Raw genomic sequence first — 72089 nt, 5'->3', positions numbered from 1 at the left:
TATACATGTTCTTTCCCGTGTAGGTGAAGTAGATTCTCCTTTCAGGGAACTTCATGTTGGCAGCCATGCGATCAAACCATGGTGCCCCTAGGATAACATCCTCATGTTGGAGAGGAGAGAAGCCTCAACTTCCCAATCAAGGGAGTAACGGAGGCTTGTTGTCCCTTGAAAGCTGCATCAGCCACTACTATATCTCCCATCTCAAAAGCTTGAATACCCAACTTGGTGGCCAACTCCGTTGATATGAAGTTGAGAGTAGATCCAGGGTCAAACAAGATGAAGGCATCATGCTCTCGTACCTTTCCCCAAGCATAGGAAAGTGATGATCCTTTGCAATGAGCATCCTCTTTTGGAGCTTCGATGGTGGAAGCCCTAGGAGTCTCATTGCGAGTATTCTTCTTGGGGCAAGAACGATAGCCATGTCCTTGCTCCCCACACTTGAAACACTTATGGTCCTTGCAAAAAGCTTCAAGCTCTTCAGGAGAGAGTTTGTTTTTACCTTTGTAAACTCCCTTCTCCTTGGACCGATTGTTGTTTTTGTTGGAATTGGCTTGGGAAGTATTTTGAACATTGGTTTTCCCCTTTGCATCATTTTTGTCTTTGTTTTCCATGGGCTTGACATTACGTCTAGCCCCTTGATGAAAATTGATGCGTGAAGCAACCATGGTGTGATGGATTACTTCGCTAATAGTACTAGGCCGTTGAGAGTTGATGTATTCAGCCATCTCTTCAAGTAATCCTGCACAGAATTGCTGCCTTTGCTTGGCAAAGTCTATCTTTTGAAAGACAGTAGCCTTGAGATGTAAATCCCAAAACTTTTCTACATAGTTTTGTATAGACTCATGCGAGAGGAGCTTCAAGCTACGCCATTCGGTAAGCACTTTGTCCTTTGCATCGCTTGCAAGGAATTGCTTCATGATGAAAACTCGTAGAGTTTTCCATGTCTTTGGGGCTTCACCATTGCCACGAAGGCTAGCCCACCATTGACGAGATGATTTTTGGAAGTGCATAGCTACATGGCGTAGCTTGGAGGACTTTGTGAAGCCCTCATCTCCAAAGGCCGCATCAAATTGCTGGATGAAGGCCAACACTTTGTCGGTAGCACCGAAGGTGCCATCATAGGTGAGAAAAGAGATACTCTTTCCTCCCTCCTTGAACTTCTTTAGCTTTTGTGACCTTCTCCATGCAGGAAATGATTTGCGATGTCCTCCCCTCTTGTATTCTCTAGGAGAATAGCCATAACTTTCGTCGAAAGAGGAGGAAGGTGAAGAAGAAGGAGAAGAGGGTGACCTCTTCCTAGCGCTTTTCTTCCTTTGTTTCCTCTCTTGCCTTTCAGAGTGATGAGGAGAAGGACTATGTGTTGATCTTTTCCTCTTGGGAGGAGTGGGCGATCGTCTAGACCGCCATCTTCGTGGAGCCACATCTTCAGAGGAACTTAAACTTTCATTGCTTTCTTGCTCTTTGGATTCCGCCTCTCGAATGGGAGAGAGTCTTCTTTTGGGGGTCTCTTCAAGAGGCCTCCTAAGCTCTCTCTCCTCTTGGAGAGGAAGGGAAATTCCATAAGCATGAAGTTGTTGAGTAACTTCAGCTTGCAAAGCAGGGTTGCCCATAGCTTGCTGCAACCTAGTGACGAGATAATTCACAAACATGGCAGCATCATCATTAGCACCTTCATGTGCAAAATCAAAGCTATCAATGTTTATTCTACTCTCTTGATTATTGTCAGCCATGTTAACAAAATTTATGTATGTACTTAGTGTATGCTTTGGCAATTCAAAACCTTAGTTGCCACTCCTCTTAGCCTTTGAAAATCGGCTCTTAAGTATCTACACCCACGGCTCGAAGTGGTTAATTATAGAGAGTAGAAGAGTAGGTCTAACATAGCAGAGTTGCCGAGGGCTAGCTCCTTTCGGAATTCTTATGGCTCAATAATTGTAAAGCCGTAGGAAAGTCTAAAAAGACTCCATTATTAAGTCCAAAGCTCCCGAGGTGTGCACCATCCCCCACATAGTGGGCTCAACAAAACCGATAATAGATCCTAATTCCACTTACCCTAATATAATTAACAACATCAACCATTTATAGGCTACTTAAGGAGCTCTCTTCTTAAGCAAGAAAAAAGAAACCAAATGCTCTGATACCAATGTAATGGAATTGGCCTATTTAATTTGAGAGTAGCGGAAATTAATGAGAGTACTTTTGAGAAATGACTTTGTGAGCATAGCGGGTGAACGTAATTGAAGATAGCAACATAATCATAGCAATTAGCTAATCTCGCATGAACAATACTTTTCCAAGAGAGAGAATTTAGAGAACATGACAACAATTGAGGACCGGATTTATGTGGAGCCGGTAGGCATTTGTATTATGATTTCTCCCATTAAGAGAGAGACTTGTTACAATACAATCTTTGTGTTCCTTGTGACCTAGGTGATGCAATGAAGATGGAAAGCTTCATACATCACAAACATAACATAAACTTGAAGAAAGCTTTAACTATCCCAAGCCTCAGCCCCAAGACCTCAAACACCTTCGAAGGTGGAGAGAGCTAGCAGGGAATGAGGGTAGGGAAGAGGAAGAAGAAACATTTTGTAGGAGAAAGAATTAGTTCCTCACTTATCATAACTCTTGTTGCTAGCATACATAATAGCATAGTAATGAAGAAGAAGAGATGGCAAGCTTAGGCATTGAAGCATGGCTCTTGGTTGGATTTGCACTCCATATCCAAGAGTGTTGGTGTAGGCTCTCAACCTCTACTTGCTTGGAGAAGGAGAGGGAGCTCTTGCACTTTCCATAGCACACAATGAGAGTGTTTGTGAGTGTGTGTGGGTGAGTATACCCCCTAAGCAACCCCCTATCTTGGTTGGGTCGACCCCCCCTTGTAGCTCATGCTTGAAGCTCATTGGACCCCTCCAGGCCTAGCCAATCACAAGCAGGAGGCATTACAAGCAGCAAGGGTAGCCTTGAGACAATTGTCCCCCTTTCCCCTTTGAGAGAGAGGGCTAGACAAATGCTAAATCATTTAATTAAATCTCCTAAATTATTATTGGACCCCTTGGGTGGCCAACCAATAGGCTTCAGGCACACCATGAGGGCAACATGAGGAGGAACTTGACAAGTGTCCCTTTTGCTTTCTTTGTACCATGCATGCCTTGTGTGAGTGTGTAGGTGTTCTCTCTCATCCCCCCTCATGTAGGGCTCGCCCCCTCCTTGTAGGGATTGAATCTTTAACTTTTTGACACCTCAAGCCCCTCATGCATAGGCCCAATTCCCACCACAAGCTTGGCTCATAAGCACTTTAACCTTGGGCTGGGTTCTCACCTCAAGTGCAACCCTAGCATCTCAAGCATGTCAAGCACCTCAAGCATCTCAATAATTAAGCACCTTAAGCATCTCAAGCACATCAATCATCAAGAACCTCAAGCACCTTAGTCATCAAGCATGACAAGCACCTCGAGTTAGGTCGGGTTCCCGCGCCTCAAGCTCAGGCCTTTTACACACATTATTGGAGGTCTTCAATGAAGCTAACCCTAAGGTCTTATGCTCCATTTGTTAGCCTTGCTCTTTGATAGACCATCTCTCATTTGGTCCCCTTTACCATTGGCCCCGTGTTGAGATAGATCTATAAGCACATGTCTATATCTTAACACTTGTTCCCGTTTATTCTCCCACATTAAGTGATCAATTTAATATGAGAAAATCATTTGGGTTGGTTAGATATTAGATATTAGATTTGATGACAGGATCTCTGTGTGTAATTTGGCTCTGAAATCGGTCACTCGCTCAAAGTCGTAGCCAAATGTAGTTCTAGTAACCAAATCGAGCTCTAATCGCACGTTGGTGTGCTAATAGCCAAAAGCGGCCAAATCGAGATCTCGCGTGTGAACAAACTCTAACTAGCTAAATTTGGTCAATATCAAGATCAAAACAAATCTCTATCGCAAGTTGAGATTAAATATGGTCAATCGTGGGACTTTGCGATCAAATTGAGCCAAAATGCAATATTGCGCGTGAAACAACTCTAAAACGTGTAATCTGGAAAATCGTAGATCCAAAAATTAAAATCCGTGTCAAACAAGGTCAATGTGTGTAATCTGGCTCAAATAGGCTAAAAACAGCTCAAATCGACAAAATCGAACAATTTCGGATGAAATTTGATTCTCGAGGCTCTAAATGTGTCTATTCGTGCTTAAATTCATGGGGATGTTTGATGCATGTGCAATGCAATAAAGAGAAAAAAAAAAGAGAGAGAGAAAAAGAGGGTGTGTTTGTGTAGGTATAGGTGTGTGTATGTTTGTTTGTGACTTTGTGTGTTTGTTTCTTTGTGTGTTTTTTTGTTTTTTTTTCTTTTGTTTGTTTTGCTTTTGTTTTTTGTGTTTGTTTGTTTGTGTGTGTGTACAGGGGTTGGGTCACACGCGGTTAAGGAGTGGAGATTGGTGAGAGAGTGTGTGTATGTGGGCAATGAGTGCGGGACAAGGTAAGTGCAAACGTGGATGCAAGTGAGGTTGAGCCGGGCCCGGTGGTCACGAAAGCAAGGCGGGTGAAAATATACACATATACAACAAACTTAAAAAAAATTGCCCAAGAAGGTAAAAATACCCGAAAAACACTAAAAACAACCAGAAACTTAGCGAGAGTTCATCGTTTCAGAAATTTCATTTCGGATCAATTGTTCACATCAGATTTTTACAATTTCATCAATTTTTGATAAAAATTGAACAATTTTAAGCACTAATTTAGCATAAAAAATGCTAAAAATACCAAAAATTAACGAAATAATAATAAAAAATTAACCGAATTCTTTTTGAAAAATATGCAGCTCATTCTACTTGATTTCTAGCACTTGGAACATCAAGATTACAATCCCAACCAATTTTTGATGCATTTGACAGTCAAATCGATGCAAAATTGACTGTTTTTTGTCTTTTTTTTGTCCAATTTTGACCCAAAAACTAGCAAACTTAATGATGCGTTTTTTTTTTTTTTGCACATACGTTTGATTATTGTGCTTTGGACTTTGCAATGCATTCAATTACACATCAATTTGCAACCAAGTACTAGTTCAATTATGTGTACAAAAACTAGCAAAAAAAACATAAATCCGGTAATTAGTGCATACACACAATTTCTATCGCAAATTTCTACAGCATAATGGTGTAACTTTAGCAATCAAAAATCTGAACCATTATTGTCATCACATCGTCAAACAAGTCATTGACTTTCACAATTCTAATTGGCACCAATTAAGCCATAATTAGCACTTGAAAGTGCACACTTTGTCTACATATGGACATACTAATTGCATTTAAATTTGCACTAATCTTTTGTTAATCAAACTTTAATCACACTTGCAAATCAAATCAGCAATTGAGTGGGTTAGTGCACTCACAATTTCATAAGCAAAGCGTTGATTTTCAACTCCAATTGATGCCTACATACGTGTGTGTGTGTGTGTAGTACTAGCAACTGCTTAACAACATTTCACCTACAATCAATTGAGCACAAAATCTCATGTGTAGAATCATTTTCAATTAAATTAAACACATAAAAATAATAGTCACAACTTTAATTAACGATTTAGCTATGTGTAGCACAAAAAGCACATGTGACTAGAGAGTAATTAGAAAACTTAATTAGGGGAAAATCTCTAATTACACACTAAAAAATCACTCAATTTTAGTCAAAATTTTTACAATTTCATATCAAAGAGTGATGACTCAATCTCTAATTAAGCATACACACATGTAAAACACTTGAATTAGTAGCGGATTAGTAAAAAATTAGTAAGAAATTACGGGTTTTCTACCTAAATCTACTCATAAACACTCGATTATACTAAAAACTTCTCCTCTAGCTTAGGCTACCGTCCCCGACAGCGTCGCCAAATGTTAACTCCCTCGTAGCATAGCCCCAAAGAAACAACAAAATTATCAAATTATCAATCCAAGGATGGTAACGACCCGGCGAGGGCATGGAAACATCACACATGGGTGATTGTGTGAGAGAAATGAGATATAGAATTGAGTGGGGAAATCACATGAGATTATCTACAATAGGAAGAAGAGATAACTAATGAAGGGGATTAGTGTATGCACACATGCTAATTTTTATGCTAATCAAGGTTACTAATCGTTGCATTCTCTACTAACCCTCGTGGTCAAATCCTAATCACAGACTCACCCAGGCTCATGGAGTTAAAATTAGAGCAATGCATGCACAAATCCTTAATCTACACACTAATCTAATCATGCACACACTACTAAAATCAAACATACAATGGGAAATAAAGAATTAGAGAGCGATTAGTTCTTAATCTACACCATCAAGAACTAATACACAACTTAATGAAAAGCAAGAGAAAGGCAAAAGGACTCATCTTCATTGCATGCACACAATCGGTCCGTGAAGAGAGTACATGCGGCTCCATGCTTCCACCTCCATAGCCTCCTCCTTCTTCTTCTCTACTCTAGGTTTCTCTCAAAATGATATCTCCCCTTTTCACATGAGCTACATTCACTTATATACTTAGGGTTTTAAAAGTTATGGCCGACCGCCCAAAGTACATGAAGTGAATAAAAAGATACAACCTGAAACTCAATGTGAGCCCATGAATATATACATAGCAAATGGAAAAATAATTTCCATGAGAAGGTGAAAATAGTTGCTGACGTTGGATGCATCCAACAGGTGCTTTATAAGCCAATCTAGAAGGCTCTTCAAACGGAGCTCTAAGTTATGGAATTTCAAAGTTGGGGTGTTTTGCAGATCCCCGACGGATAGGGAAAGTGGAGACAAACAGTCAGAGTTGATGTTGGTAGATAGGATTAAAGTGTTGAAGTTGGTGTGCAATCCGGTCTTTTTGGATTATCAATGGGAGCTTGAATAGGCAAGTTGTGGTGAATTGAAATTTTCAAGGGGGCTAGTTGTGTGCCACTTTGACTACCTTGGTACACGTGCCATATGGAGTTTTTTGGCCTTTTTGGGGCTCCATAAGGAGTGTGCATTATGTGGAGCCTATCGGATTTGACGACTCATTGATCGGAGTCATGATTGTTGAGATACAGGTGGTTGAAATCGGGTACAATTGCCAAAAAGATGGTGCCATATGATTTTGGCCCATTTTTCAAGTGTCGATTGGAGGCCATGAGAAAGTCAAACTGCAGCAAGGTCCAAGAGGATTGAAGTCGGCAACACAAGATTTGATGGTGGCTTTACAAGGTGTGGATCTGACTTGTGAGTCAATAATGACAAAGCAAGAAAGTTGAGGTGAAAAAGTGTTTTTTATATGTCACCTCTCCAAGGTTTTTCAACCTTGGAGAGGTGAGGCTCTCATGGGCCTCACATGGAGTCCCAATAAATCCACATGCGGACGTGTGATGATGGAGGCCATGATATTTATATTAGGGTATGGCCCCATTGTATGCAAAGGTAGAGAGAGAGGGGGGATATCCCTCCCTCGTGGCCATGGAAGGTGCTTATTTTACTAATGTTGCGTGTAGCACAGGCGACAACACGATGGGATGTGTCGACGGTTTTGTGCACTTGGGTAGAACTCTTGGCTATTGGACGATGCTGTGTTAGTGGCAGATGGCTTTGATAGCAGGTGATGACATGCAAGATCGTAGGACACTTTCACATGTGGGGTCCCTTGGGGGGGGGGGGGGGGGGGGGGGGCTTTTAAATTGAAGGCTAGAGGGCACTAGAGCTAGCGCTAGTGCACCCCCTCCCCAAAATCATGAAGGTGAATGAGAAAGAGAAGTAGAACGCCAAATGGGAAGTATCAAGATTGTCAAAGTTGCCAAATCAGGCACTTGAGAGGGCCAATAAGTGAGTGGTTGCTAAAAATGGTCGGGGTTTCCTTCTGAAACAAACGTTTCTGACCGTTTTGGGAATTATTGGAAGTTTGGGGGCCAGGTTGCTCTGTGCAACCTCAAGGAGGTATTTTGTTTTGCTGATTCGGCCATAGAGTGACGCTTGAGATGACGTAAAGAGCTATTTTCAATCAAGATCAAGCCATGCTTTGCCCCGTTTCGGTGCCAATTCTCCCCTTCCCACTTTCTCTTTCTCTTCCTCACGTCTTGTGTCCACCGTGTCGGTAGTGTGGAGGTGTGTGCCCCCCCTGAATCGATCGTTTCTCTGTGTGGAGAGAGTGAGAGAGAGTGTTGGTGTGTGTGTTGAGAGGGTCGATGTGGACATCGATGGTGTGTGAGTGTAGCTTGGTGATCTTGACAAGCATGTGTGCATTGGTTTGTGTGCAAACGATGGTTTGCTAGTGTCAATTGATTGTTTTGAAGGTGGTTCTAAGAGGATAGGGGTATTGTAAATTCCCTGAGCTATAGAGAGGCCTTGTGTAGTGTGTTGGTTGTGTTCCCGTATTCCCCCTTGCCATCTTGTGGTGCCCCATAGAGGAGCGGATTGATTTCTCCTAGGTAGATGAGAAGGCACAGTTTTTGCATTGATAGGTATGTCGACGCAAAGCTTTGGACATAGGTGAAGAGAATCAAGACAAGTGGATTATGTTATCATTGCGTATGCCAAACGAGGACAGCAAGATGAAGACATTTTTGTTGGTGATGCGTGGTAAAGCAAAGGTGTGTTACGAAGCATTGGGGAGGGTGAGCCAAGGCATGCTTGGACAACTCTTTGGACATGGTTTTTGCATATCTTTTTCAAGGAGGCCAATCTAGTCAAGATGCAAGATTTCAATCAGTTTTTGGATTGTTTTGAAGCATGTTGGGCATAATTAGCGGCAACCATGCAATTGGCTAATGGGGGTTATTTTAACCTCGATAAATTCATGGCGTGCCTGTATCCTAAAGTGGGGGAAAAGGTAAAATTGGAAATCCCAGAGAATTACAATGGTGCAATGGCATTTTCACGGGCAAAAAAGAAAGAATATTAAAAAGAAAATTGTGTAGGGGTGTTGGGCTATTGGATGGTGGTCCCTACCTAGTTGAAAAGCCCTTGAGATGTTTTCCATGAGGAGAATCATGCGAAACAAGGTGCAACAGTTGTTCCACATAACTAGGTACAAACAATTCAAGATTTGTCTAAGCAAATGCAATAGTCGCGGCTAAGCATGGTCTGTTAAGTATGGAGCCTGATTTACCCCTTGTAATTTTTTGTGTTAAAAATGCACATTTGTAAGGCCCCCATTATGAGGAGAAGCCATCGTGCGTGAAGAAAATAACTTGCCGGAAAATAAAATCACTCGCCGGAAATCAAAATTTTCACGGCCGTCGGAATATTTCTTTTCGTCGAAATATTATGGCCGGACGGCGGCCGAAAAGTGGTCGAAAAATGACCGGTCGGTTGGTCGGTGACCGGTAGTCAATGGCCTATGGCTGGTGGACGGAAGTCAATGGATGGTGGCCAGATTCAAAAGCGGACTTGTCTTCTCAAGGGCGGCCACACATGGGCAGATTGGAGGGTCTGATTTGGACTTATCTACACAAGGGCGGCTACACAAGGCTGCCTCTCATGAGAGAGGGCAGCCCTTTTGGCCTATAAAAGGAGGCCATTTCTACACACATTTGACAGTGTGAAGTTGATGCAACAAGGTGGATGTGAGGTGGTGAGAGTGAAGCAAGGCGGGAGTTCAAAAAGGGTATAATCCCTTTGTAACCTACTTCTTGTTTTGAAGTACTAAAGCCATTGAGTGGCTGCTTTCCCGTGGACGTAGCCCACATTGGGTGAACCACGTATATCGTGTGTACTCTCTCTCTCTCTCTATTCTATAATCTCTTGTGTGTGAAAATTATCTCTCTCTGTTATAAGTAATATACTCAATCATCTAGTTAGCTACATCATATTTTCTAACAACTGGTATTTGAGCAAGGTTTTCTCATAGCTAAATTATCTCAAGGAAAGAATTGCTTGAATTGATTGGAAGTAATGGCAGAGGAAGGGAAGGTCAAGATCGAGAAGTTCAACAACAAAAACTACCAACATTGGAAGATGCAGATTGAAGACTATCTCTACCAGAAGGACCTCTATTTGCCACTAGGCGGTCTTGCAAAGAAGCCTCCAACAATGGCAGATGAAGCATGGAATGTCCTTGATCGAAAGGCACTGGGAACAATCCGGTTAAGCTTGGCGTCAACAGTGGCCTTCAACGTTTCGGAGATGCAGACCACGGAGAACTTGATGAAGTCACTTAACGACTTCTACGAGAAACCATTGGCATCTAATAAGGTATTTCTCATGAAGCGCTTGTTCAATCTAAAGATGGCAGAGAATGGTTCAATTGTAGAACACCTAAATGACTTAAACACCAACATAAGTCAACTTCGATCGGTGAAAATAAATTTCGATGATGAAGTGTGAGCTCTCCTTATACTATCATCTCTATCGGATAGTTGGGACAGCCTTTGATGGTTGTAAGTAATTCTATTTCTGGGACAAATACTCTCAAGTTTGATGATGTTGTGAGTGTTCTCCTAAGCGAGGAAATACGAAGGAGAAGAAAAGGAGAATCATCAAGTGTTGCACTATCAGTGGAAACAAGAGGAAGGCCTAAGGAGAGGCTCAAAAACCAAAAGGGTCGTGATTGCTCAAGACGGAGCAAGTCACACACAAAGTCAGTTCTTGAATGTTGGAACTGCGGCAAGAAGGGCACGTCAAGAAGGATTGCTGGTCCAAGAAGAAGAAAGAGTCGGGATCTCAAGACAACAGGCCAACATCGGAGGCCAATGTGGTAGGTAAAGTAGAGCAAGATGCTCCAATTCTCTCATTAGACAATGTGTCTAATTCCTGGATAGTAGATTCCGGGGCTTCATTCCATGCGACACCACACAAGCAACATTCCAAGATTACACCTAAGGTAATTTTGGGTATGTATACTTGGGAGATGATGAAGCTTGTGAAATTGTCGGCAAAGGTACAGTTTGTGTCAAAACTGCTAACAAAAATGAATGGAAGCTTAAAGATGTTAGGCATGTTCCTTCTCTTCGCAAAAGTTTGATCTCTACATGACAATTGGACGATGAAGGTCACAACATTGCATCCGAAAGCAAACGGTGGGAGATCTCAAAGGGATCTTTGGTGGTTGCCAAGGGAGAAAAGGTTGGTACACTTTACTTGTGTACTATTAGCATGCAACCTTCAGCGTGTGCAACAACTACAGAAGTCGACAGTGCGGTGTGGCACTACCGGCTTGGGCATATGAGTGCCAAAGGAATGCAAATCCTTCAAACAAAGAAGCTTCTACCAGGTTTGAAAGAACTGGACTTAGAGTCCTGTGAAGATTGTGTTTATGGTAAACAAAAGAGGGTAAATTTTCAAAAATTTCGAAATGAAAGAAAAAATAAAAAAATTGAGTTGGTGCATTCTGACATTTGGGGTCTTGCAAGTACACCATCACTTGGTGGTTCATTGTACTATGTAACATTCATAGACGATGCGACTAGGAAAACATGGATTTATGTAATGAAGAATAAATCCGATGTGTTTTTCATATTTCAAAGGTGGAAAGCCTTGTGCAGAATGAAACAGGTACTAAAGTTAAATGCCTCATATCCGACAATGGAGGCGAATATTGCAGCGCCCAGGAATTTGTGCTAGCAATGGCACTCGAAGGCAAAGAATAACCCCAAGAACACATTAACAAAATGGTATTCTCGAAAGGAGGAATAGAACAATCATGGAGCGAGCACAAAGCATGCGGCTACATGCAGGCCTACCGCTTGAGCTTTGAGCGAAAGCTGTAAGTATGTCTGTGTACTTAATCAACCGGTCACCCTCAATGGCATTAGATGGGGGAGTTCCAGAAGAGGCATGGACAGGTAAACCGGTGAATTATGCATTTCTCAAAGTGTTTGGGTATGAGGCTTTCATGCACATAGATAGAAGCCTAAGATCAAATCTAAATGCAAAGTCCAAAAAGTGTTTCTTCATTGGCTATGGAGAAGGTGACTTTGGGTATCACCTATGGAATCTTGAAGATGGTAAAATATTTAGGAGTAGGAATGTAATTTTTAACGAACAAAATATGTACAAAGATTACTTGGAAAGAAAACAAAGAAAAGAAACAGGTGATGAGTACATGGAGCTTGAGGACGGTGAAGACTCAAGGACAGCAAACGGTGACAATGTGCAACAACGTCAACCAAATGAGGAGCCTCAACCTATTTCCCAAAGATCTACAAGAGCAAGTAGACCTCCAGAAAGGTTCATTCCAGCCTTCAACCATATCTTGATCTCATATTCTAGAGAGTCAGAATTATACGAAGAAGCTATGCATCACGAATCCAAAGAATAATGGATGAAGAGCATGCAAGTGGAGATGGACTCACTACATCGCAACCAAACATGGGAGTTGGTTGAGTTGCCTAAAGGTAAGCGGGCACTTGAAAACAAATGGGTGTACAAGCTGAAGGAAGAAGAAGAAGGCGGGACAAAAGGTACAAGTCTAGGCTTGTGGTAAAAGGGTTTTCTCAAAAGAAAAGTATTGACTTCAATGAAGTATTTTCTCCTGTTGTAAAAATGAACTCAATTAAGTTTGTCTTAATCCTTGTGACTGCTCATGGTCTAAATCTTGAGCAAATGGATGTAAATACGGCATTCCCTCACGGTGACTTAGAGAAGGAAATTTTCATGCTTCAACCAAAGGGGTATGAAATAAAAGGTAAGGAGAAAATGGTTTGCAGATTAAAGAAGAGCTTGTATGGTTTCAAGAAAGCATCAAGATAATGGTACTTGAAGTTCGATCGATGGATGTTGGATCATGGATTCACAAGATGCAACTCGGATCACTACGTCTACGCAAAGAATTTGGGAGATGGAAAGTTCATCATCCTAATGTTGTATGTTGATGACATGTTGATTGCAAGTGCTAACATGCAAGACATCAAAGACCTAAAAGAGGAGCTGTCTAAATCATTTTCAATGAAATATTTAGGTGCTGCAAAGAGGATAGTTGATATGAAGATATCAAGGGACAAGATAAAGAAGACAATAAAGCTATTTCAAGAGGATTACATCAAGAAGGTACTAGAAAGGTTTGCAATGCAAAATGTAAAAACGGTTTCTACACCTTTGGCTGGTCACTTTAAACTAACCAAGGATATGTGTCCAAAGACACAAGAGGAGATAGCCTATATGTCTAAAGTCCCATATGCTGCAGCGGTAGGTTCTCTTATACATGTTATGGTCTTGACAAGGCCAGACATTGCACATGCAGTGAGAGTTGTTAGTAGGTTCATGGACAACCCAGGTAAAGAGCATTGACAAGCTGTGAAGTGGATACTTAGGTATCTAAAAGGGACAACAACAAATGCTTTGTATTTTGGAGGAACTGATTTTTTTCTAGAAGGGTATGCTGATGCAGATATGGCAGGTGACAAAGATACTCGAAGGAGCACTGTTGGCTATGTCTTCACAGTTGGAGGCACAACAGTAAGCTGGGCTTCAAAGCTACAGAAAGTGGTCTTCTTTATCTTTATCTTGGGAAGCAAAGAAATTATGTGGCTTCACAGATTCTTAGAAGAGCTTGGATTCAAACAAGAAAATTGTGTCTTATACAGTGATAGCCAAAGTGCTATCCATCTTGCAAAGAACTCGGCCTTTCATTCAAGGACAAAGCACATTGAGGTGAGATATCATTCATACGCTCTCTTTTGGAAGAGGGACAACTAAAGCTGGGAAAGGTGCATACAAGTGAAAATCCTGCTGATATGTTTACAAAGGTGGTCAACAAGGAGAAGTTGAGCTTTTGCTCATCTTCAATCGACATTCAAGGATAAGAAGCCATGATGGAAAGCAGTCACAGGTTTGGTGTGGCGATCAGTCTCCAAGTTGGAGATTGTTAAGTATGGAGCCTGATTTACCCCTTGTAATTTTATGTGTTAAAAACGCACATTTGTAAGGCCCCCATTATGAGGAGAAGCCATCGTGCGTGAAGAAAATAAATTGCCAAAAAATAAAATCACTCGTCAAAAATCAAAATTTTCACGGCCAGTCTCATCGGAATATTCCTTTTCATCGGAATATTATGGCCGGACGGCGGTCAAAAAGTGGTCGGAAAATGACATTCGATTGGCCGATTGTCAATGATCGATGGCCGGTGGTGCCAGTAGTCAATAGCCGGTGGACGAATTCAAAAGCAGACTTGTCTTCTCAAGGGCGGCCACACATGGGCGGATTGGAGGGTCCGATTTGGACTTATCTACACAAGGGCGGCTACACAAGGCTGATTCTCATGAGAGAGGGCAGCCCTTTTGGCCTATAAAAGGAGGCCATTTCTACACACATTTGACAGTGTGAAGTTGATGCAACAAGGTGGGTGTGAGGTGGTGAGAGTGAAGCAAGACGGGAGCTCAAAAAGGGTATAATCCCTTTGTAACCTACTTCTTGCAAGGGCGGCTACACAAGGCTGATTCTCATGAGAGAGGGAAGCCCTTTTGGCCTATAAAAGGAGGCCATTTCTACACACATTTGACAGTGTGAAGTTGATGCAACAAGGTGGGTGTGAGGTGGTGAGAGTGAAGCAAGGCGGGAGCTCCAAAAGGGTATAATCCCTTTGTAACCTACTTCTTGTTTTGAATTACTAAAGCCATTGAGTGTCTGCTTTCCTGTGGACGTAGCCCACATTGGGTGAACCACGTATCTCTCTCTCTCTCTCTCTCTCTCTCTCTCTCTCTCTCTCTCTATTCTATAATCTCTTGTGTGTGAAAATTATCTCTCTCCATTAATTAATCTACTCAAATCTACTTAGCTACGCCATATTTTCTAACATGATGGATAGAGGACAACCAAGAGGAGCGAGAGGCACGGCGGGGCCATTGTCTGGCAGGTGTTCCATCTTTGGAGAAGAGGTTCGTTATGCACCATTGGACTGTCTGCATCTACCTAGAGAAAGGAGGAGGTATGTACCCACTATTTGGTCAAGGAAGAGGACAAGGACAATTGAATGGCCAAAGAGAGCAGGCACTCATTAACTCTATGCCGCTAGCTCCTCCATATGGTGGTGAAGTCCCTAGGGCCAACATCATCGGAGTGGAGAAGCAGGATGTGAAGGTTCTAGCTAATAAAAGGGCAAGGGTGAAAGTGAAACAGAGATTGAACGGGAGACCATATCTTGTAAAGGCAAGGAGAATTTGCACAAAGTCAGATCATAGCCAGAGACTAGCAAAAGAAGGAAACGTAAGATCAAGAAGATGGACTTCTAGCTAGGACGCGGATACCCTGGGTACGACGTGGTAAGTGATGCTCAAAGTCAAAAGGCTAACATTATTTTTGGGCAGCTATTGGCTTTGACTCCTAAGCTAAGGAGGCATTGGTCTACGAGTGTTAGCACAAGGCTACCAAGAGTTAAGGATGATGTGTTTGTTGTGCAAAACATGGCCTTGAGGGTAGGAAGTCTAGCCAATATTCTTCCCCTTGTGGATGTTTCCCGGATGTTGTTATCGAGAAGAGGATGCAAGTGTATGCTTATATAGATAGTGGAGCACAGGTATGTGTCATGACAAAAGTGGCTATGATAGAGGCATGTGTTAAGGAAATTGCCAAATCAAATGTGCAAATAAGGATAGCCAACCATGCTAAAGCTAGGTGCTTGAGTGTGGCTCAGGATGTAAGAGTTAAGGTGATGGGTATCAAATGCCTTATTTTGTGATGAAATTAGGTGATAAGGTTTAACCTATTACCTTGGGGAGACCGTGGATTTTATCAATTGGGGCCATACAGGATTGGGAGAGCAGGGTGTTTACCTTGCATGACAGGAGAAAGGGAGACATATAGTGCTGGACTTGAAGACTAAAGAGAGCAATTTCCATCCTATAGAAGCAGGAAATGAAGACAACACGACAACAAGCTATGAATATGATATCGAGACGGCCTAAGATGCAAGCTATACTGACACAGAGGAAGAAGAGAGCAAGGACGACGTGTGAAAGATTGAAGCTGATTTGTTTGGTGTCACCATAGAGGGTTCTCATGCAAAGGAGGTGCAATCCCATGTTTATGGCATAGTGCAAAAGAAGTAGCGAGTATGTTGAGTGAGGATCTGACCAAGCAGGAGAAGGAGAGCAATGTTCAACTGTGTGCTTCTTATCTAAAATTTCTTGCAATGGAGTACAAAGATTTGCGAGGGGCGAAGGGTGTAGAGCACAAGATTTTACTCAAGGAGGGATACATACCGAAAGTACATAAATCTGAGGAGGTTAGGAGAGATTCAAAACGATTCTCTTTGGTAGGAGATCAACAAGTTGCTGGATGCAGGAATCATCTATCCTGTGAAAGAATCGGAGTGGGTTTCCTCAATGGTCATCACTCCAAAAAAGAATGGGAAATAGAGGGTGTGTGTCGACTACAAGTCCTTGAATGTGGCTACCAGACAAAATCATTTTCCTTTGCCGCTCCAACATGAGATCTTAAAGCAGGTAGCAGGGCACAAAAGGTATTCCACTATGGATGGTTTTACCGGGTATTTCCAAATAGGGATTGCACTTTTGAAGACTATTTTTGTTTCTCTATGTGGATTTTTTGCCTATTTTGCAGGATGCCATTCAGATTGGTGAATGCATATATTACTTTCCAAGATTGGATGAACAAGGTATTTGGGCAGGTTTATCATGGTGTTTATGGATGATATAGGCCGTTATAGCTCTAGGGTGGAGCACCTGTCAAAGCTACATTTGTGTTTTCAAAGGTTTGATGAAGAAGGAGGTCCGTTGAATCCAAAAAACTGCAAGCTGCCATAGCCTAGTGAAATTAGGATGGATGATATAGGCCGTTATAGCTCTAGGGTGGAGCACCTGTCAAAGCTACATTTGTGTTTTCAAAGGTTTGATGAAGAAGGAGGTCCGTTGAATCCAAAAAAACTGCAAGCTGCCATAGCCTAGTGCAATTTCTAGGTCATGTGGTGTCGCAAAATGAAGTAGAAGTGGACCTGGAGAAGGTCAAGGCCCTATTGCTAAAAGAGCCTCCCTCTAATGCTCAAGGTTTAGCCTCATTTGTGCATCAACTAAAGTATTTGTCGCGGTTTTTTGGATGCGGGCACAATATGTGTAACCTCTTCAAAAGAGGGCCTGCTGAAGCCGGTTATATATAGGACAATGTAACCCGCCGGGCTTATTGACGATTCCGACGGACACCGCCAGCTATTGGAGATACCCGACGGGCTAATCTAAAACCCGACGGGGTTTTGACCAGTTCCTTAGTCACCCCAAACTGGCATTTTTGTGAACATGAGAAGTTGTTTTTATTTATTATAGCAAAACTCACAATTGTGAGTGAATTATATTGGGCAGCCACCCCTACCAACCCGCCATAATCTTGACCTTCTGAGATCTTTTATTTACCGATGGCGAAGATTTTCACCCGTCCTAGGCATTCCATCTACTGACAACAAGGCACAAGTAGTCCTAGACCAATCCTCCAAGTGTTGCTTGCGCCCGAGTGTCCATATTAGCACATTGCTTTCTTGTATAATTTATGTGAAGCTTGCCACCTCAAAACCTCCTTCAAACACACGGCGGTTCCTTGTCTACCATACATTATGTAAGAAGAAGTATCTGACGATTTGAGTGCTGACTAGGAGGGCAAGACTACCTGAATTCTTACCTCCAAGGAATAGGTCAGTCTTAAAAAAACTAATTTTCCATGTTATTTGGACCCACTTGCATATTTTCCCTGCGAGGCCTTTGATAGTTGAGCAGTCCATGAATCGGTGGGCCAGCTAGCCAACCTGCACCCCAAGCATCGATCTGACCCAATCCCTCTCTCCTGAATCTTCACCCTCGTCGGTAGAGCACCCCAAATTACCTTCCATAAAAAAACCTTCATGTGCTGCGGAACCTTTGGCGTCCATATGTTCTCCATTACTTGCTCCCACCTTTCCTCCGGCCAAGGGGGCTAGACCAATACTTCTTCTGCATCATTGTCTGATAAATGCTTTTAGGATGGGGTTTCCATAAGAGATTGCTTCCGTGCCATTTCCAGGCATTCCAGTCAAACTCAGAATCACAGATTGGCATCACTAAATTGTCAAGCTCTTTCATCACTTTGTGGACAAGCAAGACCTCCAAGCTATTAAGTTGGTACTGGGTAACCAGAAGGTCAATGGTTTTCCAACTCTTGTTGCCACTGTCCCAGAAGTGCCCAAGTCACTTCAGACCCTTATTATTAACATGAGAAGTTTTTAACATGTTAATAACATGTTCACCAAAAAAAAAAAAAGCCATGATTACGTGATTATGAAATCCTTGCTGGGGTGCTTAGATGTAAGCATATGCACTATAGGTTTGTAGATTGTGTTCTTGTTTGGTGATTACTAGGAGGTGTGAATACCCTAAGTTATATAGGGGCATTTGTGTGTGTTTAGAGTGTGTTCCTCATTCCCCCTCTTCAACACGTGCACACCATACACATATACACAAATATTGACGTGACCTTAAACTAAACTATCAATTGTTCAAATAGCAAAAAAAATTACCAAAAAAAAGCTGTAATCATATACAACCCTCCCATGGCCACCTGCGGAAAGTCCTAGATAGAAACTTTTTAAAACCAAAGAAATAGTCTTATGTGCAAATATTTGACCACCACCTGTAGTGGTGTTGAGGTTCATCTATCGTTTCCATCCCTAGTATTTATCAATGATTGGTACAGCCTGATTATTTGAAAAACTACCTTATTGACTTCTCTTCCCTCTCTTTATTTTAAGTAACGTAGAGCTTGGCGCTAATGTCATAATTGAGGTTCTACCCTTATATCCTAAAGGGAAAAATAATGCTTAACTCAACCTTTCCACACAAGTAACAAGGACATTCTAAGGGCATAGTTTCCTTCTTCGTCAAGGTCCAGGGTCAGAGGGCGGACGATCCCAACCATCAAATCCATTGTCATCATACATCGTAATCAAAGTTGCAGTCGATGAATGTTGGCCATGATAGTTGTCGGAATGCAATAGATGGCCGCAACTAAGAAGGCGACACCTCAACAACGAGAATACCTTCAATGTTTGACATATCAACATCAAGAATTTTCCTCCTATATTGTGCACAATGTCACCGCACCGCAACACGACGAGATAGAGGCTTGATGGTATGGAATGGTCTATGCTTCCCATAATCAACGTTCCCGACCTTTGCCAATCGCCCTAGTTAGTGAGAATGGTCAATGCACGACCGTTCCCTATACCATCACAAATTCAACAACTAGTATGGGCTCTCCTCCAACCCTAGGATCATGAACTATCAAACTTGGGTAGTGAAAAGCCTTTTACCCAAGTTGAAAGAGTTGTATGTTGCTTCTTCAAAAAAGCGCTTTCTTGAAGCATGCAATCCAAAACATAAAGACCCAAAGCATTGGCCTTCCACAATAAACCTCCACTTTTGAACCATTTTGAAGCTTGACATTGTTTCAAACCTTATCTTAACTCCTATGAGATGCATAGAATACATGTGTGCCTCAAAAGGGGGAATATATAAAATGTCCACTTTGTCGACAAGATTTTAGCACCTCACTCAACTTGGTGGTTGCACAAGGGAGCTAGCACGGAAGTGTAACAAAGTAGCCTCTTCTATGGAACGGGGAGAGAATCTCAAATACTTCAAGGACTTCTCCCACAATTGGTCCCCCAGGCTCTCCAAACTTGGAAAGGGCTCCTTGGACCCCTTTTGGAGGGAAGTTCCATGGCTGGTGAACTACAAAGGAATCTCTAAACTTTCGCAGATTTGGGATGAGAAAAGGTTTTGATAGAAGGATGTGGAGCTCATGATGATGCAACATAAATTAGGGATGTATGAAAGGCTTCCGATTAGTAGACTCTTGGAAGTCTTGTTCGGCAACTACTGTACTTTGCGGGGACTTGCCGCTAAGGTTTGCAAGTGGGTACGAAGGACTTGGAAGATATCTTTTATACGGATGACTTGACCTTAGGAGGGCATGGTATCCAAAGCCAGGCCGTTTTGGTGTGCACTCAAATGGTCAAATTTTGCTACCTGAATCAGGTATGGAAGTCCAGGAGCCCTCGAGTCTTTGAGGACAAACTGGATGTTGCTCTCTTTGATGATATTGTGGGGTTGAGCACTAAGCTCATACAGATGGTTGGAGCAAGATGTTGTTGGCAAAGATGAAGGATGGGTGCAAGCTTTGATTGTCTTAGAACACTCAAGAGGGTAAGATTAACATCTCTAGTAGGTATCCTCGCTATCTGTGTGAAAGTCTCTTATGGAACCATAGCCCTCTCAAGACACATGTAGTCCTTGAAAGAAATTGTATTCTTATGGAGTTAATATAAACTCTCTCAAGTCACAATTGTGAGTGGCAAGAAAAAGAAAAAAAGATGCCTAGAATACATGTAGGAAACCTTAGCTGAGTTTGTGGGTGTATTGCAAATAGCTATTGAGGGCAGATTGTGGTCGTGTCTCTATCGACTAGGCCCAGCGGATGCTCTCTTTAGACCCTCAAGCCTCCACTCAGATGTTGCGAGCTCAACATAGTGGCTCTACTGCGCATTATAGGTCAACAACACAGGGGCTCTTTTCTGTAGTGTTCTCCACCGATACACGGACTAGGGCTCGTGCAACTACCTCCCCCTTCCTCGTCGGGTGCCGTCTGTAGCGCTTTGCGTTGTTCTCATCTTGGGCGCATTAGGAATCTTCAATGCATTTTGTATCTTTGGTGTTTTTGGCCTACCCAAAGGGCAAAGGCTATAGCGATGCATTGTCTTTTTGCTGACTAAAATATTTTTTATTTATTTTGTTCATTTTGTGGATTTATTTCAAGAACCACTATGTGGCATGATTAAAGTGGTTGGAAATGTGACCACTCTCCGAAGGAGATGGGTATCCTAGGAGGTTGGTAGGAGTAGGGATAAGGGTTTGGCCATGTTGGCTTATCATTTGCGGAGCAGTGATAAGACGTCTAGGGTTTTGCCATTGATTATTAGTCTTCTTTACCAATTGCAAGCCTTTGCCGGGTAAGGTGGTAGTTCCCTGTGCACCTGTGCGCAAGTCGGCCATGGCGAGGCTGCACCCCGTGGAGCTTACTCGCGGCTTCTCTCTTCTCTCGGCCGGCTCTTGCAGCATCCGCACTCCATATTCCACCTGCGCCCATCTCTAAAGAGTGGCACTTAGCAGCACATGCCCGTAAGCTGTTGCATTTGGCAAGCATTAAGTGAATATTTGCTTCATGCCGGTATTGATTTGGCTTGTTTGCTGTGAAGCATTTTGACTTGTTTTGCTCTGGTAGAGTATTTCCGCCCCTGCATAGCGCCTGTGTTGTCTCTGCCAATGAAGGCTTTACGGTATGACTACTTGGGTGTAGTTGTCGGCTCTCTTGATGCACGAATTCGTAAACCTGCTGCAGTAGACTGTACCTTATTTTAATTGTTTTGATGCCAACAGTGAACCTTCTCATGAGAAGCTCCTGCAACAGGAAAGACAATTGGACTCTTTTTGTTGTGCTGAACCTATAGGGTATGGTCTTGCGATGTTTTTTGTGTGGGTAAATTCAGTACATGCTTTGTTGCCCTTTTGATGGAATTGCAGGTGGCGCCTCATCCCTGTTGTTCGTCTCTAATGCTGTCGTCATTTGCATCGGCGTGGCAGCGAGGGTAAAGCTAGTCGTATCTGCACCAACGTCGCAGTGAGGGTAAAGGTTGTCATTATTTGTTTTTGCATCGCAGTGAGGCTTTAAGGCATCGCTTAGGTTTTTGCATACTGCATCTTTTTGACTTGCATGCTGGCGAATGCAAAATTGTCATGCTGCCTTGTTCTCGTCTTCCAAAATGTCATCTGCCTTTTACTTGACAAGGAGTAGCCTTATTATCATTGTTTGATGTTTGCAAGCTGGTTCGGAATTAGTGACTGGAAATGTTCAGGTGTGTGTCGGGCCTAGGTGGAGTTTGGATGTGGTTGCTCGAGATTAGTCCAGCATATCTTTGGCATCAGTTTTGTAAATTCCCCCGTGAGCTTTGCCTCATCCAGATTGTGGGTTTCATGCTGGTGTACCACGTGTCTGATAATTGGCACCAGAATGCATTCTTTGCTGCATAGGATTTCGTTTTCCTTGTGGTAAGCATGTTTTAGGATGGGGTGTTTGCAATGATGTCTCCCTTATTGCCTGGACATTTTTAGATGTTTCAGATGAAAAGAGAATGTTGAGCAAGCTCTAAATTGGCATGTGATTTGGAATTTGTTAAGCTATCATTATGAATGTGTACCTATTATGGATACGGATTCATGTCCATTGTTTGGTTATTCTCTGAGCTTATGGTGTAAAAAAGATGCGAATATTTTGGGGGGGTAAAAAATAAATTCGACCTATGAAAGATCTGAAGATTTTGTTATATCGTAGCGATGATGAATATATTAGTTTCGGATTTCGGGGGAAGTTTAAAGAGATAGTTGCATTTTGTGATTAATAATTATGGATGTGAGCCATGTGTAATAATAATAAAGCAATATTTAAAAACAGATCAAGCTTTTGAAGATCTCAGTTCAATTTGTTTGGATATTTTCTTGGAAAATAAGGTGAATAATATTTCTACATTTTTAAAATACACATTGTAGAAATTCTACTCTTTGGTAATCTAAATACTGATGAAGATTAATTAATTACACAAAATAATATTTTAAAACATGTTTATCTAAATTAAAATCTATTTGATATTTATTCCATGCTGGGTTCATTTTAAATAGCAAAATGTTCTTCCTGATTATATATGTAAGCTACGTTGAATTCTAAACAATATTCTGTATTTTAACGAGTCTATAATTCACACTTGAGAGTGTCATGATTTAGAATTTTGAAATTGTACAATTGTATGAAAATAATTTTTAAAAAGTGTAATCATGAAAAAGAAAAATATTGTTCATAGCATACTACTAACTATTATTATTACTACTCTTTACTAAGGCTCACCATGTAGAACGTGAGACATTAACTCTCCTCATCATAAAAACATTCAACCTATATTTATCTTCTCTCCCCTCTCCCTAATCTATCTTCTCTCCCCTCTCCTCCTATATAACCAAGACACTTTAGTGCAATGACTGTTATTCTCAAGTTCTTAGTTTCTTTGATTAAGCATCCGTATGCAAGATTTCCTTCACTTGCTTCAATGGATATTCCTATCGACGGTTGGCCATGCAATTGTTATTATTTTGTGAGCTGTGTTAAGCTTGAGCATTTGACTTAGAGCATTGACCTGAGCAATTTTATGTAGATGTAAGCTTTGCTGATTTTTCATTGGTTGGTCCTGTGGACCTTAAATCACCTACATTGATTTCTCATTGGCTTGTCCTGTGGACCTTGAATCACCTACATTGATTAATAAAAACCTTTAGAGTAAAAACAATTCAGTTCCTGTTGAATCTCCTATAGCTGGAAGCAAGAATCGGTCATTTGAATCTTAGCTTGACAAAGAACTCAGCCCTAGAGGAAAAGTCAACAAGCGCGTTGATCTTCTTGATGAGGAATCTCACCATACAGTAACCTTTTTGTGACTGAGATCTATCTTTCAGAGTTCATTGAGTCTTTTGTTGTAAATGACTTTGTGCGACTTGAGGGTGCATGCGTCAAAAGGGTTGTCGCAAAAGACGGTGGAACTTGTTTGTGGGCTCTGTATGCGGATGCCACCACTTTAGAACGCAGTTAGAAGCGATTGCACCCTCAGTTTTCGTTTGACTATGGTGGATGGACCATCAACAAGTGATCGAGCGAGTGAGTTTTTCTAAATCTTCTCGTCAATACGTTTGTACCTTTGCTAATGTTTGACTGTTAATGGCAGCTTCTCTTTGTCCCAACACAGCGCCTTGACTATCAGCTTATGGTGAATGAAGTGAAAGAAAGTGGATATTATTCATGAGTTGCTCGTAACATCAACGTCTTCAAGCACTTGTCAAACACCTTTAGTGTTGTTGATGGTACTATCTTGTGCCCGCTTCCTCTCTCTTTGGTCCCAACTTTCAAGAATACTTTTAAACAAGTGTCGAACTTAGGCTTTGGAAAAAAGGTAATTGTTGTTTGTGCGTTGATATTTAAAGAACGTATTTGTGTTCACTTCATGGTCATTGTTGATATCATAGGTATTTGGAACGTCGGAGATAATTAGTGTGAATAGCTCATGTGGTTATGTGCAAAATCTATAGATCTCAAGGCTTGACAATGTTCATATTAGCCTTTGATCCAACATCGATAAACTCACATGGGTTTATCGATAAACACTAACCCATGATGTGTGTATTTGTATGTGAAAGCTCATCAAGGACATTCTTGTCAACTTTGATTTGAGTTTGTTGGATTGGATTGAGAATGTGGAGGTTTGATGGATTTTTTATGCAAGCCGCATGTGGAGGTTTGATGGATTTTGCTTTTGGTCGGCATTCATCCACACTTATTATGATTCCTAAATGATTCTAATCACTCCTTGCCTCTCTCCCTCCCTTCTCCATCCCTTCCTCCCTTCATCTCCCTTCCATCATCCTCTCCACGAAAAAAAAAAAAATCATGATTCCATACATTATATTTGCCTTTATCCTATCAAAATGCCACTTTCATACTCTTCAATCCTTTCATCACGGCCAGCTCACTTTCTCTATGGATCAATATGGTTACCATCTTTGTAGTTTTATGTTTCACTTTCGTGTTCTTTATTTAACTCCTTAATTTGGCAGGCCTTGTGATTTTATCACTTGTTTTAATATATCTTCAGCGCCTTCCTTTGGAGTAGGCAGGTCTTCTTAGGAGTGCTTTCACACCCTCTTTTGGTCCCTTGGTCTGATGTTGCTTGCCCTCTCCCCCCTTTAGCCTCGTAGTACTCTTTCGTGGTTCCTACTATGGAGTTAAACGCTTTACCATGGAGGAGGACATCGTAAAATTCTCGCATTTGCTTGCAGCTAGGAAATTGACGCTTTGTGATGAGGTCGTGCCAATGGAAGAAGGGGAAGGATTGGAGCCGCGCACAATAGTCGTCGACATAAAGACAGGAGAAGCCTCGAATAAGGGTCTGAACCAAGGGGATGATAAAGCAAGGTCATTGGAGGAGCCTGCCTTGGGCAAAGGGAAGGAGAAATTGATTGATCAATCGGCAAGAGGCATCAATTCTAAGGTGAATACACTCGGGGTAAGGGAAGCCTCGGGGCTCGATCTGCATGATTAGTAACAAGGTTGGTACCGATGCAACATCCCTCAAACGAGGCATATATTTTTCTAGCATTCTGAAGGGTCCTACCTCTTTGGTTAGCGTCTTCGTTAAAACCGTTGAGGTAGCATGTGTTAACGACCAGGAAAAGGTGAAGAGCATTACGACTCGTCACGAACAGGAACTCAAAGAAGTGAACATGCATCAATGGAAACAGAAGAACCAACTCACAGGAAAATAGTAAGGGGCTTCTAGAAGATGGGCTTGTAGATAAAGCCTACAGTGGGGCTTTAAAGAAGGTTCTACCTCATAGCAGGTGGAGGTGGCAGAGGCGATCACTGTGGTGATTCCATCTCCACTCATTAAAAAGCAGCTAGCCATGCAAGCTAAGCTCACAAATGAATTCAAGGTCCACAAATCCTTGGGCATGGTGGAGAAGTAAAAAATACTTCCTACCTCACTAAGGGATCTTGGTCAGTTAGGTTCAAGGAGGACTCCGACATGTCGAAGATACAGGAGAAAGTTCCCCTTCTATTCAACAAGACATCTATCTGTCTCATACCCTAGGAACCAATTTTTTATTTAGTCAAATCCCTCCAGGAGATTCATCCAGTTTGGGTTGAATTCGCAGGGTTCCCTAGCTGGATAATATCAGGTGGGCACCCCCTTGTTTGTCCCTAACAAGAGGGGTCTGGGTAGATCCTCTAATAGGGTATGCATAGGGTGGAATATATCTAAGACCCCATCAAAGAGCATATCGATCAATGTGGGAGCTTGGTTGATTACCATTCCACTCAATTTTAGAACGTACTTTGGGGCTTGCTTTGAGTGTAACAAATTTGGGCGCTTTGCAAAGGAATGCCCCATGAAGGTAAAAACAAATACCAATCCCATAGGACAGGACTCCAGATCAGGAGACGACAGTCTGAACACTACCAAGGGAGCATCTAGGATGGTGAGCGAGGAACAACTAAAGAGTAGCGAAGGGACAAGATAAGGGAGGAAAAAGAGGCCATGGTCTGTGACAAGGAGGCCACCAAACTACAAGAGAAGAATGTGGAAAAACACAGCTTCACAATGGATATCCCACACAAGGAGAAAGCCCTTGTTTTTTTTCCCATACACATAAGCCTTGGACTGTAGCAACTTCGTCCGACTGTGCAAATCCCATGTCTAACAAGGGTCAAAAGGGTGAAAACAATGGCCAGAGACTCGCAGAGAGACTAGGACACTAGAGGGTACCGAAGACTCAAACGAGAAAGACTTCTCTCCCACCCCCGATCAACTTAGAAGTGAATCTTGTTCTATCCCACTTCACAACCCCTTTGACGTACTTAAAGAAAAAAAAATCCCATGACCCAGGTGATCCTCCAGATTCTCCTGGAGTCAGGGACCGAGAGGCTGGGCAAGACTCTGAGGTTGAGGAATTTGTCCCGCTCTCGCAATGATGGAAGTTCTATTTATTTTTTTTCGAGAAAAAAATCCTTCTATTAGTTAATGAAATTTCCCATAGGGCTACAACCGCCTCTACTAGAGAGGGCTACAACAATCATAAGGGGGAAACTCTCCCAATGAAAAACAACATATGTACAATGAGGCTAAATCAAGAGATGGGAGGAGGGAAAAGACACACAAGTGGATAGTAGTTCCATCTCAACACACCACCCTGGACCATGGTGAAGAAAGGCCCAGGCACCAGAGTCAAAGGAAAGCCTCTCTACGCTCCCGCATGCAGTTGGAGTTGCCCTGGAGTCTCTCAAACCGTCCTCTGAGATTATGGATCAGATCTAGCCAAAGATCTCGAACTGTCTCTACTGGCGATACAGGGCGAGCCTCGAAGATGCGGAGGCAGCAAGCCCACCAGATGAACCAGAGTGTCAAGCAGCAGATGAGCCCCCAACATTCCTCTCTCTCATTGCACCATGCCTGTGGAGTAAGCTTTGTAGCAGGTTGGAGTGTAGGTCGACCCCCTTGCATCACTATTATCCTGCTAGTGGGAGGATAGCTCAAATTGAAGTGTCGGGCCCGTGAGAGTGGACCAAGCAGCTGCCCCCCAAGTGTATTGCCGAGTTGTGGAAGTTCTATCTTTACAATCATGGAACGTGAAAGGTTTGAAGACATGGAAGAAGCACGCTCTCTTCTGGGAGGAAGTTAGAAAGGATAAGGAAGTTAGTTGTTGGGCCATCCAAGAACATCATCTGAATGCTCACAGCAAAAGAAAATACGCATTGGGGAAGAAGTTGGTTTTCTATGAAGAGGAAGTGGAAGGGTTCAGTGGAGTTCTAAATATTGTGGACAAGGACTTGGAGTTGAAAGTGGTATTTAGTAGTGAGAATCATGTGGGCAAGTCAACATATCACAATAGTTAACATAAATGGCCCCTGCAACGCCACAGATAGAGCCAAATTGTGGATGCACCTCAGGGATTCCCCTATCAAAGGGGAGTGGCTTCTGATAAGTGACTTTAATATGGTGGAAGAAAGCAAGGATTGAACAGGATCAGTCAGTCTATTTGGCAGGTTCTGAAAAAACTAAATGGTTGGGTCTTTGTGAGAAATGGGCTATGATGGACTTGTGGGAGGTGGGCCCCTGGAATAAGCGCCAGGCTTCACATACACAAGCCTTCAGTATGCCCGCACGGCTTCCTAGCTTGACAAATGCTACTGCTCTCACCAAGTTGATTGGATCCTGCCACTACTTGAGATGAAGGCGCTAACAGGGAAGAGTTTGTCCAAACATCTTCCTTTATGCATGAAATTCAGTACAGCTAAAGAGGAGGGGCAGGTTCCTAGAGGGAGTAAGAAGCTGATAGTTACTCGGACACACCTGTTCAAAGACCCTATGTTTAAAAGGCTTAGTAAAACCTAAAGCTTGGGACGTCTTTGCTCGGAGCATACACAAAGCGATCAAAAGTTCAGGCCCTTGGATGAAAAAGGCCCGGGAACAGCATTGGAAGTAATTCGAAAAGGAGGTTGCTCGGCTAATGTCCAAAAAAGCTATTGGGATGGCCTCGAAAGAAGATCACAAAAGTTGACAGGAGTCTAAATCCAACCTGGTCAAGTAGCAGCTCAAAGAGGCCAAGAGAGAGATTGATATCAAGAGAAACTTTCCTCTAGCCAGAGGCCGCTAATCAGGCACACTTTTTTAGGGCCTTGAAAATCAAGAAAAATCGAGGCTCCGTCCACTCGCTCGCAGATGAGAATGGGAATACTACTCAAAGACCAAGACGTAATGGCTAGGATGATGCTTCATCATCTAAGCCAAATCATTGGCCAACTAAAGACCCGCTCTCAAGAAGTGGATGCAACTAGAGCGACCTTGCTCAAGAGTGTCAATAGGGAAATTCCTAAACCAGAAGCCAATCACCATGAGAGATCCTTTTCTGAAGAGGAATTCTCACATGCATTACAAGCTCTTGGCAAGGAGAAGTCACCTGGATGGGATGGTATGACAATTAAATTCTTAGGCCATTGCCAAGCTTTCCACTCAAACTCGTATTCACAGTCTGGTAAAAACACCTTGTTAATCTGTTCTAGAGCTCTACTGATTAGTAACCTTTCTGTTCCATTTAGATTAAACTGGAGAGCCAAGTGATCCGTTCCTTTCCAATTGCACTACTGTAATCCCAAATTTGCCCAAGATGTTTAATACCTTTTTTGTTAATTTTCCTGACAGGTTCTCTCTAGAAAGGGGTTAGAAAGATGCTTCCGACCTTGGAGAGCCAAGGGGACCAGTGAGTTATAGAATTATGGAAGTACCTAAACAATTCTCCCCATTCCAAGGACTCCGTGGTCTTGTTGCATTTCCTAACAAGTTCTCCCTTCATACCCCCAAGTTTAAGAACGGCCCACCAATGGGCAAGTAACTTGTCGTGCACTTCAAGTCCTGTCCACATACCACCTTCAGTGAGTAACTTAAGAGTTTTCCACCATGCCCTTACCCATAATAGCCCATGCCTGGTGCTATTTTGCAAGCACAACCACCAGCTTGGCACACAGGGCTTTTGCATGAATGCTAGGATTAAGAATCCCTAGACCCCCTTGCTCCACTAGTCTAGCAACAGTCTCCCATTTAGCCCACTGCCAAGGCACTGAGCCTTTATTGTTGTTCTTCCGCAGGAATCTCCTAATTGGTTTCAAGAATTCTTTCCAATTGCACTTGGCCAGCTTAAGCAACGGGCCATTGAACGCTAAAGAAGTGAGCAAAAAGGGATTTAATTATAACCTTAATTCTACTTGAAAAGGGGAGGAGCACATACTCCCACCTTCGCATCTTGCTCTTCACCTTCTCCATCACCCACATGAATTTTTGCTTGTGAATTACCTCAATCATTCACAATAGTAGTTTTGGAAAAAAAATGCATTTAAATTGGTAGATCATCCAATGAACATCATTGTTCCTTATGATCATCAGTTTCCTTTGGAATGCATGTAGCCATGGCAAGAATTGAGTATGGTGCTGATGTAATGGTTTTCTCTTATTAATATAGCCTCACATATTGTGAAATATGTGAGATGCGCCAAGAAAAAAAGATTCCTTTAACACTAGTTCTGTAATTGGACACTTAAGTGTCCTAAGACACTAAAGTGTCCTGTTTTTTTACCAAGTTTTGGCAAATTTTATTTGTCAAGCTAGAAAGAAGTTTTTTACATCTTGTAGATTGGTTATGAGGGAAAGAAAACAGTGTATTTTTTTCCATATCAAAATGCAATCTGTATGGAGAGAATTTTGGTAAGTTCTAGGACATAAATTTTAGTAAAATTTCAAGCTGTTTTGCCAAAAAAATCATATAATTATTATATCTTTTTGTAGAGATGGCCTTTTTTATGTTTATAAAAGCCAAGTGTTAGCACTTAGGGTTACAATGAAATGCACTTCAAAGATAAGTTTTTAAGTCACAATAATTTCATACTTGAGCACGTGCTATAATAAGAGCATAATTTGGTGTTCCAAAGATCCCCTCATGAAATTGGTATTATTCTAGTGCAATTTGATAATTACAAATGACTTTATATGTTTAAACCAAGAAACTACGTGTTTTTTGGACTCCCTAACTCAATTAAATCTCGTTGCTTGAACTCTATCTTGAATTTTTTATCATACAAAAACTCTTGAAAATCTTGAGTTCTCCATAATAACATTGAAACCAAGGTTTTACGCACCTCAATTGTGTATGTACCACGTAATTTGATACATTTAGTTGATTTACATGGAAAGTTTGATATTATTTGAAGTTTTGAATGCTCATGTCTCAAGAATGAAAATATGAAAGTTTTCTTTTATGCAGTTTTGAATATTTAAAATGATCCAATAATTGTTGCATACCAAAGCCCTTCTACTTGCCACCTTGAGTGCTCAATGGAAAGGACAAACAATGCATCACCTTTTAAAACTCACAAATGGTTACTTGAATACAACGATATGCTTAAAATGATCTTATCAAACACATGGAACTTTCCATTATTTTATATACTCCAAAATCAATTTTTTTGCACACGAAACTTTCAGATATCTATAGCAAATTGTGAAAGAGTCACCTAAAATTTTCTACAAGGTCGCTTCATTTTTTCTTGAGCTTATAAAGGCGATTTCTTTAACACTAGTTTGATAACAAAACAGAACACTTTTAAGTGTCCTTTTTTAACAAATTTAAATTAAATGCTACTTGCATTAAACGGTTTATTTAAGAAAACCCTCTTGATATGCTTAAATATGTTAGCTAGAGGGTATTTTAAAAATATAACCTTGCATTTTAGAATGTATCATGATCAAGAACTATACTCATCAAGTTGACCCTCGTAAGACTGCGATTGATGATTTGAAGCAATCGCCTTTATAAGCTCAAGAAAAAATGAAGCGACCTTGTAGAAAATTTTAGGTGACTTCCACAATTTTGCTATAGATAATTGAAAGTTTCATGTATAAAAAAATTGATTTTGGAGTATATAAAATAAAAGAAAGCTCCATGTGTTTGATAAGATCATTTCAAGCATATCGTTGTATACAAAGAAAAATATATTTATGATATATTTGTGAGTTTTAAAAAGTGATACATTGCTTGCCCTTTCCATTGAGCACTCAAGGTGGCAAGTAGAAGGGCTTTGGTATGCAACAATTATTGGATCATTTTAAATATTCAAAACTGTATAAGAGAAAACTTTCATATTTTCATTCTTGAGACATAAGCATTCAAAACTTCAAATAATATCAAACTTTCCATGTAGATCAACTATGTATCAAAGTACGTGGTACATACAATTTGGGTGCCTAAAACCTTGGTTTCAATGTTATCATGGAGAACTCAAGATTTACAAAAGTTTTTGCACGATAAAAAATTCAAGATAGAGTTCAAGCAATGAGATTTAATTGAGTTGGGGGGCCCAAAAAATACATAGTTTCTTGGTTTAAACATATAAAATCATTTGTGGTTGTCAAATTGCACTAGAATAGTAACAATTTCATAAGGGGACCGTTGGAAGACCAAAATTATGCTCTTATTCAGCACGTGCTCAAGTATGAAATTATGTCTATAGCTTGCATGTGACTTGAAACCTTATCTTTGAGGTGCATTATTTTGCAACACTAAGTGCTAACACTTGGCTTTTATAAACATAAAAAAGGTCATCTCTACAAAAAGATATAATGATTTTATGATTTTTTTTAACAAAACAGCTTGAAATTTTACTAAAATTTATGTCTTAGAACTTATCTCAATTCTCTCCATATAGATTGTATTTTGATATGGAGAAAAATCTAGTGTTTTCTTTCTCTCATAACCAATCTATGATAGAAGCAAGGAGTAAAAAACATCTTTCTAGCTTGACAAATAAATTGCCAAAACTTGGTAGAAAAACATAACACTTTAGGTTTCACAACACTTAAGTGTCCAATTACAAAACTAATGTTAAAGCGTCAATTGCAGTCTTACGAGGGTCAACTTAATGAGTATACTTCTTGATCATGATAGATTCTAAAATGCAAAGTTATATTTTTAAAAGATCCTCTGGCTAACATATTTAAGCATATCAAGAAGGTTTTCTTAAATAAACCGTCTAATATAAATAGCATTTAATTTAAATTTGTTAAAAAAAGACACTTAATGTCGTGTTTTGGTACCAAACTAGTGTTAAACTGGTTATGGGACTATTTACTACATTTCTCATTGTCGTCGGAGGCAATAGTGTCTTGAGGGAGGAAAACACCAAGATGATTACTCCTATAGTTCTCATAATCCCTTAGATTCATCCCAAAACATTAGATTTGCTCCTGCTTAAATTTAAATTATAACGGCGTATCATTGCATTAGACAAATAATGGGCTTTGTATTGCAAGTATAACAATTGGTGTTTGCACCGTAAAACAAACATAATTGACCTTGCCTATCATTCAATTTGTTAGGTGTTCTTAAATCTGCCCAAGATTTGGGCACGTGCGCACACATTTTATTTTGATGGGTATTTATCTATACCATCGTTTTACACAAAGCATGTGAAAATACGCTCGTAAAAGTAGATTAAACCAAACAAAAAAAAAAACAATTATCCGTCTGAATTTTAGGCCCCAAGCCGGCCACAAGGAGTTTTAAACAAATTCCCGCAATATTTCCCACATTGTGACTTACCTCAACATCATGACCTTCTGTGAGAGAGGTGCTACATACCTAACTAGGTACGATTGGGGGCAAGGGACCGCCAACGCGGTGGGGGGGGGCAAGGGACCGTACCTAGCTAGGTATGCGGTGCCTCTCGAGCAAAAGCTCATGATGTTATGCATTGTATGAAAAACACTGAGAAAGTAGAAAGACTCCGTTTGCTTGCGTAAGAAAATTTCTATATCTTTGGCCCCATTGGTGCTCACATAAACCTTTTCTTTTTTTGGTTTTTTTGGGGGGGGGGGGCGGGGGGGAGTCCCCATTAGCCAAATTCTGGAGTCAACGTAAAGAGTTTATGAAGAGCAGCATTTCCTTGTATGAATGGATAAGAGTAGGGGAACAAACTCATGTGGGATAAAGGTTAGGGGGGCATCGCCCAAGCCATAAATGCTTAGCTAATCTGATTTGAGAGCTAAAATGCATCAGTAGTTGAGATACTCATCAAGGTCACCACTAGCATCGATGTCCAAGTCACCACACGCATCGATGTCAAGTTCGTCGGTGATATAAGTGGCACCCGGGATTTTTACACCCAAGACTTTTGCCTCCTCCACTATCTTCAATATGTCCTCCACACTCTGCAACTGTGCCTCACTCTCTGGTCCATCGTGCACAAAGCTTGTCTCTGACCCCTCTAATAAGTCCTTGGGCATGTTCTTGAGGAACCAAGGGTGTTGCTTTATTTCAGCAATTGTGATTCTCTAGAATATGCAAACACAAAAGATGAGAGAGATCGAGAATAGAAGATATTCATGCAAGAAAAAAGCTAACTTAAGAGACACAACATCCATATCTTTGTAAATGTGTGTGTGTGTGTGAGAGAGAGAGAGAGATGTGTGTGTGTGTGTGTGTGTGTGTGTGTGTGTGAGAGAGAGAGAGAGAGAGAGAGAGGCACACCTTGGTTGGATTAGCGACAAAAATGCGTGCAAGAAGCTTCTTGCAGTCAGTAGATATGTGTACATAATCTGGGATGCTATATTGCACACTCAAAATCCTCTACATCACCCACATGTTTTGCTCAAACTTTGTTCTTTCATCTCATAAAGTGCTTTACTTGAGATCCTTATAAGCTACACATGCATACCGTAATAGTCTTCTTGAAATTTCGAGGATCTTGGGCATCCTCAAAGGGATAAGCCCCCACTAACATCACGTACAACGTCACTCCGCATGACCACACATCCGCTATCTGCGCCAAGCTCAATCAAGGCTTTGATTAGTTTCCTCAACCAAAATGCTACAAGTATTGATGATCACGTACATATAAAGTTGGTACAATCACATGAAGTACATATGCAAGCACACATATATAGGGCGTATGGCTTGTTAAGCAAACACCATGAAATGGTCGTGCATCCAGATGGAAAATTGCACGCGCGCGCGCACACACACACACACACACACACGTAAAGTACAAGGAGTATCTCAAGACACAATATGTAACAAGGTGAAAAGTCACAATGGCCTACATAAGAGGATGACAAAGAGTTGGTCACCAAGATACTTGCCTTTCCATCATATTCCTTGCGTGATAACACTTCCGGGGCGATGTAGGCGGGAGTTCCCACTGTGGACTTTGGTTGCGAGTGTAGAAGGGCTGACTACCCAATTGCAAAAGTTCAAAAAGCAAAAGCTTTTAAAGGCAAGTCCTTAAAAGTGACTAGAAAGCATGAAGCTTGAAAAACAAAAAGCATACATAAACATACCTTGGAATATCCAAAATCACAGATCTTCACTTTAGGAGGAGAACTTCCATCCAACAAAGTATTTTCTAGCTTGAGATCTCGATGACAAATTTGCTAGTCATATCAAAAGAATTAAAAGAAAGGTAAGAGCCAAGCATAGAACCCATTGCAAAAATAAGCTGAAAGAGGCTCCTCACCGCGTCATGGCAATAACTCACTCCACAAATGAGTTGTTGGAAATAGAACCTAGCCTAACATAAGTGAAAACATCACAATTCATTAGAAAGCAGAAATTATACAAGAAAGCAAAGTGCTAATATGGACGCTCCAACGCAAGCAACACTCGGAGGATTGGTCTAGGACTACTTGTGTCTTGTTGACAGCAGAGGGCATGCCTAAGACGGGAAAAAATCTTGGCTATCGGTAATTAAAAGATCTCAAAAGAACATGATAAGGGACCCTATGTATCAAGGATAAGGGGGCGAGTTGGCTGCCCTGATAGCCGATGTAATTATGGTCCCCGGATGATGTCATGGCTCAACACGAACATGACAAGACCTTTTAATTATTTGGATTGATAAATATAATTCACTCACAATTGTGAAGTTTTGCTAAAAGAAAAGAAAAAGAAAAGCAACTCTCCAAATTATCATCATTAGCCTATTTAGAGATACCACTTAAATATGATGTGAAAATTTTAACTAACCTCGTCCTCGCTAAAACGACCCGCACTACATATACGCTCGAACAATTCTCCACCGGCCGCATACTCCATGACAATGGCCAGGTGGGATGGAGTCAAACATACCTATTTATCAAATCCAAGAGCTCCACACTTGACAAGAATTTGAACTCCCCAAATCATAGACAAAAATCTAGAGTAACATCAATACAAAGAAACATGACAAAAACGACAAGGATGAACATATGTGGAGACGTCAATATGAACTTAGTGAAAGTGCATTAATAAAATTAACTTGCAATCCATGCCCATAAAGTGCGCAAGTAAATTTTTATATTTTTTTAAAGAGTACAAAAACTTTGAAACACACGCACACATCCTATGTACAATGGCCTCACAGGTAGGGAGAGAGGTAAAAAAATATTACCTCCTTGAAGCGGACGATGTTTGGGTGCTGCAAAGAGCGGTGATTGACAATCTCTCTTTGTACATTCTCATCAATCTGATAATAGAAGAGGAGTGGTTAATGGAAGGAGAATGTTCTGAACAAGGGGAGGGGGTTTTTTTTTTTGGGTGAGGAAAGGGGGGGATAAAGTGACTTCAATTATCAAAATAAAAGCTTTTAACAGGCAATTTCAAAAAAAAAAAAAAGATATATTGCATTGAATGAAATCAAACTAACATTTTTGACAAGCAACCGTAAATTTCAGCATACCTTTGACAATTACTAAAAAAATGTATGCAATGATTGTGGGTGTAGCCCATATTCACAACCATTATAGGGGTTTTTATAGCCCTTGTATGCACCCTGTATGCACTACGAAACCCTAAAATCGAAATCCACGGATCCATTGTTTTTTTAGATGACACAAACCCTAAAACCCAAGAGAAACAAACCGCAGATCGTTTAATTACTTTTGCAACCCTCATGTACTATATATATAGGGTAGAGGTGCCAGTAAAAGTACGGGTCCCTCTTTAGGACCCATCCTACCCCCAAAAAATATCACCAAAATGCACCAAATTAGAGACAAGAAAGCTTGAATGCTTTTGTGGTTAGCATAGCCTTTAAAGAATCTTGGCCGTTGGATCATGCGTTCAAGCCTTGTTGGTAGCTTTGCACCTAATTACCCCCTCGATGGATTTGCAACTCACCCCCATTTTTGTTACACAAGAAATCATATTTCTACATCGCGTTTGAGGTAGCGAGCACCATTTGAGCTGATGGTTTTTTCTGCAGATGCACACACTCAAAATGACTAATCGAAGCATTTGCTAGATACGTCGAGGTTTTGGCATCTCTAAACCGGCTCCTCTACCTAGTTACTTCCTAACTAAATTAAACCCACTCCCTAAGCTCCTTGAATGATTTGAGTTTTAACCTACATTAGAAGGTGATCCACTTATCCAAATCTCACACATGCAACTCTTCATTGAAACATCCATAAATACATCTTGAGGTGGCCTAAATTAGATCAAAACAAAAGAAACAAAATGAAATTATCTATACTTGTATGCTATATATAAATGGGGAGGGATTCCAACAACCCCCTCCTCCCACGTGTCAATCTTTCATACGTTCATGCCAGTGTACATTGCGTGCAACTTGGAGAGAGAGAGAGAGAGAGAGAGAGAGGGGGGTGGCGCCGCCACTAGTAAAGTATAAATTTTAGGAGTGTATATCAGCCTCTCTGGTTAACTTGCATGAAAAGTAATTACCTCAAGGGACAAAGAAGATATATTAAGTTTTATCTAGAGATTTATTGGTTTCACACAGGATTAGGTCCATCACATATTAGGCAAAGGGAGGAGGCCCTAGACTAAGTGCGGCACTTGTGCACTATCCATTCTTTTGTTCTCTTCAAGTGTCATTTAGTCTCGCGGGGTCAAGACAACTGTTGGACACTCAAAGCACAAGTTACCGAGTTCTAACACACATTGTAGAGTTGAAATTTGAACCAAGATGCACCCCTTTTAGCCATGGCAAAACATGCCTTTCAAGAGAAGAGAGATCATTAGGAAAAATATGGACTCTCCTTGGGCCTTTTTGATTAGTGAAGGCTTAAGGGAGAACCAATGAGAAGGCTCTTGGGATATCACCTAGAGGGGGAGGAATGGTAGGGGTGCAGCCTAATTGTCTCCCTCTTCAATGCTTGGTTCTTAGAGAGAGGTGGGAGGTAGGCTAGGGGGGGGTTAAATAGGAGGAGAGAGGTGTCATAAAAGAGGGAGGGACCCCCCAAAAAAAAAACGCGCATGCTTAAAAACACAAAAAAATGAAATTTTTTTAAAAGTTCCAAAGTTGACCCAAAACATAAACTAACTTTAAAAAGTCAATTTTCCCCCCCAAAATCCACTTTTCTCTCTCTCTCTCATTACTTTTCTCTCCCACACTCTCCCTCTTCTCCCTCCTTCCATTCTCTCTCTACAGTCAAGGCAGCCATAGCCAAAAGCTTTCCACCACTCTCTTCCTCTCTCTCCATAGCTCCCCCTTCTCTCACACCTCCATCAACCCTCTACAGTCCCACACTCCATAGCCCACAGCTCCACTATCCTCTCTACCTCTCTACCTCTCACTCCTCTCTTTCTCTATCTCCACTGTCAAAGCCACCATAGCCACCATAGGCAGCTCACCTCACCCTCCCCTCAGCTCCTCATTCTCTCTCCACACTACTCAACTCTTTCAAATCCCTTCCTAAGCCCAACTTCCCAAGCATGTCTACGCATAGACGGCCCAAACCAGAGATAGAGGAGATTGTGTTGCACAACACAAAAGACTCAGAGGGGGTATGGATCCCACAAGTGTTCAAGAAGGGTGCATGGATCTACATGCAACCGTCACGTGCTGGACCTCATCGCGTACGGTGTCGAGGCGTATTGGAACGTCATTGGAAGGGCCGGCTATTGACATTCAAAGAAACAAAGTCCGGAATGGTGTCCATCGTGCAACACGTCTACAGTGCAGCTGAGCTCCACCTCAAGAGAGCTTCTACTCAATTTGCACCTCATTGTAAGTTTTCATGGTTTAGCTATCCCATGCATATGTCATGTTTACGTTTATGTGATCATTATGTTTAACTAAGGACATTTGTAAAGATGTTTTTCCATCCAGCTTAGTTGAGGAGCAGCCGCTTGAGTGCCTCTCAGGCACGTTCATGGTTGTGCATGCTCACATTGGGGAGCTTATGTTTCCTAATGTTTCATCGAAAAAACTTACCGAGCAGCGAATATTCATGTACTCCCACAAGTACGTGGTGCCGAAGTCAAGCCAAAGCTATGGTAGGTTAGAAGCCGTGGAGACACCCTCATTGCAGAGTGCAGAATGGCCAACTCCATACCATTGGGCTTTGCTTTCTTTCAAGCGCAAGGTGCTGCAAGATTTCCAAGGGTCCCTAAAGTTTGGTAAGGCAACCAGATCGATGGGTCTCAGTTGGCATTGTCCCATTCATTTGTTTGTGCATGCATTCCGCTCTCTACCGATTGTAGGAACACCAACAATGTTTGTTTGCAAAGAAGTTGACATAGATGCAATGGACACCATTTTAGGTGTCAATTGGGGCTATGTTGACGGTTTGCATGATGGTGACCGTTATAAGTGCAATGTGTCCCCCACACAGCTTTGCCTTCGGTATTTGAAAGCAAGGTGCACCTTGTATGCACGGTTTAGCTATGAGAGGTGGATGCACAAACGTGGCAAATGGATACCCTTGCAGCTGACAGCCGAAGAGATTCAATCCTTTGAAATTCGTGTCTGCATGCCCAATAACGAGGTGGAGGTGGTTGCAGTGAATCCGCATTGGACTCTTGCCAATCTTCGGGAACACTTTGTCATAATGGGATTCGAGGATGTCGGTAATGCAAGTTTCAAACTAGAACAACGCAAGGCCTGCTTTGTGCTTCCTTAGCTACCTTTTCTTATTTTCTGTGGATTTTTGTATTTTGATTGCCCATTTTTGGTTGTATAGATTGGAAGGCGGATGGAGGCCACTATGCTTGTTTACAAAGATTGGGCTACAGACGAAATCATCTTGTCTAAGTGAATTGGCTTGTAACTTTAATCGTTTATATATTGGATATTTTATTAAAGATTTTGAAAAGTTTTAAGGTGTTGTACTTGAGTTTTAAGGTGGTGTAAATTTATTTTTTAAATCCATATTTTTTATTTTTTTCGAGATAGAATATGTCTATATAAGGAGGACCACCTCCTCATTTCACCATTTTCATCCTAGCATTGCAGAGAGACCTAGCATACCCAATCACGCAAAGAGAAGACATGGCTGCTACTAGTGCTTTAGATGCATTCCTTACTGAGGTTGGGAATGCAAATCGCCCTGAGCTTCAAGCATTTTTCACAACCCAACCCGATTTGGAAACCACCTTGACCCTCCACGCTCAATCTCTTGAGCACATTACTTCATACATTTCCACGTGCATGGGGAGATTCATTGTTGAGTTACCAAACCGACCAGGGCAATGGGTCCCTGAAGGCCTTCTCCACCACATCTACCAAGGGGACAGGCCATTTCATCAGCGGCTTGCACGCTTTGCCACCATAGCACAACCCGTCGGACAATATGTGCGGCTTGAAGCTGATGATATGCGAGCAATGCGTAAGGGAAGGATCGGAAACACTTTTTTCTCTGTTCAGGCCATAATGATCTTCCTCCTTCATGAGTGCCCAGCACGCTCTGACGTAGTGCTACCTCACTTGCAGATCGGCGGGGTATTGGCTGATGTGAAGGACCCCAAGCCCGCGGCCATTGACTCATCCGCAGAGGAGAGGACGCTTGCCTTGACCTACCCTGTAGGGATTCAAGGCCTCTTGGAGGCCTCTCCATCAGTCGGTTCATCCTCGGGACCGCCATAAGGAACCACCACTCGGGATGCCATCCCTGAGGTAGAGATTACCCGCTTCTCCTCCATTGTGGTGGGTGGGGAGGAGTTTGTGTTTATGCACGATCTGGAGAAATCCTTTGAGCTTCTCATGGATGAGTGTTTCGCCATCCTCGATGCCCATGGAAAGTTTGAGCTTGATACCACCACCTCCCATGACGATGATCTCCTACTGCCCATGGGAAATACTTTGGCGGACACAGTGGCGATCGCACAAGCCGAGGTGGCAGCGGCCGAGCAGGCCAAGGTCTCTGAGGAGGAGTTTGTGGCCGTGCAAGCCATGTGTTTGGCTAAACGCGCAAGAGTGGATTCACCACCACCTGCTGCATCCTGTTTTGCTTGATCCAAAGGGGAAGTCAAGCGTGGATCTTTATTTGCACCCGGATGCCGATGAGGAGGATCGTAGACAAGAGGTATAGATGCTCACTTACATTTGATTGTTACAAATGATTTTGTTAATGTTATATCATAATTCTATGCCATATCTCAGAAAACCTATGTTCTGCAGGATGTTCTGGAGGTTGACGCCTGGGCGCAACGGTCAGGGGGGAGGAGGACGCCGTTCGGACCTCAAGCGGCACTTGCTCACTACCTCGGCACACTTCCCACTGGTGTCGTGGTGTTTGTCCATACCGACTACTCTCCCAATGGTCGCTAAAACATTTTTGCTCTCCGTTCACTCTCCAAGGCGTTGTGTTTAACAATACTTGCCCAAACGGCCAACCTTGTAGTGCTTGTAAAGAAAGATTTTGCAATATCCACTTTCGGTGTAAACTTTCGTGGGCGTCTTATTGCCCATGTCGGCATGAACCAAGCTGTAGGGGTTAATGACACCCAAAAAATCACAACCACTTTACTTAACAGGGAGCCACCCCAAAAGGCCAAGCGCCAGAAAATTGTAATTAGAAAGATCCTAAAGCAAAAGCCGGATATCATGTAAAGCATTGATTTCTTTAATGAAACTACTTTTTGCTGTCTATGACTCTCTTTCTTGTAAGGTTTTGAATTTCTTATATGTTGGGCTTCCATTGTGTATGAGAAGCACCATAATTTTTGCTATGACTACTAAAGGGTTTGGCAGGCATTAAAATTTAAAAAATGTATACTTTGTTATTTCTAGGCTTCCAAAGTTATGTACGTGCATAGTAAAGGGCTTGGAAGTGCCTAAACAATGCTGCCACAAGGGCGCGCATTAGGGCTTTCCATCAGTAGATGAAGTGTGCAAATGCGCGCCCTTGTGGCAGATGAATTTGGACACATCTAAGAGCATACCCAAGTACAAAACAGAGTTTCAAGGCATTAATACCCAGTTGCAAAAGAGAAACACATGGATATCCAGGTAACCTAAAGCCCATCTTGCACCAGATACCTAAAGATGTATTAACAAACCACAAAACTGTGGCAATATCTAAACCCTTCTTGGAGAATAGGAGAATATCCAGTTACAAAACAGAGTGAGAAGACAATAATACCCAGCTGCAAAACAGGAAGACATGGATACCCAGGTAACCTTAAGCCCATCTTTCCCCAGATACCTAAAGTTGTATTAACAAACCACAAGAGTAAACTTTGTGGCAATATCTAAGCCCTTTCTGGAGTTTAGGACTGACATGGACTAAGGGGGGATGAATTCCAGCAGCATCTATGCTAATTGAAGCATTGAAGCAAACAAAACATACTTATTGCTTGTCAAAATTGTCTGGAAACCACTGGAGAGTGTCAGCAAAGCACTAGGAGAGGCTGCCACAAGGGCGCGCATTATGTCCATCCATAGGCCTCTGGAAGCCCCAAATGCGCGCCCTTGTGGCAGCCAACTTGGGGGCATTCCAAGCCATTTTGAACACTTTGTAGATGTTTTTGCCATGCAATAGTGAGTCACATAGCATGGATACATTAGGAAGTGCATGCCCCACTTAGCCAAGGTGCTAAACGTAGGCAATTTTTCACAATAACAAGCTAATGGCTACATACATACAATAGAAGGTAGACAAAACTTGAACCACTGCTACATTGCATGGTGCAGAATTAAAACAATACATTGCGCACTGGGGTATACAATAAAAGACGCTTATATTCAAATTCTTCCCAATACAATGCACAGAGTGGGATATAGAATCAAAAGACGCTTGTATTCAAATTCTTCCCAATCTTGGAGTTCCGTAAATACAAAAAGGTTGATGCCTAATTACAAGCTACTCCTCATGGCGCAAACGGCGAGCAAGCCGCATATCCTTGGGCATAATGGTTACACGCTTTGCATGGATGGCACAGAGGTTAGAATCCTCGAATATGCCAGTTAAATATTGCTCTGCTGCCTCTTGGACTGCCTCTATGGCCACGACGCCCATCCGAAACTGAGTGTAGTACAATTGCAAAACCTCCCTGCATAGCCTTGCAAAAGGGGCCCTCCGAATCAAGAGCTCGGTGCTCTTTTGATAGTGTCGAATCTCTGCAAAAGCACGGTTGCGCTTTCGTACCTTCTGAGGTCGACGTGGAGGTGCATTTTTGGCACGAGTCGGGGCAGCTTGCTTCCTCTTCTTGTAGACAATGCTCTCTTTTTTTTTTTTGCACAGGCACTTCCAACACCTCATAATCTGATTCCACCCACTCTCCATCTGATTCGTGCTCTTCACTATCGACCGGATATGATGGTGTAGGTCCACTCCCTTTAGGAAGTGTCTTACCCCCAATAGACATGTGAGCCTGATAAGTTTGTATTTGGACGCCAACCCATGGGGCATCTTCATCCGTTTGTGTCTCTTCGGAGCCTTCTGACGGCTGCTTTTGGCTGTTTGTTTCTTTGCCCTGGTCGTTCTCATCCTCCCTGTTGCCATCAGAATCGTTGGAGTCCGATGAATAGACAACAAGACGATGCTTCCGTCTCTCTTTTGCTGCTGTAGAGGACTGGCCATGCTGATTTGAAGCTCCAAGTCTTCTGTGTGGACTTCACCTTGAGCTTGTGAAGTTCCAGCTTCTGTTGCTGTACCTTTGAGTCGTTGGCCATCCGGCCCCACTGGATATGCAATCCTAGCCGTTTGTTTTGTTCGTGCCATGGTTGCACCTAGTAGGGAAGATGACAAAATGAGCCCCTTCAACCTTTAAATAGGTTTTTTTGAGATTTGGGCCCTTTCACACTATGCGGCCAATTGAGTGAAACTCAAATAAAGCAATTGAATTGAACAACTAAACCAGGATCATGCGGACGGCTGACGCGACGCCCAAACCCTGCCTTTTCGATATTTAGTTGCACGCCAAGCTTCGTGGCCGAGGGACGCTCGCGAGCGTTTCCACTTCTCGGATGCTGCAGTACGGGAAGCGTTGCGTAACTGCTTTGCTAACATCGATTCTCTTGCTTTCTCAATAGTACGAGTTCTCCCAAAGGTGTGCCTAAAAAACCAATTAAACATCTCTTGGAGGTAGTTGGAGTGTGAACTACCACCACCATGCCGAGTATTCTTGAAGTAGACTCCTTTTGCTCGATAGTGGGACTTCTCCATGCCTTGTGTACTCCATATATCAAGCGAACCATAGCGGTCCATGAAGTATGCACCATGCGTATAGAGAATGTGCTAAAACAACCAAAAAGGAGATAAGCGAATAGAAAAGTTACATTTTCAAACATTGCATATGTATTAAGTCCGTTAAAACAAACCATGTAGTGTGTAATCTTGCTTTCAGACCATCCGTCCTTAGCGTCCTTTGTGAATTCATAAAGCACCTTCTTGAACTCCTCTCGCTACTCAACGGTGGTGCTTGAAAGATTCATCAATTGCACAACCTTTTGAAAGGATGACCATACTAGCTTGCGTTGGTTAGCAACCTCCACATTGGGATCTTTGTCCGTCATGCATGAACACAAATCTTTCCACAACTCCCACCGCTTCTCACTTGCTAGATCGACACTTGCCTTGGATACCTGCATTGGAGACTTTGACATCTTCTTGAAAAATCGACGTGCTTTGGCTCCATTCATGGAAACCTTCTGTGCCACCTCGTATGTCTTCTCCCTACAAGTCTCTACTACAATGTTCACCATTGATCGGTGACATCCAATCTCATTAAGGAGCGTCTCCACCCCCTGCAAGGAGTCTTTTGACCGTTGAAGGGGCTTCATTGTGAAAGCATAATCAATGTGATGCTTTAAGATCCTATCAAATATTCGCATAAACGCATGTAATGTGCAAAAGTGAACATTGTTGAGGGAGAAGGGAATTATGGGGTTCCACCCAGGATCTTTGCTATCCCTATTGGGCACCTGCAACATATCACATGAAAGAACCGAACTTTGCCACTCCCTATTTATATGTCATCATTATCATCGTCCTGACCTTCCACTTGAGTTGCTCGACTTGTCTTGTGCCCTTTCGTACAGAATGGACAGGGAAGTAAAGAATTTGCACCTTGTTTGCATCCAAGCATGCACTTTATGGTCTTTAGATCACCACCTAAATGCCATTCAACATCAAACTCCCCACGTCCTGGAACCATGAGCTTCTCACCGTTTATTTGAGCTTTAATGACCTCTGTGACCCAAGGGATTCTACTGAAAATCCATGCAAGGACTTTATGTGTCTCTTTCGGAACTTCAATTGCACCAAGCCACCATATATCCTTCTTTGATTGCACACTAAAAGAGGGCTTTGTCGCTTCACTCGAACTGCAAGATTGCTTGGCACAAGCTAGGGCTTCATTCATAAGCGTGATGCTCATTCTCTCCAACTTTCTCCCTTTAACAATTACACACTCATCCAACTTCAGCACGAACACAAGCTTACCTTCAAGAACTGCCAACAACATAAAGCCTCAGAATGCATGTTATGACACATCATAGAGCATGTAGGCAACTCTAAACTAACCTGCATCACTCAAATTGTAGAAAACAGCCATGGACTGCTGCAATCGTATAAAGTCCACAAAGATATTGTTGAATTTGGTGTAAACAAACCCTTCGGTCCGCAACACACTGTTAGAAACAGCACCGCTTCCCTTCCCGCGGCCCTTCCTTCCTTGTGATTTGCTACGGAGCGGCTGAAGAGGCATCGTGTCTTCAATATACAAGTAGTCCCCTAATCGGTGAACAACATCTTCATTTGACACCTTTTTGGCAATCTGCACTCTGTGAGAAAGTGGGAATAGGTTTTCCGTGACTCCTCGACTTCTTAATGCATCTTTTAACACTTGATGTATTGCTTGATAGCCCTTGGTACTAATCCCAACAGCATCACAAATATCCTGAACATCTAGATCAGTGACAATATTAGAAAAATCTCTAAGAACTCTCTTAGTGATTGCGACTTTCAAGTGTTTTGCCTCTGGAGCATCAAGCATCCCAATAAAATCCTCTTTGTTGAAACAAGAACGAAGTAAAGTAGCCCTAGCTGACGCATTCTCGCCGCCGCACGTTTCTTGGACGAAGTTCCTATTGCCCAAAACAACAATGATGAACCGTATTAAACTTAAACAACATGAGGGATAGAACATGTTACCTCATAGCTGTCACCCTTCGTTTTCTTGCACCTCCACGTGGTACACGAGTCTGAATTTCGGACAACTCTCGTTTCCTCACCCTACCTCCCATGGCAGTACTCTTCATGTGTGAAAGAGTATCCTCAAGCTTTTTAATTACATTTTCCTTGGTTGTGATGGTGCTCTTTGCCTCCTCAAGTGCACTAGTAGCTGTTTGCATCTGAGCTTGAAGATTGTGGAAACTCCCATTGAGCAACTGCCAATGACGCAAGTAGATCTCGGACCGCGCAATCTCGTGTTTGTTGAGTCTCTTGCAGTAGCCCAACAAACCTTGCTCTCCATTTCCAACGTATTGCAATAGTGATGGAATGTTTGTAAAAGACGGATGAACATTGAGAGAAGGATCCTTTGGATACAAGCATCTGTCTGTCCAGAGATCTACATTCTTCTCCCCTTGAGCGCGGCATTCGTTGGCTGAAGGTAATGTACCCAAGCATATTTTCTTTGTCGGAACATACTCTTGAGGTAGGCGTAGGAAAAGTCCTGGAGACCTACCGCGTGAAGAGCTTGCTGGGACATTGGTCACGTCATCAAGAGGCATTGTAGGATGGAGAGATGGAGCTTGAAGGATGGAGAGATATAGCTTGTAGGATGGAGAGATGGAGCTTGAAGGATGGAGAGATGGGTGCGTAGGTGCAGCAGCAGGTGCAGGTGCAAGGGGGATGAGTGTAGGAGAGGAGCTTAGATTAGGAGAGAGAGTTTTTAATTTTGGGGGGAATTTTCTAAAAGTTTGGAGGGAGTCAAAAAATGTTGAATTTTGAGTAATTTAACTTAAAAATCTTTTTTTTATTATGTGTATATGTTGGGGGTACTTTTTAGGGGGGAATAGAGTTTTTTTGAAAGTTTTTGAAAAAAGTCATTTTTTTGACCTCTTTGACCCACGGATTTGCTTAGGTGGCATGGGAGAGTTAAGAGGCCACTTACAAGTTGGCCAAAAAGGTAGAGAGAGAAGACCCCCTACCCCCCTACTTTTCAAATGGTTTACCCCCCCCTTCCCTACTTTTTAAATGGTTACCCCCCCCTTCCCTACTTTTCAAATGGTTTACCCCCCCCTTCCCTACTTTTTAAATGGTTACCCCCCCCTTCCCTACTTTTCAAATGGTTTACCCCCCCCTTCCCTACTTTTTAAATGGTTACCCCCCCCTTCCCTACTTTTTAAATGGTTACCCCTCCTTCCCCCTACTTTTTTAGGGATCAAAGGTGGAGCAGACCCTACCAAAATAGCCCCATTCAAAGCCTTTGTCCCCCTTAATCTTGGCAGGCTTCCTTTAAATTAGGGATTCTTACAAGGCCCATGGAGAGTCCATTTTTTTCCTAATGTGGGATGGGCGAACAAGGGTCCTCGCTATATTCATAAACCTCGCATACAAGAATAGTTGTGGTAGTCTTTCGTTGCATTTTTTACATGTCAAATGGTTCCAATTAAAATCTATGTATTCTCTCTCTCTCTCTCTCTCTCTCTCTCTCTCTCTCTCCAATAGCTAGGGTAAGCATTCTGACCTCCTCTCCACCTCTCAATTAGATGAAAAATGCATTGATCAACTCAACATAGAGTAAGCTCCATGTTCCATTTGGTCCCATAGACCCTCTCTCTCTCTCTCTCTCTCTCCAACCAACTTGGAGACATGCAAACGAGGTGATCCCATCACAATGCATACCAATGAAGGGCTCAAACTTTCATTTCCATGTTTTTTCATGTGCACCAAAGAGTTACCATCCACTCAATCCTTGCATTAGCAAGATATTAGGTGCCATGTGACTACATCCTTTCAACTATGCATGATCCTCTGTAAGTTGCAGCTATACTAATTCTAGCACATTTGTTGAAATAAATATGCTAAAGTTAGGGAGGTTACACATCGCTATTTTTGAGTGGACACCCGTCCAAAACATGGCAATCCATTTGAAAATGTCGGATAAGGCACAAGGAACACTTCTTACACACTGTTATTCAAAAACAAACAAAGAAAGATTAATTTAGAGTGTTGATTCGATAATTAGAAATGGTGCAACCAATCATATTTCGACAGCCTCGCTACCTACAAAGGGACGCCTATTACATAACTAGTGGCATGCGATTGGCATTAGAAGCGTGAAGTAGCAGGCGGAAGAGTAGAAAAAGTTGCATTGCAATGACATGGGAATCGGGATGTTCTTGCGCTTGAAGATGGAGCCCCAGTGCAAGCACTCTTCTCCCTCTATGTGCTAGCCAACTTCTAGACGCTAATTCGGCCAACCTCTGGGTGCGCCGACAAGTGCAACACCTTTGACCATTAAGAAGGCATAGTTGTCACTGCAAACTAAGGGTGTATTCGCACAAGTGGGAGTTAACATCCGGCTACCTTGCGTAAGCAAGTTCTACCGGTCGTGTGTAACTTTGCCAATTTCATTAAAGTTACAATGCATTCGCACGCCACAATGCTACCCACACTAGGCTGAAATAATGGACGTTGCCCTCGCACTGCCACTTTATTTTTTTTTGTTAGAGTTGAGACTCTCCCCAACCTTTGGCTCCATTGAGCGAGAAGGTGTTAAAAGGAACGAAGCTAGGGCCCTACTACTCGTTCTACTTCTATTTTATTGAATAACCAGGAATATACCATCTCTTTATGAGGGTATTTTCCTCTTACAAACTCCTCTTGTAAAAGGGAGAGGACGACTATAGGTTTCCAGCGCAGGCTGATAGGCGATGGTTACTGCTACTCTAAGCCATCCGAGCAAATGCCCTGCTTGATCTGGTCTGCCCTGAATAAATTTAAAAGAAAAACCTACTCAAGCATCCCCCCTTCGCACGAAGCCGGGGCTTGCCTTGCTCTTTTTGCCAATTTTTGTTGGTAGCTGCCCTACGAAAGATGCCGCCAAGTCTTTTCATTTCATGGCTGCGTTCCCACCTGACCTCTTCAGATCTACCCCGCCATCTACGACCTCTCGAGAGCAGTACCTTGCGATTTTCCACCTATTAAGGCTTTTTCGAAATGTGTCCGACCTACTGAGAAGGAAACCTCGAGCACAATTTAACCCTGTCAGCCAGCGTGTGAAACTGCCCATAGAAATTCTCTCCTCTACCAACACGGTAACACCATGCTCATTGCTCAGGGGCGAACACAGCAAGCGAATCGCAAGCATACAACAAGGTGTCAAATTTGAGTACGTCATCGCCTGTCGACGTGCCAATGTGCTCTAATAGAGGAAGAGTTGGGCTAGTGCACTTCCTCGGGTGACCAACAAGCGGCAGGATTCGGGAGTGAAATGGACCAGAGACAATACGACAAAGCCAAGCAGAAGTTTCGAAAGAACTTAAAAAAAGAAAAACCTTATCCCTGTACTACGAAGTTCGTGGGCGTTCAAATATCAACGTCCCTTCTCTCTCTTCTCTTTCTCTCTCTCTCTCTCTCTCTCTCTCTCGCACACAGAGGCAAGACGGCATTACCTTGGGGCCGCGTTCGATGTATTTGACAGCAACCAACTCCTTGGTACTATTGTCGCGCAGCAGCCGCGCTACTCCGAAATTGCCCGAGCCGATGTTGTCCTTCACCACCTCGTACCGCTCCATCTTAACATAAAACACGCACGCACAGAGAGAGAGAGAGAGAGAGAGAGAGAGAGAGAGAGAGCCCACAGATCAGCGCCTGTTAGCAACACATGAAAGCATGGAGAGCAGCTGGAGATGATGAGTGGCGCTACTCACACTACAACAAGGCATTCCCATCCCCTTTCTCTTTCTCTGCAAGCGCGCGCGAAGAGGACCGGTAAGTAGCGTGCACATCCAAGAGTTTGCAAAGCTTGTGCAATCGTTGTGGTGTGAGAGAGAGTGATTAGCAGCAGCCGCAGGGTAAGGGACGCATCAGGGTAGAGTGCGGAATGTGTGTGTGTGTTGTGTGTGTGTGTGTGTGTGAGAGAGAGAGAGAGAGAGAGAGGGGGGAGAGAGGATGCACGTGTCTGCAAGTTTATGAGGCTCACAGAAAATGGCCCCTAAATATAAAATAAACAATGACGAGCCGCACCTGTCACCGCGTACTACTCGCTCTCTCTCTCTCTCTCTCTCTCTCTGCGAGTCGGCGCTCTGTGTTTGAGAGAATTCCGGAGTTGACGTGTTTAGCCGGGTGTAGCCTTGCGCATTTGGACGCGTGGAAGCAATCTCTCCTCCGACCCCTCTCTCTCTCTCTCTGTCACTTTGTCCGCACGTTCACGGCTAGCGGCCCGCTTCCTCCAAAATTGCAACCAGGCTCTGAATGTGAGAGATCCAAAATCCCTTGCACTAGAATTTTTGGAGTCGATTGCTGAAAGCAATATACCATTTCTCTTTCAATCAGGCCCTATCAATAAACTGCTTTTGACTAGTATTCCATTTCCCTATCACTTATCACTTACATATAGCTACCCTTCATGACAATGGACACCTCTTTTAGTGCACCCAATAGTGACAAGTTTTCAAATAACGCTCCAATAATGACAAGTTTTCAAATAACGCTGCAAGATGCTTCGTAGACGGGCCCTTACAAATGATTGCTTAATTTGAAGGACCCGATAATGTATGCCGTATTAATGTATGCCGTATTATTACCTAAGAGCTATCTTAGTCTCACAATAGGCTTTTCAGATAACTACTAAGAGGGATCTCCTGAGGCCAATTAGAGGCACCTTTGAAGGGCCCTTCAACATAGGAGAGACAACCCCATACCTAACCCCAATTGCAAGGACCTCATTTGAAAATTGCTCCCCCACCTTCGAAGAGAGTTGCTTCAACCATCACTATGAAAATCTCTAATTGTTTACTGCGATCTTTTATCGCGTTTTGTAGAGAGAAGGTCCAAAATCCGAAGCTGGAGAGGGAAGAGAGAGGAGGGTAGGGTTTTTTTTTCATTTCAAATATTATCGCGTTTATTTTTGCGATTATTACCGCGATAGTTATCTCTATTATTGTCGCGAGTATTACCGCGTTTATTCTCGAAGCGCAATTTAGCACCTAAATATTTAATTTTCGCTTAAATATTTCCTCCCCCTTAAATTTTGGCGTTTCTCTCCCCCTCGATAAAAATTAAAGAACATTATATGAAATTTTTAAATTTTTGAAAAAAGATATGGAAACATGGAACAACAGTTACCTATGTGGGATTACACTTAGTTACAGCTAAACTAACCACTATCACTTAATTAACATAATTTAGCATGCTTCACAAAATTAGAGAGAGAAAGAGGTGAGAGATGAATGGATGACACGACCAAAAAATTTCATAACTTAGAGTATACAAAAAAAAAAAAAAAATCGACACACCATAGGGCCCACAGGGGGAGGTGCTTATCCCTTCCAAATATTAGCCATGTTACATGGTCGGGCAAGGGCCGTGTACCATCGGGCAAGAGCCACGCGTAGGCATCACCATGGCCACCTAATTGATGCACCACATGCTGGGAACGACGGAGAGAACTCGTAGCAACCAGCTAGGAACCTCCTCCTCGGGTGACCCACCCCAGGAGGAGGATGCACTCGAGTGTCCAAGGGCAAGAGCCCTAGCAACGTGAACACCAGGTGAGCACAAGGTGTCCCTCTAGAGTGTGACCCAACGGGGGATTTGAACCCACAACCCATAGGTTGAGAGGGCAAAGCCTTACCGTTAGACCAAATCTTTGGGGACAAGTATACAAAAAAATTATGAATCATCTTTTAAAAGATCCCTACAAGAAGCATCATCCAATTCTAAGTCCATGGCTCTTAAATCAATAAAGAGAGAAATAGAATTGTTATTTGTGGATGGGTCTTCATCATCTTCGAATTCATCATCCTCCATCTCATCATCTTCATTATCATGACAATCTTTCTCGCTAAGACTTGCGGCCGCCGGACTTGAATCATCGATCTCCCTCTCCTTTGTCTCCCCCTCATCCAAAGTAGGAGGTGGAAGAGGGTTGAAGATGGTCTCCACTTCTTTACTGGCAAAAATGGTTTTCCCCCAAAGTGTTACGAGAATCACGAACCAAAGTTTTTGTAAGCTAAAGAGAAGGCACTATAAAATAGGAAAATATCTTTTATCAAGTACAAACTTAAGATAAAATCAAGAAAAAACTATACAATGTGGTTTATGTATTTGAGTACTCTACCTTTGGTACGCAACCTGATGCATACTCCCATTCCTTGTCAGTGATGTCTTGTCCGCGCATTTTTGCTTCGGTCATTCTTTCATGAATTCACTCTGCACTAATGAGATCTGTAAAACGCCTTGCCTTTGCTATTGTCCACAAGTCCATCCACACCTTTGCATTGAGAATACAAAAGCTATTGACCACTCGGGATAGATTCATATCTATGCTAAATAATTTTGAATCCACTCCGCACTAATGAGATCTGTAAAACGCCTTGCCTTTGCCATTGTCCACAAGTCCATCCACTTGGTCATAACCTTTGCATTGAGATTACAAAAGTTATTGACCACTCGTGACATATTCATATCCATGCTAAATAATTTTCCCTTTCCACTTGGCAAGTGTGAAGTCATCCTTGCATGCTCCCTATCTGACCACATGCGAGGCATTGAAGGGTCAACTTGTGCCAAATACTCTGAGATGTAAACAAATGCCTCTTGCACGATCCACCCTTCGGCCATACATGCCTCTGGTTGAGACCATAGCCGGACAAAACCTTTGAGAGTCTTTAAAAACATCTCTAAAAAGAACATCCATCGTGCGTGCACTACTCCACATATAGCGATCTCCTCCACCACGTGAACCAAGAGGTGGATTTGACTAAGAAGGACCGATCGAGGAAATGCATCATCAATGGCACACACACTTTTTGCTGCAAGTGTTTGAGCAACAGGGATAGCATCTATTTCAATTTCCTTGGAGCTCACAAATCTGCAAGGAAACACACAAGAATACAGTAAGTGCTAGTTGAGGTTATTGTGTACATTAAAAAGTGTAGTTGAGTAGAGTCTTGTGGTGTACCTTACTAGCTCTCCAACCTTGACTTTCTTGTCATGAAATATTGTTGCTTTTTTTTTTGGGACAAGTGCATCGTTTATATCGCGGTACCACCCCATGCATTTTTATCTGCATATGTATTACATTACTGCCGTGTTGCACTCATTTGCATCAACATGATCACCATCTACACTATTGTTGCCTTAATTGATGCGCTTAAACTTGGTCGAGGAGGATTGTCCTTTTGCAATTCAGGAGCACCAAGGAAGTTTGAAGTAGACGACACTACCAAATGGAATCGCAAGCAAGTGGATTATCTCATCGATCTGGAAATTTTGCACCAAAATGTGTTTCTGCTTACATTTAGGCCAATTTTTGGGTAGTTGCCAAAGTTGTAAAGGTCTAAGGTTGAGCGTTTTTGGAAAGAGAACGATTTACAAAAATGAAATGGTGCATTGGGTTGGTGTCTGCCCGTGAAGGAGAAAAGGGGCAAGGGGCTCCATTTTCAAGGGTCGACTACTTAATATAGCATGCTGTGAGTATTACCGTATTGAGAGCATCTGTGTACGTAAGTGTAAGTGTGTACGTAAGTGTAAGTGTGTGTGTGTGACCAAAGCAGAAGAGATTTCCTACTTGCTGGAATCGAAGGGGGAGAGAGAGAGAGAGAGAGAGGGCGCTACCCTTGCTGCCATATCCAAAGACGAGAGGAAGTGAGATTGAGAGAGAGAGCTTGGCTACGAGTTCTCTGTAGAATCGAGTGGAGAGAGAACCATTTGTAGGGGCTACCGAGAGCCAGAGAGAGAGAACCTCAGAAGGTGGCTTACGTGATCAAGGGAAGAAGAAGGAGAATTGAGGGGAGAGAGAACCATCTGTAGAGGCTTCCAAGAGCCGAGTAGAGAGAGAGGTTGACTCTCTGTAGCGGTCCATATGTGAGAGTGAGAGAGAGAGAGAGAGAGAGAGAGAGAGAGAGAGAGTATCCTTGTGAAGAAAACGAGGAGAGAGAAGGCTTACTTGTTGAAAACAAAGAGAGAGAGAGCACTCTCTGTCAAGCGCGGGCTGCCAAGTCCAATAAAGAGAGAGAGAGAGAGAGAGAGAGAGAGAGAGAGAGAGAGAGGAGCGCTCTCTATCGAGCGAGAATGAGAGGAAGAGAGATTGAGAGATTGAGAGAGAGAGAGGAGAGAGAGAGAGAGAGAGAGAGAGAGAGAGAGTCTCTGCAAAGTACAAAAAAAGAGAGAAAAATGAATTTTTTTCCCTTGCTACATGTCTACAGAGACATGGAGAGAGAATTTAACAAGAAAGGGGAAAGTTTAGTTTAATTAAAATACACAAGGGGGTTTTCCCATAGGAAAGGGAAAAAGAGAGATAGAGCACTACAAGAGGTTCTTCACACTTGTGATGGTTGTAAAAAGATACTCGTTTGACCCGACGGATTGATCAAGGGAAGTCATTGGTAAAGCCAGTGTGTTCATGCACCTGGGTGCCCCTGTAGGGGTAGGCTTACTGGATAAGCAAAGATTTGACTAGATCTTGAGCCAGATAAACAGCAAAATGAGAACATGGGATTTTGTGCTCCCTCCCTTCCATTACAGAGTTGCTGTGATCAATGCCTTCATGATCTCGTACATCGCGTCCATATCTCCTCTACTTAAAATGAGCAAGTCCAACCTGAAAGAATTCTTGAAGCCTGTAAAACAGTTCTTGTGGAAGAGTAGCACTAAAACCACAATCCTTGCCAATGGGAGAAATGGGAATGGATAGCAAGACCAAAGAATCAAGGCAACATTGGGATCATTGACCCTGTACAACATACTGAAGCCGTATGTGCCAAGCTTGTAGTTTCATTGATGGATCAAAAGTAGGATTGGGCCATCATGGCTTGGGATATGATTAACAATGCAGACCTTGCCTCTAAAGGGGGAACATGGAAGAAGGCCACAATACATGACAAGATCTTGGCGCCTGTGTGGACCTTCTTGAAGCTTGGTGGCTGCATCGGGACGTAAATGTAACAAAGCGGCTTCAACCCTAGATTGGTGGGGAGATGTTCAGGGGCTATTGGTCCCCCTAGCTATCCAAACTAGGAAGAGATTCCTTGAACCCTTTTTGGAGGGAGGTTGCATGCAAGGTAAGCAACAAAGGGATCACTAAATTATCTCATCTTTGGGATGACAAAAACCTCTACTAGAAGGACGTGGAGCTTTCAGTACTGCAGTATAATCTGGGATTGTACAAAAGGATTTTGATTAGTTGACTCTTGGAAGTGTTGTCCTCTTTCCCTTCTCCAGTCTTAGGGTTTGAGTTAGACTGGAAAGCGTGGCATTGGCCAAACGATAAAGTGTCTGCGCTCCCCAAACCCAATATACATATAGTGAGTTGGTGTATAAAGAAGACTGGTTTGCTCCACTCATCAAATTATAGAAGAAAGTGCGTTGGCTGAGAAGTGTGAATACCATATGGGAGATCAAATGGCTTGAGTACATGAAGGTTTTTATCTAGAAAGTGATGTGGGGACCCTTAACAAATGGGGTTGAGATGCGTGCTAGAGGGATAGGAACATACATCTTCTCTGGTTGCAGTTCGACTTTGAAGGACCCTCTGTATCTATTATGCAAGTGCCTTGCCTTCCGGCGAGTCGTGGGATCTGGCCACTAAAGTTTGCAAATGGGTACAGAGAACATGGCAATGCTATAAGCTGTCTTGATCGCTCAAGAGGATCCTAGTAGCACCCCTGTTTTGGTATTGGGTGTAGTTGTGGGCTAGGCCCATTTGGAATTGTTGACACCTCAAGGCACATGGTGTGCTTGAGGGCGTTTGTATTCTTTTATGAATATAAATTCTATCCACTCACAATTGTGAGTATGGCAAAAAATAAATAAAAAATCAAGCTACAATTAGGAACAATTATGCAAACACTCTTTTATTTTTGTTAATACAAAGTGATTAAGAGAGAAAGAATGTCTCTTTTTTTTTCTCAAACAATGATAAGTAGAGAAATAAGGTCAAAGAGCCTATCCATGTCATTAATAGAGCCTCCTATAATACACACACACACACACACACACGGTGCATCAAACATGTCCACTATCTAGCACAACACATTGGTGAACGAAGAGTTAGGTAAACATGCCTCTTCAGGGCCAATTACTTCAAAGTATTATGAGAGAAAATTCTTAATGGCACTTTATGTAGCTTCATGTCTTCCTTTGTAAAGAACAATGTCGTTTGTGAAGAACCCCTATGCTTACTTTTTTTGGGGGAAGAGAGAGAGAGAGAGAGAGAGAGAGAGAGAGAGAGAGAGAGAGAGATGAACTCATACATTAGTTTTTTGACAATAGCAAAGGAATTTTCTTGTCTAATTAAACAACTGAATCTTAAAAGTTATGATTGGAATATTATGCATTATTATAGTTTACAAGTCCTTATAAGTTATACACCACATATACCAACATATACCAGGGTTATACATTCTATCTATAGATCCTAAAACAATTGGGCCATGCTACGAGCAAAAAAAATGTATCACCTCTAAGTTGCTTTTGCTAATCAATGAACAACAAAAAATAGTCATTTAATGGAACAATGTAGCAACTTAAAGCAACCAACAATTACTTTATGTTTCATGAAGGTTATAAAGATAAACACATTGATGTTGGTGGATTTTCATTGGATTGTCTTTTGAGAGATTTTAGATGTCATCTCCTCCATTTTTCTATAAGGGATGTCGCTATTGATAGTTTGCTATAGTTGCCTTATCATATCTTTAGAGAATAATTTTATTTAATAATGAAGCATGCAAGAATATATTTGGCACTACCTTATCGATGCATAGAGAATGTTTGCACATGTTTCCATCTTGGGGGGAAGGTAATGAAGGAGAGTGTTGCAGAGTTAAGCTTTGCTACTAATTAGCCGCAACAACACGTGAGTCACAAACTAGTTGTCTCCCATGCAATTCTATACTAGAATGTGACCCGCAGCAACGTTCACATCACATACTAGTTGTTACTTGTCTTCCATGCAATTCTATTTTGGAAGTCAATGTGGTGAGCTTTGATGTATCTTTATCATGTAATCCACTAGTCTCTCCATGCTTGTAATGTCAAATGGAAGTAATCCCAACTAAAGCAGAAGGAGCATGTAAGGTATTTGCACCTTCATTTGGTGAAAGTTTGCAAGAAAACACTTTAGAACAATGGATTCTTTAAAGAAGAATCACACTTGAGACATAGGTAGTACCTTTTTAAAAGGAAAAAATGCTTTGCCTTCCGTAAATGGTTCTCCGAAGTTGAAGATCACATCCAATGATGGCAACAAATTCTTTATTGTGGACAACTACAAAATTGTAGTTGCAACTATATTCACACCATGTAAACTTTGTAGCTATCACTTTTAACACAATTGGATGATTTTTGACAACATTATTCACATTGCACTTCACAAAAGGGCACCCTAAATATGTTGGGGTCACCTTTAAAAGGCAAACACAACACTCAAAATGAATTGTATATACACATGCATATATACATACATATACTCATCCCCCCACACACACACACACACAGACACAATGTATATATACATATATATGCATGTGTGTGTGTGTGTGTGTGTGTGTGTGTGTGTTTTGGGGGGGGGGAGAGAGAGAGAGAGAGGGAGGGAGGGGAAAAGAAGAAGATTCATCTACTAACATAATATGGCGGAAGGGAGAGTCCTTTACACGTGTCAACATATCCTATATTGAGCTTGGGGGAGAGAGGAAAGAGAGAGAGACAGAGACGCTTCTGACATGGGGAAGGGGCGGTGTGTGAATTTGAATTTTTGTCGCTATTCACATTCTTTCCCTCCTAGGCGAACGTGCCTAGGGCTCAAACTTGAGAGGCGTGGTGACTGTAACGGAGCAATGAAGCAAACACGTCGGCGTGCAGCAACGATGGAGGCGGAGTCGAAGACTGGGGGATAGGGCGATGTCGATGCATGGAAGTGGCAGTGAGAATTCTCTCTCTCTCTCTCTCTCTCTCTCTCTCTCTCTCTCTCTCTCTCTTCCTTCCTTATATTGCCATCTCTCTCCTTCTGTGAAGGACGGACGCAATGCCTTTCTATCTGTGACTTTGAAGGACAACAATGGGGCCGGGTCGGGGTCTAGCAGAGCTATCAGGATTTTGGTGTAGTTGAGTCATCTGCATATGTTGGAAGAGGGAGGAGAGGGCCTCCTTTATGATGGGAGAAGTATAAGGTGTAGCACCAACACGAGATTGGGCAAGGCCACCCATGAAGGACAAAGGTGGAGAGTCTCTACCCTCCATAAAAGTAAAGGGTGACATCAGAGCAGGGAAGGGATTGGGAGCGCTCTCCACCCTCTCTAAAAAACCTTCTTCACATGTAGCTAGGCAAGCAAGCTTGCCACCGCCTGTTGTGAGTTTGTGAGTGGCCATGGCCTGACACATGCTACAAGGCAGTTTGAAGCCACACAGTTCTAATCCCTCATTTGCTTTGTGTTGCAGTTGTTATCACTTAGTTTGAACGGCCGTCACAGTAGACACGTGACTTCCTTACACACACAAATACAGTACAGCCACACCTACCGGTTCCATGGCAATTGCTTGCAGTCGAATCGCAGATCGTAAGCTCATGGGTGAGAAACCAATCCCTAAGCATTGCATGTACATAAAGTTGTAAAGCACCTTTCATTCTTCATTCCGTGCTTAAAATTCTGTTTTCTTGAGAAAGGAGCTAATAGTGGTGCAACCCATCGTCCATGTTGTTTGTGCATTTTAGGGCGCAAACAAGCTGGGGACTACTAGACAAAAGAGGGAGTTTTTGGCATTCAGTTGAGGGGCTGAGCAATTGCTTATTAGAAAGGTATCGGGTAAATCCATGCAAAGCCATTATTATGGGATCTAGATCATTGCATATAGCACATGGTGTTGCCTATACTAGCCCTACCTACTACCTACTATAGAAAATCTCCACTCCTGCAAGTTGGTGCCGTTTGGCAGCCTCTGTCCTCACACACCCACACAGTCACACCTCTTGGCTTGCGCATTGTATCACAATGTATGCCAAGGTTTTCTGGATGCTTGAGATGCTTTCTAATTTAGTAGCCATAGGCTTTTGTGATAGTGTGGATATTTTTAGTAGAGCATTATAGATTGTGTTAGCTAGACAGAGGTATGTTCTCTTTATTTTTGCTTCATCCAAGTCATTTTAATTTCTTGATTGAATACGGAGCTGATTGTATCATAATTCCATAACTTACATTTCACGTTGGGTGATTTTTAAGCGGATACGAAGTAAGGGTGTCTCCCTAGATACAATCACATGTGCTATAGGCTGTTTTCAGCTAATGCGAAAGAGAGGGTCTCTCTAGATGCATGTTGTCTCATGGAGTGCACTGATTGCGGGATATACCCAACAGGGTCAAGACCAAGAAGCTCTGGTTTGTTTTCAATAGATGCGAAGCGAGGGTGTCTCTCCAGATGCAATCACATACACTTGCACCCTGAAGGCATGTAGCATTACACAAGATGTTGATATGGAAAAAAGAATGCATTGGTTGTAGAATATGCCCAACTTGGTTAGGGCAAAATAGATTTGGGTGTTTTTGAGCGGATATGAAGTAAGGGTGTCTCTCCAGATGCAATCACATATGCTCTAGGTTGTTTTCAGCTAATGCGAAGGGAGGGTGTCTCTCTAGATGCATGTCATCTCATGGAGTGCACCGATTGCAGGATATACCCAACAAGGTCAAGGCCAAGAATCTCTAGGCTGTTTTCAACGGATGCGAAGCGAGGGTGTCTCTCTAGATGCAATCGCATACGCTTGCATCTTAAAGCCCTGGGCTGTTTTCGACGTATGCAAAGCGAGGGTGTCTTACCATACGCTTAAAAAAGAAGCTCTGTGTTGTTTTTGACGGATGCAAAGCGAGGGTGTCCCTCCAAATGAACTAAGTCTGGGCTATATCGAGACCTCCTTGCTGGTGGCAAATGCGAAGCGAGGGTGTCTCTCCAGATGCAATCACATATGCTTGCATCTTGAAGGCAAGGGTCCCAGTCTGGAAGGTTCCGGTTGTTTTCAGCAGATACAGAGAAAGTGCATCTTCCAAATGCAATCACGTACACTTGCATCTTGAAGGCATGTGGCATTACACAAGATGTTGATATGGGCAAAAGAATTCATGATGATATTGTTAGGAATTTCGGGGCTGAAAGAAAACGTCATGCTTTTGGCAGTGCCTTGGTTGCCAAGTATGTCAGGTGTGGCGCACTTCATAAAGCACGAAAAGTGCTTGAGGAGCTTCCTGTTCGAGATGTTGTTTCTTGGAGTGCATTGGTTGCTGGATACTCCAAGGCAGGACCAAGAAGCTCTGTTGTTTTCGGTGGATGGGAAGCAAGGATGTCTCCATATATGCAATCATATATGTTCTGGATTGTTTTAAGCTGATGCGAAGCGAGGGTGTCTCTCCTGCTGCAATGTTGTCTCAAGGAGTGCAGTCGTTGCAAGATAAGTCCAACAGAGTGAGGTTAGGAAGAGAGAGCTGTTTTCAGCAAATGCAGAGAGACGGCATCTCTCCAAATGCAATGATGTACACTTGCACCTTGAAGGCATGTGGCATTACACAAGATGCTGATATGAACAAAAGATTCATAAAGCACAAAAAGTGCTTGAGGAGCTTCGTGTTTGGGAGTCGTCTCTTGGAATGCATTGATTGCAGGATATGCCCAACTTGGTTAGTGCCAAGGAGCTCTGGGTGTTTTTGAGCGGATGCGAAGCGAGGATGTCTCTCCAGATGCAAACACATACGCTCTAGGTTGTTTTTAGCTGATGCAAAGGGAGTGTGTCTCTCCAGATGCATGTTGTCTCATGGAGTGCACCGATTGCGGAATATGCCCAATAGGGTCAGGTTCAAGAAGCTTTGGGCTATTTTCGACGTGTGCAAAGCGAGGGTGTCTCTCCAGATGCAATCACATACGCTTGCATCATGAATCTTTGGGTTGTTTTGGGCTAGTGCAAAGCGAGGGTGTTTCTACATACGCTTGGCCGAGAAGCTCTGTGTTGTTTTCGAAGAATGGAAAGCGAGTGTGTCTCTCTAGATGCAATCACAAATGCTCTCGAATTTTTTCAGCTGATGCAAAGCGAGTTTATGTTGTCTTAAGTAGTGCATTGATTGCAGGATATGTTCAATAGAGTCAGGTCAAGAAAAGAGAGGTATTTTCAACAGATGCAAAGAGAGGGCATCTCTCCAAATGCAATGATGTAGACTCGCACCTTGAAGGCATATGGCAGTATACAAGATGTTGATATGGGCAAAAGTATTCATCAAGCACAAAAAGTGCTTGAGGAGCTTTGTGTCTGGGATGTCGTCTGCGCAACATGGTTAGGGCCAAGGAGCTCTGGGCGTTTTTCAATGGATGCAAAGTGAGGGTGTCTCTCCAAATGCAATCACATACAATCTCGGCTGTTTTCAGTTGATGCAAAGCAAAGGTCTCTTCTCAAATGCATGTTGTCTCATGGAATGCACTCATTGCTGGATATGCCCAACATGGTCAGGGTCAAGAAGGTTTGGGCTGTTTTTGGCGGGTGCGAAGTGAGGGTGTCTCTCTAGATGCAATCACATATGCTTGCCTCTTCAAGCTATGGGTGTTTTTGGGCCATATGCTTGCATCTTGAAGTTATGGGTTATGTTCGATGAGGGATCAGGGTGTCTCTCCAGATGCATGTTGTCTCATGCAGTGCACCAATTGCGGAATATGCCCAATAGGGTCAGGTTCAAGAAGCCTTGGGCTATTTTCGACGTGTGCAAAGCGAGGGTGTCTCTGCAGATGCAATCACATACGCTTGCATCATGAATCTGTGGGTTGTTTTGGGCGGGTGCAAAGCGAGGGTGTTTCTCCATACGCTTGGCCAAGAAGATCTGTGTTGTTTTCGATGGATGCAAAGCGAGGGTGTCTCTCCACATGCAATCACATATGCTCTTAGATATTTTTAGTTGATGCCAAGCGAGGTTACGTTGTCTCAAGTAGTGCATTGATTGCAGGGTATGTTTAATAGAGTCAGGTCAAGAAAAGAGAGGTATTTTAAACAGATGCAAAGAGAGGGCATCTCTCCAAATGCAATGATGTAGACTTGAACCTTGAAGGCATATGGCAATAGATAAGATGCTGATATGGGCAAAAGAATTCATCAAGCACAAAAAGTTCCTGAGAAGCTTTATGTCTGGGATGTCATCTGCGCAACATGGTGAGGGCCAAGGAGCTCTGAGCGATTTTCAATGGATGCGAAGCGAGGGTGTCTCTCCAAATGCAATCACATACAATCTGGGCTGTTTTCAGTTGATGCAAAGCAAAGGTGTCTCCTCAAATGCATGTTGTCTCATGGAGTGCACTCATTGCGGGATATGCCCAACAGGGTCAGGGTCAAGAAGGTTTGGGCTGTTTTGGGCAGATGCGAAGTGAGGGTTGAGATGTTGTCTGTGCAACATGGTTAGGGCCAAGGAGCTCTGAGCCTTTTTCAATGGATGCGAAGCAAGGGTGTCTCTCCAAATGCAATCACATACAATTTGGGCTGTTTTCACTTGATGCAAAGCAAAGGTGTCTCCTCAAATGCATGTTGTCTCATGGAGTGGACTCATTGCGGGATATGTCCAACAGGGTCAGGGTCAAGAAGGTTTGGGCTGCTTTTGGCGGATGCAAAGTGAGGGTGTCTCTCTAGATCCAATCACATACGCTTGCATCTTCAAGCTATGGGCTGTTTTGGGCAGATGCAAAGCGAGGGTGTCTCTCCAGATGCAATCACATATGCTTGCATCTTGAAGTTATGGGTTATGTTCGATGAGGGATCAAGGTGTCTCTCCATACGCTTGGCCAAGGATGTTTTGGCAAATGCAAAGCAAGGGTGTGTCTCCAAATGCAATCACATATGCTCTCGGCTAATTCCGGTGAATTTGAAGCAAGTGTGTCTCTTGAGATACATTGTTGTCTCAAGGAGTGCATTGGTTGCAGGATATGTCTATGGTTGTGTGTCTGTGTCCTATATTTTGCATATATCAAATATCAGCGTGGCTTTTACGTGTTTGAAGGGTAACATGTGTGAGGGTCGGTTTGAGGATGAATTGTTTGAGTGTGGGTGGATGAATACAAAAGCGAAGTAGCTTGCGAAGCGAGGGTGTCTCTCCAGATGTAATGACATACGCTTGCATCTTGAATCTTTTGGCTGTTTTGGGCGGATGTGAAGCGAGGGTGTCTCTCCAGATGTAACTACATACGCTTGCATCTTGAATCTCTAGGCTGTTTTGGGTGGATGCAAAGCGTGGGTGTCTCTCCAGATGCAATCGCATATGCTTTTTGCTGTTTTCAGCTGATGCGCAACGAGTGCATTGATTGCAGGATACGTTCAATAGGGTCAGGTAAGGAAGAGAGAGGTATTTTTAGCAGATGCAAAGAGAGGGCATCTGTAATGATGTACACTTGCACCTTGAAGGCATGTGGCATTACTCAAGATGCTAATATGAGCAAAAGATTTCATAAAGCACAAAAAGTGCTTGAGGAGCTTCGTGTTTGGGATGTTGTCTCTTGGAATGCATTGATTGCAGGATATGCCCAACTTGGTTAGGGCCAAGGAGCAGATGCGAAGCGAGTATGTCTCTCCAGATGCAAACACATACGCTCTAGGTTATTTTTAGCTGATGCAAACACATACGCTCTAGGTTATTTTTAGCTGATGCGAAGGGAGTGTGTCTCTCCAGATGCATGTTGTCTCAAGGAGTGCACCGATTACGGAATATGCCTAGTAGGGTCAGGTTCGAGAAGCTTTGGGCGATTTTCGACGGATGCGAGGCGAGGGTGTCTCTCCAGATGCAATCACATACACTTGCATCATGAATCTTTGGGTTGTTTTGGATGGGTGCAAAGCGAGGGTGTTTCTCCATACGCTTGGCCAGAAGCTCTGTGCTGTTTTCGACGATTCCAAAGCGAGCGTGTCTCTCCAGATGCAATCACATATGCTCTCGAATGTTTTCAGCTGATGCGAAGCGAGTTTATGTTGTCTCAAGTAGTGCATTGATTGCAGGATATGTTCAATAGAGTCAGGTCAGGAAGAGAGATGTATTTTTAGCAGATGCAAAGAGAGGGCATCTCGCCAAATGCAATGATGTAGACTTACACCTTCAGGGCATATGGCAGTACACAAGATGCTGATATGGGCAAAAGAATTCATAAAGCACAAAAAGTGCTTGAGGAGCTTTGTGTTTGGGATGTCGTCTCTTGGAATGCAATGATTGCAAGATATGCACAACATGGTTAGGGCCAAGGAGCTCTGGGCGTTTTTCAATGGATGCGAAGCGAGGGTGTCTCTCCATATGCAATCACATACAATCTGTGTTGTTTTCAGTTGATGCAAAGCACAGGTGTCTCCTCAGATGCATGTTGTCTCATGGAGTGCACTTATTGCGGAATATGCCCAACAGGGTCAGGGTCAAGAAGGTCTGGGCTGTTTTTGGCGGATGCGAAGTGAGGGTGTCGCTCTAGATGCAATCACATACGCTTGCATCTTCAAGCTATGGGCTGTTTTGGGCAGATGCAAAGCGAGGGTGTCTCTCCAGATGCAATCACATATGCTTGCATCTTGAAGTTATGGGCTATGTTCGATGAGGGTGTCTCTCCATACGCTTGGCCAAGGATGTTTTTGGCAGATGCAAAGCGAGGGTGTCTCTTCAAATGCAATCACATGTGCTCTGGGCTGTTTTTGGTGAATTTGAAGCAAGTGTGTCTCTTGAGATGCAATGTTGTCTCAAGGAGTGCATTGGTTTGCAGGATATGTCTATGGTTGTGTGTATGGCCTAAATTTTGCATGTATCAAATATCAGCATGGCTATTAAGTGTTTGAAGGGTAATGGCATGTGTGAGGGTTGCTTTGAGTGTGGGTTATGAATGCCAGAGCGAAGAAGCAGGTTGCAATGTGTGTGTGTGTGTGTGTGTGTGTGTGTGTGTGTGTGTGTGAGAGAGAGAGAGAGAGAGAGAGAGAGAGAGAGAGAGAGAGAGAGAGAGATACATAGATACATTCGAAAGCAATAATAGAGAAATGAGAGAGATATCTATACTCATGAGTGAGCTTGCAAAATCGTATAAGATTGCCATTTGAGCTTGGGAGGAGAGAGAGAGAGAGAGAGAGAGAGAGAGAGAGAGAGAGGGCAATGTGGGGGGTGGCTATTGTCAGACATCGTCAGCTTTAATTTGAAAGCGCAACATCGTCAACTCAACGCTCTCTCTTTTATGTCAAACTACGCTCAAATGGCATGTTGGTTTTGCGAGGCTCGAGCCAGTGTCATGTCTTGCTCCATGTTTGGAATTTGAACTTTGAAACTAGGTCCCCCCCATCCCCCCCCCCAAAAAAAACTCTCTCTCTCACACATACCATGCCGAAGGAGTGGGTCACCGGCATTTGAGCATGCGTAAACAAGTGTCCATTGAGAGAGAGAGAGAGAGAGAGAGAGAGAGAGAGAGAGAGAGAGAGTGTGATATGGGGAGATGTACACACACACGTACCAATGGTAAGAGCGAGCGAGACCCGCCGGTAGGCGGGTCGCGCGAGCTAGTGATTGCTTAATTTGAAGGACCCGATAATGTATACCGTATTATTACCTAAGAGCTATCTTAGTCTCACAATAGGCCTTTCAGATAACTACTAAGAGGGGTCTCTTAAGGCCAGTTAGAGGCACCTTTGAAGGGCCCTTCAACATAGGAGAGACAACCCATACCTAACCCCAATTGCAAGGACCTCATTTGAAAATTGCTCTCCCACCTTCGAAGAGAGTTGCTTCAACCATCACTATGAAAATCTCTAATTGTTTACTGCGATCTTTTATTGCGTTTTGTAGAGAGAAGGTCTAAAATCCGAAGCTGGAGAGGGAAGAGAGAGAAGGGCAGGGTTTTTTTTTCATTTCAAATATTATCGAGTTTATTTTTGAGATTATTACCGCGATAGTTATCTCTATTATTGTCACGAGTATTACCGCGTTTATTCTCGAAGCGCAATTTAGCACCTAAATATTTAAATTTTGGCTTAAATATTTCCTCCAATTCAAATTTCGGCATTTCCCTCCCCCTCGATAAAAATTAAAGAACATTATATGAAATTTTTAAATTTTTGCAAAAAGATATGAAAACATGGAACAACAGTTACCTATGTGGGATTACACTTAGTTACAGCTAAACTAACCACTATCACTTAATTAACATAATTTAGCATGCTTCACAAAATTAGAGAGAGAAAGAGGTGAGAGAGAGAGAGAGATGAATGGATGACACGACCAAAAAATTTCATAACTTAGAGTATACAAAAAATTTATGAATCATATTTTAAAAGATCCCTACAAGAAGCATCATCCAATTCTAAGCCCATGGCTCTTAAATCAATAAAGAGAGAAATAGAATTGTTATTTGTGGATGGGTCTTCATCATCTTCGAATTCATCATCCTCCATCTCATCATCTTCATTATCATGACAATCTTTCTCGCTAAGACTTGTGGCCGCCGGACTTGAATCATCGATCTCCCTCTCCTTTGTCTCCCCCTCATCCAAAGGAGGAGGTGGAACAGGGTCGAAGATGGTCTCCACTTCTTTAGTGGCAAAAATGGTTTTCCCCCAAAGTGTTACGAGAATCACGAACCAAAGTTTTTGTAAGCTAAAGAGAAGGCACTATAAAATAGGAAAATATCTTTTATCAAGTACAAACTTAAGATAAAATCAAGAAAAAACTATACAATGTGGTTTAGGTATTTGAGTACTCTACCTTTGGTACGCAACCTGATGCATACTCCCATTCCTTGTTAGTGATGTCTTGTTCGCGCATTTTTGCTTGGGTCATTCTTTCATGAATTCGCTCTGCACTAATGAGATCTGTAAAACGCCTTGCCTTTGCTATTGTCCACAAGTCCATCCACACCTTTGCATTGAGAATACAAAAGCTATTGACCACTCGAGATAGATTCATATCTATGCTAAATAATTTTGAATCCACTCCGCACTAATGAGATCTGTAAAACGCCTTGCCTTTGCCATTGTCCACAAGTCCATCCACTTGGTCATTACCTTTGCATTGAGATTACAAAAGTTATTCACCACTCGTGACATATTCATATCCATGCTAAATAATTTTCCCTTTCCACTTGGCAAGTGTGAAGTCATCCTTGCATGCTCCCTATCTGACCACATGCGAGGCATTGAAGGGTCAACTTGTGCCAAATACTCTGAGATGTAAACAAATGCCTCTTGCACGATCCACCCTTCGGCCATACATGCCTCTGGTTGAGACCATAGCCGGACAAAACCTTTGAGAGTCTTTAAAAACATCTCTAAAAAGAACATCCATCGTGCGTGCACTACTCCACATATAGCGATCTCCTCCACCACGTGAACCAAGAGGTGGATTTGACTAAGAAGGACCGATCGAGGAAATGCATCATCAATGGCACACACACTTTTTGCTGCAAGTGTTTGAGCAACAGGGATAGCATCTATTTCAATTTCCTTGGAGCTCACAAATCTGCAAGAAAACACACAAGAATACAATAAGTGCTAGTTGAGGTTATTGTGTACATAAAAAAGTGTAGTTGAGTAGAGTCTTGTGGTGTACCTTACTAGCTCTCCAACCCTGACTTTCTTGTCATGAAATATTGTTGCTTTTTTTTTGGGACAAGTGCATCGTTTATATCGCGGTACCACCCCATGCATTTTTATTTGCATATGTATTACATTACTGCCGTGTTGCACTCATTTGCATCAACATGATCACCATCTACACTATTGTTGCCTTAATTGATGCGCTTAAACTTGGTCGAGGAAGGATTGTCCTTTTGCAATTCAGGAGCACCAAGGAAGTTTGAAGTAGACGACACTACCAAATGGAATCGCAAGCAAGTGGATTATCTTATCGATCCGGAAATTTTGCACCAAAATGTGTTTCTGCTTACATTTAGGCCAATTTTTGGGTAGTTGCCAAAGTTGTTAAGGTCTAAGGTTGAGCGTTTTTGGAAAGAGAATGATTTAAAAAAATGAAATGGTGCATTGGGTTGTGTCTGCCCGTGAAGGAGAAAAGGGGCAAGGGGTTCCATTTTCAAGGGTCGGCTACTTAATATAGCAGGCTGTGAGTATTACCGTATTGAGAGCATCTGTGTACGTAAGTGTAAGTGTGTGTGTGTGTGTGTGTGTGACCAAAGCAGAAGAGATTTCCTACTTGCTGGAATCGAAGGGGGAGAGAGAGAGAGAGAGAGAGAGAGAGAGAGAGAGAGAGAGAGAGAGAGAGAGAGAGAGAGAGAGAGAGAGAGAGAGAGAGAGAGAGAGTCTTTGCAGAGTACAAAAAAAGAGAGAGAAAGGAATTTTTTTCCCTTGCTACATGTCTACAGAGATATGGAGAGAGAATTTAAAAAGAAAGGGGAAAGTTTGGTTTAATTAAAATACACAAGGGGGGTTTCCCATAGGAAAGGGAAAAAGAGAGATAGAGAGCACTACAAGAGGTTCTTCACACTTGTGACGGTTGTAGCTACGAAAATACATGGGGATATTTTTCCCTTGGCGTCACTATAAGCGTCACTAACAACGTTGCAAAGAGTGCGTTGCTATATGCGTCTCTATATAGCGACACATATAACGACACTGCAATTCCCAATTTAGTGATGCATATAGAGATGCTGCAAGATAAAAAATAGAGACGTATATAGCGATGCTCGAGAATAAAAAATTTTGAATGCCCTGCCACCCCATCAACCATATTGAACATAAAGTTTCCAAAATAAAGATGCAAAACTGACAAAAGTATCTTGACGAAAGTGAATTGACAAAAGTAATACACTGACAAAATTTTACACGCCATAGGCAGGATCACTTGAGTGTTAAACTTTGACCAAAATGTACTAGTTACAACACAATTTTCATTATCGAGAAAATACATCGTTGACTAATAGCTACAAAATTGACGTACACACGTTATCTCATTATACATGCTATGAGAAAAGAAAACTAGTGCTATCTGGCTACGGCTAGATTGATGTCAACTAATCTGACGTCTCATCGCGTCCAAGCAGTGTATCTGTTGGATTCTGCAGAAAACAACAATAAGACTTTCTGTAAGTATAAACATATAATTGCAAAACAATCTAATTTTTAGCTTATTATTAAAATACAACAAATGTAAGAGAGTAAAGTTAAATACTAAAAAGAATACATTATGTTAGAATTTAAAAGTAAAATTACCCATAACTACCAAACCTAAAAACACTTACAAAGTCGGCCTCAAATGACGCCCATTCGTCTTCCCAAGTGGTGCGAGCTCCCTGCCTCTACTCGCGCTATGGCTACCTCCTTTTGTTGCTTCCACTTGTCAGGATTCTCGTGCGTTGCTTGCTTTGCATTCTTCCAATCTTCTTTGGCCAGTCAATCTGGCCTGTTCCACCCATGCTTTGTTGCTTTCTACACTTCAGAACGCTTGTGCTTGCAGTACTCGTGCATCCGTACCTTCATCAGGTCTTCATTGAAGCGCTCATCCCGATTTGACATGGAAACTCGTCATGCAGCATGTTGATGACTCTGTCTTTTAATCCTTTTGGCACTTCACTCCAGGTATCTAGTATGTAGTATCAAAACACTTGAGAGCAAAGGTCGTGCATGCGCGAGATCACCTTTTTGCTGTCGTCATCCAAGAAGATGATGCTTCCCGCTGATGGGGATCGAGTACGACAAACCCTCTCGCCTGTGATGTGTGAACCTAAGTGTCATTGTAGGCGTCTCTATAGGGGTCTGAATGGCGTCTCGATGGGGGTACGGACGACAAGTATCTCCACTATAGTTTGGGCCCCGAATCAAGGAGTGTCGAGTGGGGTGACTCCCAAAGGAGTAGCAAGCGGTGTGTAGCTAGGAATGGCAAATAGCCACACAAATTTTGGAGTAGAGGGTGACGTCGTGGTTGGTGTGCGGGCGATCAAAGAAGGAGAAGGTAAGGAGCCTCGACGACTACGAGGCGGTGTGAAAGCATCAACGGCGGCTCCTCCACAACAATCGTCGCCACCGCTAGAGCATCGGTGCCTAGAGGAGTGTGTAGATCATCTAGTCAACACCGAAATCTTGGAGCGTGCTGATTTCTATGAAGCGGACAAAGACTTTGAAGGAGTGGAATGACGCGACTGTGTACCGGAGAGATGGCGGTCCTCGCACCATCTCCTTTGCTCGGGGTCCAAGGAAGAAAGAAACTGATCATCATCCATACCTATATAAAATACACGAACAGTAAATCACCTTGATGAATGGAGAAGAAAATCTGAATAAGTTATAATTTGATTCACAATTTAAATTTCACAAGTTTAGCATAGAGATAAGAATTGGAAAAACTCCACATGAATACAATATATATTATAAAAAGGTACAAAATTGCTCAGATACAATGTCTATGGCTTTAAGCGGTCTCTCTCTTGATCATCTTTGCATAACTCAGCATAACTCCCTATGTCTATATAGAGCTCTCCGTTTAGGCAGATGTCCTCCCTTTCACTTTGTAGATCCTCCGCATGCATCCCATAGAGAGTAGTAGTGCCAAGCTCTCATCTGGCACCACCTCAACGGCTTCCGAATCCAATCTCCTCACTGATGCCAAGGTGATTGGCACATTATAGCCCTCATACATCCTTGCACTACAAGGGGCTACCTCTATGACATACGACCAGTTTGGTGCAGACTTTGTAGGATGGAATACCACCTTTGCAAGAGCCACATAACTTACATAAGCGCTTCTAGACCACCAGCTCTTTAAAGTTGGATGCTAAATATTTACAGACTTACTTGTTCACAATGCTTGGGTAGTACAAAAGTGTCTCGAAGGTCGGTCCACTTTTTGGTTGAGTCCACCTCAAGGAAACCTAACTCTCCTCTGCGTACAGTAGCGTTGTGACCCTCCATGTTTATCTTGAACCATTGCACGTCAAACAAATCCACAAAAAAATCTCTATAATCTATCCTCAAAATTTCTTGTAGCGTGCCGAAGTAAGTAAATTCCACCACCACACGATCTGTTATCAGAGGATTGTCGTCAGCTAGATTGTTTGAATTTTTCTATGATTCCATGATCTTGTGTAAAACACTTTTTGTCGATTCGTTCCACCCTAAAATTTCGACCTTTACACCATGCTTCCGTGTATGAATTATACTACAACCAACAACGATTGTGAGTGGCCGTCCAAACATCTAAAAGCCACGAGTCGTACATTGCAAACATACCTTGGGGCTATAACTCCACTCCCACTCCCACTCCTCCTTAGTCACTTGTTTGCCGCACTGTTGTGCACTTTCAATTGGTTGTGTAACCAGCTTAAGCTCATGAATGATGGTAGGCTCTCAAGACCCACCGGATAATGCATTGAAGGTCGTCTTTCGCGTCTCCACTAAATTCTTGCCCTTTGTCGCTCCTGCTTTGCATCCTTGTACTGTGAAATTCACTTTTGCATCACAAGATTGTGAAGCATGCAAAATCGATTGATCTTAGCCTCTAGAGATTCCGTCATTTTCTTTTCAACACCAAGACTGCACTTCACAATCTCAGATATGCACTCATCACCTATGGTGTGCCAAAGCATATCTCGGGCACGATCAAATCTGTCTAGCCACTCTCCAATGTAAACTAGGGAGTCTGATACCAGTCAACCCCCTGCCATGCTACCCTCCGGACGTGACTTCTGACGCACATATCCCTTGAGCACTTTCATGAAACGTTCTAAAAAGATCATCCATCTGGAATGCACTATGCCTACTAATTCCACCTCATCCACTATGTGAACAAGAAGATGCACTTGAATGGTTAGCGTGGTAGTAGGAAAGTGTTTCTCGAACATGCAAACAACCCCAACAGTGTTTAGTTTGGCGGATGGTATGGAACCTTCATGGATCTCATTTTGGGATATCCATTGCACCAACTTTGTGAGTTTGTAGATTTGGACGCTAGGGGACAAAAAACCCTCAATTCTCCAAGCTAGTAGATAAGTTGAGAGCCTACACCAACACTCTTGGCTATGGAATGCACATCCAACTAAAAGCCATGCTTCAATGCTTAAGATTTCCATCTTCTCCATCTTCATTACTATGCTATTATGCATGCTAGCAAGAAGAGTGATGATAAGTGAGGAACTATTTCTTTCTCCTATGGATGTTTCTTCTTCCTCTTCGCTATCCTCATTCCCCGCTAGATCTCTCCACCTTTGAATGTGTTTGAGGCCTTGGGACTGAGACCGGGGATGGTTATAGCTTTCTACCAAGTCTATGTTATGCTTGTGATGCATGAAGCTTTCCATCTTCATGGCATCGTCTAGGTCACAGGAGTTAGACTTGTCTAATTTTCTAAAAGGATCCCAAGATGTGTTCATCGATGATATCCCTATGGAATTACCTCCAAAAAGGAGGGGATGATGACCATCGAATTGAGCTCCTACCAAGAAGCTCACCGCCTAACAAGCCTCCTTATCGAGTTGGGATCAAGTTTCCCACGCTCAACAAGAGGAGATCATGAGGCAAGTACAAGAATTGGTAGACAAAGGGATGGTGAGGCCTAGATCCTCTCGCTTTTTTTCCCCCATCCTTTGTGCAAAAGAAAGATGGTACATACCGCATGTGTGT

At 42.5% G+C, this 72089-nt stretch overlaps 2 protein-coding genes across 3 annotated transcripts; both read right to left on the bottom strand.

Moving 5' to 3' along the window:
• Positions 1-33012: 33012 nt before the first annotated feature.
• On the bottom strand, positions 33013-49724 carry LOC147419865 (serine/threonine-protein kinase SAPK3-like). Its single transcript, XM_086506255.1, has 10 exons — positions 49213-49724; positions 48955-49077; positions 35536-35610; positions 35133-35234; positions 34624-34677; positions 34448-34540; positions 34250-34342; positions 33826-33930; positions 33639-33737; positions 33013-33442 (listed from the first exon to the last, which is right to left on the bottom strand). Exons 1-10 carry the CDS (start codon positions 49288-49290, stop codon positions 33164-33166), a joined length of 1101 nt encoding a protein of 366 aa, XP_086362381.1. The 5' UTR covers positions 49291-49724; the 3' UTR covers positions 33013-33163.
• On the bottom strand, positions 42052-46472 carry LOC147419866 (uncharacterized). 2 transcript variants are annotated; one of them, XR_015187191.1, is made up of 3 exons: positions 44855-46472; positions 43651-44782; positions 42052-43567 (listed from the first exon to the last, which is right to left on the bottom strand). XR_015187191.1 is itself a non-coding variant. In XM_086506254.1 (2 exons), the coding sequence occupies exons 1-2, from the start codon at positions 45477-45479 to the stop codon at positions 44298-44300; spliced, it is 1110 nt and encodes a 369-aa protein (XP_086362380.1). In that variant the 5' UTR covers positions 45480-46472; the 3' UTR covers positions 42052-44297. The 2 variants fall into 2 exon arrangements, 1 of the variants encoding a protein (XP_086362380.1); XM_086506254.1 differs by having other exon boundaries at positions 42052-44782.
• Positions 49725-72089: the final 22365 nt, after the last annotated feature.

The sequence above is a fragment of the Adiantum capillus-veneris genome, chromosome 29 (genome assembly GCF_014529385.1).
Source record: "Adiantum capillus-veneris isolate H3 chromosome 29, ASM1452938v2, whole genome shotgun sequence".
Taxonomy (NCBI): Eukaryota; Viridiplantae; Streptophyta; class Polypodiopsida; order Polypodiales; family Pteridaceae; genus Adiantum; species Adiantum capillus-veneris.
The sequence above is the reverse complement of the archived record's forward strand: the minus strand, read 5'-3'. Positions and strand labels throughout refer to the sequence as shown.

Bases quoted from the DNA above. Each gene is read 5' to 3' on its own strand.
- LOC147419865 (XM_086506255.1), bottom strand. From the start codon at position 49,290: ATGTGCACGCTACTTACCGGTCCTCTTCGCGCGCGCTTGCAGAGAAAG. The intron at 35,611-48,954 runs GTAATGCCGTCT...TTCTATTATCAG, and splicing joins ACATCGAACGCGGCCCCAAG to ATTGATGAGAATGTACAAAG. The intron at 34,343-34,447 runs GTATGTTTATGT...GCAATTGGGTAG, and splicing joins GTGATTTTGGATATTCCAAG to TCAGCCCTTCTACACTCGCA.
- LOC147419866 (XM_086506254.1), bottom strand. From the start codon at position 45,479: ATGTTCTATCCCTCATGTTGTTTAAGTTTAATACGGTTCATCATTGTT. The intron at 44,783-44,854 runs GTTAGTTTAGAG...TGTTGTTGGCAG, and splicing joins CTACAATTTGAGTGATGCAG to TTCTTGAAGGTAAGCTTGTG.